Source organism: Amblyomma maculatum, chromosome 1 (genome assembly GCF_055883805.1).
Source record: "Amblyomma maculatum isolate TAMU_Amacu chromosome 1, ASM5588380v1, whole genome shotgun sequence".
Lineage (NCBI taxonomy): Eukaryota > Metazoa > Arthropoda > Arachnida > Ixodida > Ixodidae > Amblyomma > Amblyomma maculatum.
Window position 1 is genome coordinate 64,405,278 of NC_139344.1, and position 72,089 is coordinate 64,477,366.

At 45.1% G+C, this 72,089-nt stretch overlaps 1 protein-coding gene and 2 pseudogenes across 1 annotated transcript; all 3 read right to left on the reverse strand.

Moving 5' to 3' along the window:
* Window positions 1-10,013: 10,013 nt before the first annotated feature.
* On the reverse strand, window positions 10,014-18,550 carry LOC146202683 (endochitinase-like; annotated as a pseudogene).
* A 2,820-nt stretch (window positions 18,551-21,370) lies between these two features.
* On the reverse strand, window positions 21,371-24,156 carry LOC146202684 (uncharacterized; annotated as a pseudogene).
* Window positions 24,157-26,808: 2,652 nt separating this feature from the next.
* LOC146202685 (BEN domain-containing protein 5-like) lies at window positions 26,809-29,729 on the reverse strand. Its single transcript, XM_084601783.1, has 4 exons — window positions 29,684-29,729; window positions 27,964-28,044; window positions 27,791-27,865; window positions 26,809-26,945 (listed from the first exon to the last, which is right to left on the reverse strand). Exons 1-4 carry the CDS (start codon window positions 29,727-29,729, stop codon window positions 26,809-26,811), a joined length of 339 nt encoding a protein of 112 aa, XP_084457909.1.
* Window positions 29,730-72,089: the final 42,360 nt, after the last annotated feature.

Consider the following 72,089-nt stretch of genomic DNA (forward strand, 5'->3'; position numbering starts at 1 on the left):
ATTAGCATATGAGTCATTAGCAGCATAAGTTAGCATCACTCAGCAGGCAAAAACTGCAACGCGTGAAAAAAGGTGGGGGCTTCTTCCTATACGCAGGTGAGCCATGCCTGCAAGGTAATGCCACTACCTGATCCTAATCTCTCGCACTTTGCTGCGCTGCCAAAACACTCACCTTTACGCGGAAAAACAAAAGCCAAAGCATAGCTGTAGGCAGCTGCCGACTCTGAAACTGCATAGTGCAGGATAATTCGATGGAGCGGTAACTTCATTACCTAGTTGGGCAGCACGATGAAGTTGTGTGTGCGTAATTGCGAAACGAGCCAGACGAAGGCATGATATGTTCTCGGTGATACTTAGTATAAGCGGGCTGTGCGTGCATTGTATGCAATTACGCTGCCTTCTGTGTGCGTGTATACATATACTTGTAAATGCTATCTTGTTAATCGCAAATATGTCAAAAGTCACGTGTGATATAATAGCAAAATATGCTATATTTGCTCTGAAGTTTACATTCCGTGAGTATTAAGCAATTTGCACATCCGCGGCTAGGATGCTTGGATTTCACATCTTGTTCCATTTTTTATTTAAATTAAGCCATACAAGACAAAAGATGAAAAAGGAGCATAACATAATTAAATAAAAAAAAACTGTTTGAAATGTTAATGCATTTCTAGAGGTTTATATAACGTATTTTCTTCGCGATGTTCCTGATTCACACGATTCACTTTTCAACTTCGCTGTCCAGGAAACTCTAACGGCCTGGGTGCGTGGGGAAAATAATATCGCCCCTCGCCTCGCTTAAAATAACCTCGTCAATTTAACGCAAAACCCAAGCACCCTGTATCGAAAACAGATACTCTTAACGAAGCATACTTCTTTATCATTGTTGCACGCCAATAGCCGTCTGGTTTCCAGGCTTCTAGTGGCGGAAAATGATAGAATCTGTCGGTTACCTTTTTATAAGAACATTTATTTTTCTGTATAAACTGCATTTTACAATATTGTTTTGTTACTACCGGTGCCATCTGCATGAAATGTTTTTTTTCCTAGAACCAATTTCCTGGGGAAGTACTGCTCTAAATTTGAAGGTTGAATCAATGTTGACTTGTGTGAAAATTTTCAACTATATATACTATACCTCTGCGGTTAGTTTATGTCACTTCAATATAAGTAAAAAGGCATTTCTAGCCAACTTGTCACACAGAAATAAATTTGATGAGGTACACCGATATTATATCATTTCATCAAATATTGCTCCGCTGCAGTAATTAACCGTTTATTTGTTCCTATTATCTAATTTTCCTTGTATTATTATTCTGCAATGTTGAGCGACGAACATTTTTTCTGGTGAGGTACCTGCGAAACACACTAACCCTACGGAGTACAGTTCACGGCAACTCTTCCCATCCCTATTTTTTCTGCCATTCACTACATTTTATTAGTCATGTTATAGCATTCAAAAATTAAACATGGACGAAGTTTGCGTGCCCATACCTATTAGAGGACCTTCGTCTTCTGAGTCATATTCAGAAAATTTCATATAGGAACAAAGATTTTTGCCTCTGCATGGCTGGCATAAAAATCTTATAAATCATGTGGCCAAAAACACAGCATCTTAATCGCTTTAGAGAATCAAACAGTGCCGAGCCCTCATGAAACGCACATTGGGCATGAAAATGATTGTGAAGCATAGCACTAAACGGCAATCCTAGCGGGTATTTTCATGTAAAGCCTGCTTTGTCTGTTAAGCATTAAAGCATAAAGGAAAAGCAAATAAAGGCTGACTAAAGGGAAGGCCGGTAAAGGGGGTTCGAATGATATATATATATATATATATATATATATATATACAGGGTGTTTCATCTAAGATTTTACCTATTTTTTAAAAATAGGAAAGTTAAGTTTTATTGTCGATTCTTCTTTTAGCTGTTGTATTAAGAGTAGAGAAAAATAAGGAGCCTGAAAGGGTACTAATTAGCTTAATAATTAACTAAGATTACCTAATTAACTTTTTAGTCATACCAGCTAGGAGCTGCTTTCAAATTGCAACAGTGAGCTACCGGTATGAGAATGCCAAATAGTATTTTAAACGACAAGAAACGCGAATTTCTTAAGGACTGCAGCGCTGGCAATTCTGGCCGCTTTCGACGCACGAAAACGAAACCTAGCAGTCGAGGCGCGCGCTTATGCACGCCCATGAGTGACGCAGCCGTGACGTCACCGAGAAAAACCAGCCGTCTGGAGGCGGCCGCTGCCGCCCGCGAAGTACGCGCCTGGAGCTGCGTCATGGTCTAGTAGGATCTTGAGATATCACCAACGCATTGCGGACGAAGCTTGTCATGGTGCGGGCGTAGCGCTGACGGTATGGGCAAATCAGCCCTCCCTCTTGACTACAAGCTTTGGCTCCCAGAGGGTGAAATAAAAAGAAAAGCAGTGCATGCACAGAGATCGCACCACTGGAAGTGATAACGCAGCGCCAGACGAGTAGTTCACGAGCGGCAGCAGCCGCATTCAGACAGCTTGATTCGCCCGTGCTTCGTCTGCTAGGTTTCGTTTTCGTGCGTCGAAAGTGGCCAGAATTGCCAGTGCTGCAGTCCTTAAGAAATGCACGTTTCTTGTCGTTTAAAATACCATTTGGCATTCTCACACCGGTAGCTCGCTGTTGCAATTTGAAAGTAGCTTCTAGCTTGTATAAAGAAAAGCTTAATTAGTTGATCTTAGTTAATTATTAAGCTAATCAGTACGCTTTAGTACTCCTGATTTTTCGCTACTCTAAATACAACAGCTAAAAGAAGAATCGACAATAAAACCTAATTTTCCTATTTTTAAAAAATAGGTAAAATCTTAGATGAAACACCGTGTATATATACGTATATATATATATATATATATATATATATATAGGGCTTTGGCGAGTGTCACTCGCTTGTCGATGCAACTGTGAGATAAACATTCATTTGCATGCGAGAAATATTTTATCCTGCTCTGACTAGCGGACGCCGAACGCTGATCCCGTACTGCAGGCGCATTGCAGGCACCACAGCTTGACGCCCCTCTGACCTCAGATAGCCCCGACCAGCCATCGTCGCAGCGAGTGAGTCCGCAATCACTCGTTGCTGGCGCGGGCTTGTACGACTAAACACAGTGCCATACATTAAAGTACCGTCATAGCATACAAGATTTTGTAATTCATGAACTGTACAAAACGAAAAGTAGCTTTTACGCACCTGCAATGCATCACATAATATATGTGTATTATACCTACTTGTGCATTCTAAAGTGAACAAAATGCGATGTAAGCAATAAAAATACTTACATCATCCTCAGTTCATGCTTCTTTGACTAATAGTCGTTGTGTGAATTGCAGTGTGTGAATAAATTTTGACCGTTAAGCTTTGTATGCAAAACACTTATTTTTTTCTCGAAAAAGTCGACTTCCCTTTAACTTCAGCCGCACCGACTCATATAATATATTATACTTCACAAATACTTTTCGCCATCTGTTACTCTAATTGTATCGAACTCAACTCATAACGAGAGAGGGACACACAAAATTAGCATTTTATTGTGGTATTTCAATTGAGAGGATACCGGACGCCGGGCGTTCATCATGGAAGTGTCAAGGACCAAAAAAAGCTCTTTAATTTAGGCACATATAGAAACTATTCCAGCTTATATTTGTGTTAAGAAAATCGTCAACCCTTCGTAATGTTTTTGCGGAATGCACTCTATTCTTACTGGCACGTTTCATGAAAACAAAAAATGGTGGCGGCAGCATAGAAGTCGTACGATCACATTGCTCTTGCCTCACCCTTTCACGTATCAGGTAAATGAAAACGTTTACCTCAAGCATCAAGTGCATGAGGCGTATGTGCGGCAACAGTGACGACCCTCTCCTCGTCGCCGCTCACAGACACATGGTAATTAAGGAGGTCACTGAAACGAACCTCAAGTCTGCCACTTTCTCAGTCGCGTTCCTGCAGAATATTCCTTGTTCAGAGTTAGGTACTCCGCACTGATCGCGTACATATAACGGCGAGAACAAGGGAACGTGTTTACCAAAGTGACGATAGCTCTCCTTGTCATGGCTTAACCGGACAACAAGGCACTGGAGTCTGGGAACTAGGTTTTGCTTTTGTATTTACTCGTTTCATTCTGCCAAACATGCAAGTAGACTAGACGGACTACGTGTATGCTTTTGTGCGCGTGCTAATGCGTTTTACAGCTCCGCAGAGGAAATTTTTTGGTAGCGCATTGTCAATCATTTCGCTCTAAAAGAATTCGAAAGAAATGACAAATATGAGTACTATTATTACTTTGCCATAGGCGATTAATTAATCCTTCAGTTATAAAAGCAAGGCGGCTGTGTGCCACGTGCCGCTGCGATGTATGATCTCCCTGAAAGCGGCGATCAAACGCAGTTAAGCATCGTTTATGAAGAAAGCATGATTGATATTCGCGACATATTTCAACTATGTATTTATTGTTCAGTTCGAAACGCATCAACAACGTAGCACGTTTTCTGTCAATACATTTGGGACGGCGCAATGCTGTCTTCAATGAACCTTCACTGCATCTCGTGTATGATCCCAATCTCATCGTAATATTTGCCCTTGAGAAAAAGACTCATTATTTAACTAAAAAAAAAAAGAGCGAACGGGGTGAAGGGTCGTCTAATGAAAGAATGAAAGGAGAAAAAGGTACAAGCAGAAAAAAGATAAAGAGCCTATAGAACAAAAGTTTCATGGATATTTTTCTACATCGATTGCATGCTCGCTTCTTGCTTGCGAAAACATCAAAGGACTTCGACAGCTGCAGCGAAGTATTAAGTATGCTTGCTATATATGCCGCACTGCTGTTTTGTTTATGCCATATTGCAGAACTAATCAATTGGCTTGGTTTTATTTTTTTTTTGCCTGCGGCCCCTTTGTACCAGAATCTTTTATCTGACATTATCGCAATGCATTGAAGCCTATACCCCCCAAAAAAGGCTTTTTGATTTTGTAATTTTTTTCGCGATCCCGGGGTAGCATGCTTTGCTGCTGGAGCATAAAACCCGCAAAAGTTTCAAAGGCTTTCTGAAGAGAATTCGCCTATCTGAGCGAAATATTCCGAGCTGCAGCCGAGTGTTTACCAGCCTTTGTTCCCAGCCTCAGCTGGTCGAGAGCGCAAACCGAGATAGGGCCAGTCGAAATTCTGGCGCTGCTATCAATATTGAGAATGAAAATATGTGAGCCCACATCACCGCGCTTCAGATAAAATAGGTATTTTTGTTTATGCATGATATAACGACACAGAATAGAGCATTTTTATTTGTTTAGCTTTAAGTGTCGATTTTAGTTCTTCATTGCCCATTCCACCGTGTTGCATGTAAAGACGAAGATGAGCCATTTTGTTTTTTTAATTTCATAATTTATAACAGCTGTAGTTATGAGACACGAGCAGTGCATTAGAAAGTAATTGTGAAGTGGTACGTTTAATCTTTCGGCATCACTCGTAGCCTGCCCCGCCGGGGTGGCGCAGTGGTTACGGCGCTCGACTACTGTTCCCAAGGACGCGGGATCGAATCCCGGCCTCGGCGGCAGCTTTTCGATGGAGGCGAAAAGCAAGGCGCCCGTGTGCTGTGCGATGTCAGTGCACGTTAAAGAACCCCAGGTGGTCGAAATTTCCGGAGTCCTCCACTACGGCGTCTCTCATAGCCTGGACGTTAAACCCCACAAACCAACCAATCACTCGTAGCCTGAGTTGATTGCGGTATTAAACCCTGTAAATCAAATCAAACCAAACCAAACTAAACCAAACCTAATCTTGCTACCATCTTTCTGCCTTCACAACGCAGTTGCCAGATAGCGGTCAAGCGCTTTCTTTTTACCCGGAATATCTTTGGCTAGAGCGGCATGCAGCGGCGAGCACCGAAGCGCAGGTGGGACAGAGAAAGGGTACGCACTTTTGCCATTGATCGGCGAGGGAGGCAGGGCTATACAGTGCGACGTTCTATAACGCGCGCGTCTTTGGACGTTAGATATTCCAAATTTGTTGAGCCACATCGGTGCGGGTAACTAAATTTTTGGCGTTCTAAAATCTCGTAGCCCTATTATTAATTGCCGGCTAGAAACTTTACACTGCATCCGACACCAGACTGTAACATATAAAAACGTAATTATCAGAAATTATTTAAGCAGCTTACCAGCGAACATTATTACCGTGTTTTGTGATGTCGCCAACATCGGTACAATTGTGCAGAAGTAGGCGTCTTCATAGCGTAAAAGCGTTTTTGTTAATTAGGCGCAATTAATGTGCAAGGTCATTGGGACAGCCAATAAAACTACAGCCTTCTCTCTCATGAGCTGAAAAAGCGTTGTTAATCCGGCTCCGTGTTTTGCTGGCTTTTCTTCGGCGGAGCTTTCAGAAATCCCAGCTGTGCACCGTTCGCGGCATCTGCAAGATGTCCTAGCTTATGTCATCAACTAGCTTTCTGGGACACCACTCCTAATTATGGGGTAACTGTTTGATATGGTAGGATACTACTAAAAACGTCTTGATGAGAATGGTCAGAGCTTCCGTTGTGTCACAAAACTTTGCTTCTGAAATTTGCCTGGCCTCGTAACGAGTAGTTAAGACTGCTACTAAAAACGAATAAGGTGCCTTTCTTTAAAATAACATAAAGCTATCAGCCTGCCTAGGAAGGATGCGCGAATGAATGATTATTGTGACCAGTTTTATGATATATGAAAAGATAAACACTCTTTTAACTCACTGAAACACTATTTTGGAGAGAGTGCCCAAAATGTCTGGGTATGGCTGTTGTAAGAAGGCTGACACCTTTCTCACTGAGATATCAGAGTGATCTTCTCCATGCAACAACAGCAGTATGAGGCTAGTCAAAGCCCAGCGGGCTACGTATGCGTTCTTGGAGCAGTCCCGAGACAACCCTTTTGGTTTAGCTGCTTGGTGGGCAGCTGTCTCTGATCGTAGAGTCGAGAAGAATCAAATACATCCGCAATACAGGCAGTTTGAGCTCAAGTTTATGTCAAACAGTGTGAATGCTATTCAGGGTTTCTTTTTCCTTTTTAACCGTTGGATATTGTATGAATATTGTATATATAATAGAAGATCGAAAATATAACTATTATATCAGACTTAGCCCCCATTCAGTTATTTCAATGTAGATATACACGCGGTTACAGTCTGCACTGGGTATTTCCGTCCACGAGAACAAACGCCAAATGGTTGCATTTCAACTTTCCTAACTGCTTAATAAACTATTTGATGCGAATATAAACATTGAGAGCATTAGCTACACTAACCTCCTCGACGTCTTTCTCCGCGAAACTTTCCTTTCTTAGTGCCTATTCATTATGCATGTGTAAACGTTCCTTCGTAGAATTAGTGTTTTACAAGCGTAGTTTTAGTAGGAATTATTGTTTTTGGTTTGAGGCGTGTTATCTTAGTCTAAGCAAACTGCTTTCTCGTGCTTAAGTATAAGTCAACTGTATATGTTTATTTATTTTTTTCTCACCACTTTGTTTGCTATTCTGATAGACGTGCCTTCGCATGCCACTGCTCATTTTCTGTAAAGGGGGTAGGTAACTTTGTCAAGCGTTCATCGCGTGTATACCCACCTCCTCCGTCACAAGATTATTATTATTATTATTGTTACTATTATTCCATACGGGAATGAATTGATTAAATATATGAATTCTTTTTTACCAAGTGGGAGAATGATGTTCAGCAGTAGTTGATAATAAGGTTTCATCAGAAGAAAAAAGGTTTAGAATGTAGGGCCCCCAAAAGTTATTGCAGTGCAGTAATGTAGAGCAACCTTCTAAAGCTTCTAAAAGCATGACCGTACATGAACTCTGCATCCGGCGGTAAGCAATGCCACATTTCTTTTTTTGTCTGGCATAACGCATCCCATACGCTTTTGATGTGGTTAGTATTTATGCGCCCGAAATCATCATCATCATCATCATCATCATCATTTATTAACCCTTAAAGGTCCCGTTCGGGACAATACATAAGGGGGGGGGGGGTAGTACAGGGTTGGTCAGCAGTCATACATGATCATAAATATAAAAGTAATATAGAAGTATAGAAAAAAAAAATATATATATATATATATATATATATATATATATATATATATATATATATATATATATATATAAAAGAAATGTAGGCTACTAAGCTTTGTCGCCGAATCTCGAACCAAGGTTGCTCACTTTTCTTTTGGAAACAAGCAAACGCGACTCAGTGGACATCGGGCAGTGTTTGATGATTTATGCAGTATGATGTGGTCGCTAAATTATGACTGCCAACAGAGCAGCAGCATGTTTTTTTTTCTGGGAAAAAAAAAAAAAACTTCACAATTCATTTCAAGTGCCAGCTATTAATTTTTGAAGACATTTATCGAAACAAAATAACAACAGCACACGCAAGCTTACGGAAGGAACCGGCTCACTATTATCGTCTCAAGGATACCTTAGGCGCATAATGACGAAAGGTCGTGACGGAAGGGGTCAGCGATGATCGCTGCCATTTTCCTCATCATTTTGTTTTTTTTTTAGTGAAGCCCGAACAATGCCGGGCTGGCGTGACTTCTTCCGTTAGCGGCAAAAAGCGGTCGCCAGCGTCTCCAATTGCCACATGGTGGTTCTCCTTTTCAGGAGAAGCTGCTGCTGAGTGTCATTCCCGCCTACATCGCAGCCGAAGTGAAGCGCAGCATCATGCCCAAAATGGCCGACGCCTAAGGAGCCGCCAGCGCTTCCACGAGCTGTACGTCCAACGCCACATCAGCGTCAAGTGGGTGTCGCTGCATGCATTTTCTCCCATGCAGGAGGAGAGCGCACGCTTCATTTTTCCTTCGAAGGCAGTCCTCGACACCCGCGCTCTAACGAATGCTAGCAGTTACATAAGGTTTCATTACAGATGTTCTGCCGCAGCTGATAGGTCCCCCAGACATTTCAGATATCAACAAAGAGCAGGTATAGTCTGCGGTGTTCCAACCGAAGCAGCCTTGCTTCCGCTGTCGCTTGCCAGTGTGTCCCAATGTGCACTATCCTAGCACGTGTGCGCCCATGTGCCTTAATATCGTTGTTCCGCATAATTTGGCGTAAACCATCAGTCTTCTTTTTTTTTTTGTCTCAAAATATTTACAAAGCACTTAAAAAAAGCAGCCCGGTGAAGATCATTATATGTTATTTGTGAAATAGTTCACTCCTGATATTAGCTGCAGTAAATCAATAGACTCTTTCATAAATTATTATGCAATTCTAGATAGCGTCAACTGTAATAGGCAATTATTTACTGCTCGCGTGAAAGCGGCTCTGGTTTAAGTACACAATTTGGGACGCAAACGACACCGGTATACTTACTGGCAGCGCAGAAATGTCACGTTTTCGCTCCGTTGATCCTTTTCCGGCTACTGTTTGAGAGACTAGGTCTATGCGGATTATTTGCGCACAAAAGAAAGGAAGCGTTTTATAGTATCACCACGGTCAGAGTTCGTGATTGTCGGTATAGTGCCTGATATAATGCGCCTTGCATTTGTGTTGGGCATGGTGTTTTCACATTGTTTTCTGTTTCGTTGCAGTGATATTTTTGCGCATTTTTATTTGTTGCTTAGAGGTCAGTTCCATTTTTGATATGTTAAAATTTGGCACCGACTGGATGGTGATGGTGTTTTGTTTGTCGTGTTCCGCCTTTGTAATCTGTACTCTGTATCGCTCCTATCTTGGTCCTGACCGGACTGATAGTATCTCTAATAAATAAATAAATAAATAAATAAATAAATAAATAAATAAATAAATAAATAAATAAATAAATAAATAAATAAATAAATAAATAAATAAATAAATAAATAAATAAATAAATAAATAAATAAATGAAAATATGTGCATGTCACTCTTCATTCCGATTCGAGCATCCACAAGATACTACTGAACCCTATATCCAACGGAGAAAGTCCTAAGACCCAGGGCATCAACTTCACCGCACGTCACTGCCTGTTGAAGCTAAAAGAACTTTCTGGATGACTTCACGGGGCTGAGGGTTTTGTGATGCGACGTGCCTTCATGCACCATTTCGTGAACGTTGCGTAGCAAAGGGCTGAGTTTGCCTACCAGGTCAGCGAATTCGTTCATGTCAGTGTCCCATTGCCAGCCCTGAGCGTGCCTCAGCCAGGCCTGTCTTGCCACCGAGGCTCTCTTCGTCTTCGTAGGAGACCCACCGCAACTCCTTCATGGCGAACGGGCAGCGGCCGTAGTGGTGGTACTGCGCTTCCCGCTTTCTTGCGCAGCAGTTCCTGAACCTCAATGTAGCTGAGCAGGCCAGACTTGGTGGTGTGTGGCCCAAGACACCGTGTCACGACCCTGCTGCGCCCACACGGGGTAGGCTCCATGGCAAAAAGTAAAGGAGACGCCCGCAAAGGACACGCTCAGCCGAGCCTCGCGGAAGTTGTCCGTATCCAGGGCGATGTCGTCGATGGCGCGCTGCAGGCCGAACTGGCCTTGGTGCAGACATGCAGCAGGGTGCGCATTGCGGTGGCGCATGTGGTAAGCGGGAAGTGGCGTAGGTCGGCCGACCGGTGGTCGTCCACCAGCACCCCGTCCAGGCTCTCGTTGATGTACTTCATGTAATAGGAGTCGCGCCGCAGCTGCGTGTTCAGCAGGAGCACCACTGATACGAGCAGATTATCTCGCGCGTCGGCGTTGCGCAAGTCGGCCAGCAGCACGCTGTAGTTGACTCTATGCTCGGGCCCCGGGTGCTTCCAGTAGAGCAGCAGCCCCTGAAAGGCGTTGCGTCGAAGCCAGTCGGCCGAGTTCCGCGCGAATGCCATCCGTGTGCGCCGCTCTTTGACCAGCCTTGCGAACCGCGGCCCAACCTTGCTGCTGCCTCCGAGGCACGCCCACGGGCTTAGGACCGGCTTCGAGCGCTTCAGGCCCACGAATATGGGTCCGTATTCTCAGTTTTCGTCGTTATCAAAAGTGTCGCTATTTCCCTGACCTCGAGTCATCTGAATGGTGGAAACGCCGGAACATGATGTTGCCACCTCTTCCGGTTCCATAGTGGCAACACCCGGTTCCGGCGTTTGGACCAATCAGATGACTTGATGTCACGTGAGGTAGCGACACTTCGATTACGACGCAAACTCGGAATACGGGCCCTGGCGACGAAAGGGGCAGGGGGATTTCGGCTATGAAGAGCGATTCTCAGCAGCTGCTATCGGTGTTCACATGATAGTTGCTGTTGAAGAGCAAATTACTTCGGGAGGCGATTTTTTGTTGCGAACATACAGACGTAGGCAGTACATAAAAAAGGCAGGAGAGCGGCTATACTTGAGGGTCGCAGTCGAGTGAGTGACTTGTCTACACGTCTCGTGTACGTGTCTGCATGTTTGGTAGGAAATTTTTGAAGGAGTTATCAACTGCACCAACTTCCATAAAATTGCATTCGGAAATGCAAATCTTGATTCCTTATGCGACGCCCGTTCACGAACCACTGAACTTTTACTTTTCCATTGTTTAAGCACAGTTCTTGGACGCGCGTTTCTGGAAGAAGCCTAGGCGTCGTCCCCGTCAGCGTAACCGGCCGAGCGAACGAGGAGCTCTAGCGCTTTTCTGTATACTTGCAGCGGAGGATAAATGCAGCGCGATATCGCAAAGGGTACAAGGCGGAAAGCGAAGAAAGGAGGTGAGGCCGGAGCATGAAAGATAAAGGCTAGTTTGGTTTAGGGGTTTATTATCCCAAACCAACTCAGGCTATGAGAGACGCCATAGTGGATGGCTGCCGAAATTTTGACTCCCTGGGATTCTTTAACATGCACTAATATTGCACAGTACACGGGCGCCATGGTTTTCGGCTCCATCGAAAAGTGGCAGTCGCGGCTGGGATACGATCCGGCATCCTTGGGCACAGCAGTCAAGCGCCATAATCGCTGCACTACCACGGCGGAGCAAATGATAAACGTTAGGAGGCTAACATGATATGAGTAAGCGAGAGTGACGCAATTGAGGAGGAGTACTGCTAGAACACTTGCATTTGCGCGCAACTTCCACGAAACGTACCGCCCGAGCAGGGGTTCAGAGACGGCAGATAACTTCGCGCACTGCCGAATCCAAAATCCACAGCCGCCTCTGTTGAGCACTGCGTGCTCATCCATGGTATGTAGGTTAAAAAAACTCAGCATCTACACTCAAACGCGTAGTGACGAGAAGCATAATCGTTGATAATTATTTTTATTCCTTTGGCATTAGAACCCCAGCGCCTTGTCAGCAAAAAATATCAGGTGTTATTTTCTGAAGCCACAGAGGAAATTACCATGTCATACTTATAACCCTGAGTGGGTTTCTATACCGCAGAAACAAACAGCAACCTTCGATTGCCGCTCTTTTGGACTACTTCGCCATCAGCGCAGCCTTTCTCCGGACCTTCCAGCCTTTGCTGCGTGCTCAATCGCAAGCGTCAGTTTGCGTAGCTGCGCACACAGGGTGCCACAAATTCTTGGCGCACGTGCTAGTTGGATTCACTGCGCAAAAAAAGACGCCACGAGTCATTTCGTTCAAAGAGTGAATTAGGCCTAAGGATATCGCACTCCCATACAATCAGTCGCATTGATCATCCGTGAAATATTTTGGAGGTTGATTTCGTGATCGGTTTCTCTAAGCAAGCACATCCAAAGGATTACGGCTTTAAAAGAGCTCTTTAAGCGCCAATATATAGCCGCTATTTTTAAAAATGCTGTAGACATTGACGAAACAGGGCTTTATGTTGGGAGCATAGATTCTCCTGAGTAATCACGCCCATAAAAAATAGCACACGTTTAAAAAAAAAAAAAAACACTTCCGGCACCACTGAGGCCTCCCCTGAAACAAACGCGCTGATGTTGATTATGTTACATCAAAATGAGAAGTATTTTACCCAAAGGCGTAAATTTTCGTACCCCTGTGCATTCTAATCAACGGGCTCTTTAATTAACATAGGCTGCACAAGCAATTCCTTTGATGATATGGCGATCTCTCTCAGTAGATGTTCTGGTAGCATTGAGGCTGCGCCAGATTGAAGCCCTGTCATCAGTGTAAGGCGTCTATAAATTGCCAGTATGCTGGCCGCGCATGCCTCGAGGTTCATGCCTCGAGGTTCTCTCCACTGGTTTGTAGTAAATGTTCGACAGATGACGCACGAAGGAAGCTCAGCCGATGGTATCTTCTTGATCAACAAGCATGTCTGAGGCAGCACACGACATTACATGTTATTTCTGATTTGCTCCACTTCTTAAAAAAAACCTGAGCAATTTATGGTAACTACGCACAGTTATTATTCTAGTTGTAGACGTTTCTCGCTTCGAATCTAGGCGACGAGTTGGGGATCGCGTGGCAGTCTAATGGCTACCGCAAATTTGAACGGCTGGTAGTGTAAGCGTGGTTGTTTTTAATATGATGGCGCGCCTTTCTGCGTAGAATTACGTTTACAAATAGAGGAAAGCAGTCCAGATTTCCATCCAAAGTTTAGCAAGGGTCTGTGATGATTGGCATGCCCGGTTCTTTGTTACTTTCCCATCTTTCCAAGCGCAGCAGGCATAATCAGAAGTCTGTTTTGCTCCAGAGAGGGTGGGGGAGGAAGTAGAAAGATAACTATTGAGGTACAATTAAACACTCTTAAAAAATTTACATTTTTAGCAAGGAGTTAGGTTACCGTCGTTGATTAACTCAGTGCTTTGGGACTGACACATACGACAGAACTTTCCCGAAGGTTAAGGTAGAAAAAATTGAATGTTTGTTGGTGGTGGTCACGCTTCTGAGCGGAAAATTGGTGGTAAACCCGTATCTGGGGTTTAGGTTTGTACGATGCTGATCGGTGATTCTTCATAAGGGTAGCTGGCTGTGCCACTGCGCCTTTCAATGAAATTTCGCCGTCGTTTCGCGTTTTTTTTTTTTTTAGCTAGTGGATATCTTTTGGGGGATGGCGATTCTTGAGTTCTGAGTCTGGTGGGCGGGTGACAGATGGCGCCTTGGTGGTTGACAGCGGATGGGGGTGGTGTAAAGAGTCCGATCGAGGGGGGCGATGCGTGTGTTGACAGTCCTCAAGCTAGGGTTGCTAGGGTTGCGGTAGAAAGGTGGCTGGTGGATGGCACTTTTGCAGCATAGAAGCTTTACTGCCAAAAGCTACAGACAGGCAGACAGAAGGTCATTTCCTAAGACTTTCCACAATTAAAGAAAGGAAGGAGGGGGAAGGGGTTTTTGGGGCTTGATTTGAAAACAACTTTCTTCTGTATAGGATTATCAGTGGTTTCATTATCAGCATCTTACCCGTAGCTTGCTCGTCTGCTTGCCGCTATCATCCATGCGCTTCAGTGCTTCGATAAAAGGCAACGGCATAGGTGCGTCGCTGTGCCACGCGTCTAGTAGGCGGGGCTGACGCTGTCTGCAGCCAACTGGTTGCGCGTTAGCCCGTGTGGGGCCCCAAAATTTGCCGTGCTGATGTGCCGGCCCGAATGGTATTCTCAAAATTCTAAAAGCTGATATACGAATTGCTTACGATAGACTACAAGCCCTTCAAAAACGTTGAGCCTAAGATTGATAAGAAAATAGTCAACTGCTAATTATTAGTTAAATGCCTCCTAGTTTGCCCGTGCTCGCCATATTGTGATGCTTCGATGGAGGCGAAAAACAAGGCGCCCGTGTGCTGTGCGATGTCAATGCACGTTAAAGAACCCCAGGTGGTCGAAATCTCCGTAGACCTCCACTACGGCGTCTCTCATAGCCTGATTCGATTTGGGAAGTTGAACCCCATAAACCAAACCAAACCAAACCAAGCCATATAGTCATGCACTAAACCTCTGGAAATGCTATACTAATTGAAAAGGCCTTCTAACACCACAAAACAGATTTATTTATAAGGGCAGGAAGTTGGAGGTGTGACGCTTTAGGCTGTAAAATACAGCGACACTGCGCGGGGCCCATCTATGATCTTTAAACTAACTGAAAGTTGTATTCGAACCTTCTCAGTCGCAAAGAATGACGCGCGAAAACAATAATTACAGTTCGTAGGAGAAAGAAGCGAAAATGCCGCACCGGGATCGAAAAATGCATGGCCTGCATGGCCATGGCCTTAACCAACCTGCATTGTAATTATTGCGCTTGGCCCGCAAAGCCCTGTAAGCATGAGCTTTAACACCGAGGCTACCGTTCCACGTGCGGAAGTGCTTATGCAGTGTATGAAGGTTGTTAGCATCCATCGTGCGGTGGTTGGTTTTTCTGGAACACCAGTTATAAAAGAACATGACGAAAGTTCGAAACCTGCAGTGCTGTAATTCAAACCATCTCCTGCATTAAATACAAGCATAACTTCAGCGGAAGCAAGGTATAAGTTCATTACCTCAGACATATGGTCACGCTATCACCTACATATAGGTTAACTTCAGCGTGCGATCTCCCGCTTCGTGACCGTTTGTTTTACGCGTCGGAAATTATTGCCCAAATCAAATGAAGTATGGCTAGCTTAGGCAGCACGCAGTTGGTTCAAAGCTCAGTTCAGTTCAGTTCAGTCGTTCAGTCGTGTCCGACTCTTCGTGACCCTATTGACCATGTCACGCCACGCTTTCCGGTCTCTCACTATCTTCCTAACATCACATAACTTCATCTGCAGTTCCTCGAGGATGCCATCTAACCATCGCGTTCGCTGCCAACCCCTTCTCCGGCAACCCTCAACCTTTCCCAACAAAGCTAGAATCTGACAAAAAAAATATAGCTAAGCGAAGCACCGCTGCCGCTGAAACATTGTTGTCGCCTTTCTAGCATCAAAATGGGTAAATATAAATAAAGACAGAAAAGAGACACCACATGACTCGGCGTGCTTACCGCCTGTTTAACGTTTCAAAACTCGAAGAACGCTTCCTAACGAATGCATACGAGACACCACCCAAAAGTTCAGCATATATATTGCTTCCCGGCGGCAAAGCAATAACTTCTCCTTTCTCTACTTTCGCAACACACTTGGGTTCCCGAAAAGGGCTCTGCATGTTTATTCTGTTTAGTCTCATGTGCGGACTCATCGTAACGGCAAACCCGGGCGCTGTGTTCCGCAGCTTCGGATGCCAGCACGGATAAAGAGAGAACACAGATCAGGAAAGTCCAGCGTTATTTTGCTTTGTGCTCTAGGAATTAAATTCTTCGGCTGGGTAAGAAGCCTGCGGCTGATTCTCTTTAGCTATTGGTTTATATCGAGCTATGGCATCACTGAACAATTCAATCTGGGCTCGTCAGAGTAACATCTCAGCTGGCTCGACCGATGGTGCGATTCCCGAGGGTATTCAGTTAGCCATAGCTAATTTTTCCCCCTATTGCCGAGGCCAGTGATTAAATTTTGACATGGTTCGAAGAAGGCGAGGCGATTCGGTCTTTCTTTTGTGTCTTTTCTCTCTTATGTTTTGTTTACACCCGTTTGTGTCGGCAGTGTCCGTCCGTTGAGGGACGATGCTCTCTCAAGAGACAGTGATGCTGTAAACGAGCCCATTAGTGAGTGATTGAGAGATGATGTATAAACGGTACCTAGCCGTACTTATGCCAAGCACCGCTTTAACAGTTGTTAATAAAAACGACCATTACTTTAGAGTCCTGTTGCGACTTCGAGCTTGGGAAACTGAAGAAACGTGCGTTATAACTTCTTCGTGTATATGTGCCTCATACAGTATACTACTATATTTAGAAACAATGCCGTTAAATACGCTAAATATACGCGTTAGGCTGACGCCGGACATTTATCACCCTGCGTGTGCTCCAGCGTTTCCTGGTACCTGCGACGGTTGAACGAAGAACGCTGCGCATGCTGCACAGGATGCACGAAGTAGGCGAAGTGGTGAATATGTTTTGATTATTGTTTTTCGCAGGGTTCTATGCGGAATCACCTCCCAGCCGCAAGTGAGTTCTTGGGGGCGATATGCTTCTAAGCTCTTCATCATCGTCAAATGCATCTTGCGCTGCTAACGTATTCAACTGGGCCGATTGGTGCACAGATTACGAATGCTCGTTGTTTATTTTTTCTTTTTTTTTTTGCCTGACTCTTAACTAACAGCAATGAACGAGCCGAAAGACGCACGTAGCAATGTTAGGTTTTTTTTCTTAGAACTTGTCATTGATAAGCGGCAGAAAAAACAATAGATTCCCTTCATCGTGTAGACCAGTTTTCTATCACTCCAGAAAGTACAACGTGCCATGCAGGTTACAAAACATATAAAACAAAAAAGGAGCGCCTGATGCTCGAGCTCTGTGGCCTATCGGCAGACCCCTAACTAGCGGAAATGCTCTTTGCAGGCTCCTAAATCTCGTGTGCTTTGGTCCTCGTATGTCAGAAAGTGTTATACAAGGTTCATAAGAAACTATGTGTGCAACGACTTGTTTCGAGGACGTGCTCCTACCAGGCCCGTTATTTTAAATACAGGTGAAGTGTAACTTAATTAAAAAAGAGGACATTTATTATGCATACCATGCTGCTTTCTGTAAACAGCACTTGTCCGTGGCTCAGTATCACGGCGCCTTCGTGTGTCATTGTAATTTGATTAAGAAAAAAGAAGAAAAAACAATAGAACTCTTGCCCACTACAGTTGCAGAAAGAAAATCACGATGTCTCTAGTTCTTCTATGCACGACAATCGCAGTTCTGCTTTACTAGCACAGGCTCTCGGCGAAGCGTTCACTGCTCGCTTAAAGTTTCCCGACCTCCGGTGGGCGCACGAGACGAAAGCTTGGGAAAATAGGTCTTGGCTGGACTTGGCCGCGGCAGAAACGCGTCGGACTTGTAGAAAACTGAAAGCATATTTTCCCAACACATCCCCTATTGTCTGTGTATTACTTGCCCTCTCTCTGTCATCCATTTGTTTGTTAGTCGCTCATCTGCACAACTATTCATAATATAGCAGGCTTCTTCTTTTGTCAACATCCAAGATCTAAACGCGCCATTTGTTAAACATATGCTGTTGGCAGGCAGCATTTTCCTTCTGCGGGTAGCTGTTTTTTTTACGTCTTCATTCTGGATATCGCGCCGTTGTCCTCAGACCATTTCTTTAAACATCCCTGTTGCAAACCACATTGTGCACAGTGGGTGGACGCATCTTTTCAGGCCGTCCTGGAGGAAGTTGTACTTGGGCTGTTTGATAAGAATATTTGTGACCGTTCCATGAAGGCCCAAGAAGCCGTAGACAATGTCGTCTTAATACTGCACTTTGAGGTCCTCGATGGAGAAGCTTATCAGCGGGTGGTGCTCCGGTAGGTAGTTGTTGGAGACACAGAAGATGCTGCGCCCTTCAGACCGTGAGTCGCAATCGCGACGGCATGCGCCCTTGAAACAGGTCGGACAGCGCCACGAACTTATCGGCGCCCTTTTCACCGGTCAGTTCTTGTGCGGTTGTCCTGTGGTAGAGCCCGCGGAGGTTTACTTTATGGACGGCGTGCGGCAGAACGGCGCTCATCTAATGCTTATCAGTGGCGCTTACAGCTTTCGAATTCAGCATAGAAAGGCAGATATGAGCTTTGGAAGCTCACTCGATAAAGTGCCATTTCACGCGGAGGTACGCCATCCTCGTATCAGTGCAATTATCATGGAAAAAGAAGGTGGTGAGCAAAAATGCACATGAATACAGAAACATACGGCGCATGTTAATTTACTACGGCGACTGGGTGCATGCATGAATGACATAGCCTTTGACGCAAGCGAGACGTGCAAGACCAGGACTACAACAGCTGGCGTGATCCAAGTAAGGTTCAGCGTTCACAACAATGTTCCTGAAAACAACATGCTGGGCAGAGGTCTCACCAACAAAATCGGTGCTCGCATTATGCTGAGCACCACAGTGCAGGACCTCTGTGTTTTCCACACTATAACCAGAGCAAGTACCAAAAATATGATAGTAACGATGGGACCCCTGGCTATTGCCACTGTGCGGAAGCCTAGGACACATCACTGAAAAATTATATGGAACAGCTGACAGGGCTCACACGCAGGACTAAATTATAGCGCAGAAGCGGCAGACTATACTATAAATATTCTAACGCAGTAACAGCTATCGTTCCAATTACTTATACGTGATAATATTCTGTCTAATTATTTTGGAGTTCTATGCCTCCTGCATTCGAGAGAATCATATTACATGTTTTGGAGTCACGAGACCTACATGTTGGTGAGCACGCGTGGCCTAAATCGGACATGGCCATCCTGACTGCCGTCATCGTAAAGGTCAAGTCATGTGCAGGTTCCCTGATACTCAAGGAGTCTTGCTTACTGTGCATACCATTTCACTGGCAAAATTAAGCAACCGTCTGCTCCTGCAGCACGCGCCTTGAAAGGAGGGCACACTGGCGTCGTGGACGCTGCTCGGTGGACTATGGAAAAGATAAAAGCTACTGAGGTGCATGCGCAGACAGGTGGCAGTCCGTAGTAATCCCTGCAAGGCGTAGACAATTACCTAGGGCAGCTAGGCCCTTCTCCCTGCCGTTCGCTCAGGCCCGGCAGCCTTATTGTAGCCCCGTTCAGCTTCGTTTTCTCCAACAACTTTAGTTTTTTCCTCGGTTTCTATCTGCCTCTAGAGTTACTACAGCAACGTTAACTCTATCGACTGATGCGGGATCACGCGATGCTCAAAAGGAGGGCATGAAGACTCCGCCACACACACACACACACACAAAAAAAGAATAATACTGCGTAGCCCTTTAGCCCCCTCCCCCCACTGTACTGTTCTCCTCACTAATGAAGTTGATAAAAATGAACAGGAAATTAATGAACCAAGCGAAAATGAGAAGCAATGCGCGCGCTGTGCCGTACTCTGTAAAGAAGGAAAGTAATGCTTTTTTCCTTTTTACGAAGCGTACACTACTGAAACTTGTACTTGGAGTTGGGCTCAAAAAAGGGTCAAACTAATAGGGACCCTCTACGGGAGGTCTTGGATGTCCTATAGCTGTCTGCAGTAATAAATTTTATTCCTATTTCTTAGAGTTCATCGCAGATGCTTGAGTTTAGGTCCGAAATTTAGGAATATATGAGGAAAAAAATATACTCTTCGAGCTTCATTCCAACTTTTGCCTATGTGAACCCAGCAGCCTACCGACCAGAAGAAGGCGCAATGTCTGTTTTGCCACTTAAGCCTACTGACGTACCAACAAATTTGCGACGGAATGCGATTGCCATCGTGCCGCACCACAAGCAACAGAGCCGTCCATAGAGTCGAGTTGGAGCGTGTACCCATTATAGTCTGACTTGTAAACTACGACAGCCGTGACTGCGGCGAGACAGGCAGGCCTGCACACTGCCGCCGTGACGTCACGCGTCTTAACCGAGCTACGCGGAAGCGGGAGGCTGTAAAGCGCATATCATCGCTTCCCGTGAAAAGGAGTGGTCGCGGTTAAGTGCCACACGTCTAATAGTTTTGTTTTGCCTTTGCATTTTGATTGGCGCTGATGTTAAGAATACATAATGCTTCCGTGCTAATTTATCTGGAAGGCAATTTATTAATCCATTAAATATAGAGACTGTGCGCCGTGAAACGTGTGGCAAGTAACGAAATAAAAAAAAGTAAATTTATTGAGTCTTTATTAACGCACACGCTTACCACATACACACACATACACACTGTGTCCGAGAACGCATGGAAACATTTATTATTCCTTTTACAAACTTGTACAATTTCCTTTGTTAAGTCGGCGTTTTTATACTCTTCAGAACATCAGTCTTTATGGAGACGTAGTTCTTCAGAAGTGTGTTTTCTGCTGCCACAAGTATGTTTCTCAGCACAGTTTCAGGATGGCGGCGATTAATAAAGACACCAAAATCCTCTGCTTCACAAAAATGTCTTGTGAGAGCCACAAGGGTGTCCCTCTTTTTAGTGTTGCATGAAAACGTGCAGGATTCGCTTTGTTGTTAAGCTGTTCTAAGACAATCTGGACTTTTAAAACCGCATTATTGACAGTCGGTTGCGGAAACTTTAGAGCGCCACTCTCGCAGGTTTCGAAGGTTTCGATTAGGAGATTCCTTTCAAGTTGAACTTCCCGGTCCTCAGAAGTAATATTCATGGCACAATACTGACAGGGTAGCTTCTTTATCGCGGCATGGGCGCAAACGCCTGCTATGTATGTTATTACAAGCAGAATGGACTCCTTACTATATCATGATCCGACACCTTTATACCGTACTCCTCTGTCAACTGAGTTCTATCAAGTCTTTCAGCACATAGCTTCTGCAGTTTCTGCATATCTGGCAAAGCCAAACTGTCTTGTAGCCTTAGTGTTTTCTCTGACTCAAAGATTTGCTGTATTCAGATGTGATAATTTGTTCCAGACAGTCGACGGTACTGTCCGAACCTTTCCTCTAGACGGCCGGTCTGAAATTTGCCCAGCAACACATAGTCGAAATGCAACTCTTCAAGGCAGTACGGCATAGTCTGACAAGCGAGTATCAAGTCAGCCGCAGCGCTGCTTGGGTTTCAGTGGTTAGTGCACCTGTATCCATCCTGATGTATCGCCATGTGTCCAACCAATTCATGAATTTATTAACAAATTTTATTAGTTTGTCAAACTCCTTACTGGATCCTGGAAGAGATCTCTTAGGCGCCGGCCCTTGTAGGGACTTTTCATGTTGACGATATGCCACCCCTTCAGTATTAGGTCAATGAAATGCGCTGTCCCTTCGGCGTAGTTCAATTTAAGCTCATTTCCGCGCATATTTAGAGCCTCCACCACAAATGAACAAAACACTTTTAAAACCAGCTTCATAATCTGGCGCTCAATGTTGGATGGATGCAGTGCTTTGTAGCTCCATTCATAGGCAAACTTCGAGACGCTGTGTTGCTCCGAAGCGTGCAAGTCTCGAAGAGCTTTGAAAGAGGCTCCGTTAACGAAGATGTGCTAGGAAATTCAGGGTAGAAGATGCATGTTCCTGGATTTTTCTGGTTCAGCCAGTTGTTAGGTATGCACTTCGGAAGGTGGACTAGGTCTACTACATAAAAAAGGGGTCTTTAATCGTCCACTTGGTGAGGGTAGACGATGTCAACTGTTCGTCTTTTAGAAAACAAGGACATCACTTTTCTATTTATGGAATTGTTATCTGTTATTAGTGCTATGACGGTAAGCCCTGCATTCTCGAGCTCCAATATTGTCTTTCTTAGGACTGCATGCAATTGAACTGCTTCAATGTTCGATACTAGCAGAATGTGTGCGATATTTTTGTGTGATGATAGCAATGACGGCATCATAAAAATACGCTAGGTTTTGGCTGCTTCGGAAGAACTAGAAGCTGCTCCAATCACCGATCCATTTGTATGTCATCCATCATTATAGTGACGATCTTTTCATGCGGTTTCAGAAGGCTTGGTCGCTTCTTCACATAACGTAAAAATCCTTCATCGCCTGTCCATTTGCAGAGTTGACGTTATATTGCGAACAGATACGTATAAGTGTAGATCGATGTGGTAGCGCTAACTTGTCAGCACTTCGAATGAGTTGGCAGGCGTGTGGGGAAACAGTGTATAGAATACTGGAGAATATTAAAAGCGCAGCAGAGTACCGTGCTGAATGGTCCTTCTTGTGAAATAGGTCAAGTTGCTCTTTTAAGCCGAGTGCTTCTGTTTTCTCTTGCGGCAACAGATCGTCACATCTGAGGCTGTCCATCAAAGAGAAAAGCAAGCTGAAACTTGGTGACTTTTTCATCCTTGTGTTCAAGTGTCCGGAGCCTTGAAACTTCTCATACTGTCTAGTGCAGTCTGAAGGCAGCACAGATCGCAGAGCAAGTCCTTTACAGGCACTTTCACTTTCCTCCAGAAAGCCGTAACCTCCATGTTCTTACTAATAATCACAGATCTTTAGACATCTGGTGGACCTTCACCCTCGATGTGAATAAAGAGAAGAGCATGCTCTGCTTTTATTGACGTCCAGTAGGTGGAGAAATCGAGGCTTAATTGGTAGGCGCGGAACAAAGTCATGTGACTGCAGCTTATTTTGGCGCTCGTGTTCTTCGTGCGACAAGATGGACTGTCGAATAGCTTCCTATAGATGCGATGCCTCGCGGTGTTTTCTCTTTGCATCTGACTCCTGGCGCACTGGTGCGCATTCGCTCAAATAAGCAGGGGCATTCATAAATATTGTCAGCACTGCGTCCTGAGTAAGTCGAGTAGCGCCCATGGGAACTTCTATTGCCTTGCCGGTTCTCGGATCGGTGTACGTATAGTAGTCATCCTTAAGTACTCGACCTTGAAATGGATCTCACACACCTGCAAACCATTCACAAAAATGAACGGTATATTACAGGATTTGTGCTCTACATCCACCTCATTTATTAAGCTATATAAAAAGACTATTTGAGGTGTCTACATGGATACAAATGTGGCTGAAGTAGAGCCGTACATATTTCAAGGAAATAATGAAGGGGAACGTGTAACATGAAAAGACACTGTATTTTATGCGCTTTTTATCCTTCGACAGCCGGTTATTTTTTTTTCTTAGCCCACACTGGGGGGGGGGGGGGGGGGGGGGGGGGTGCTTTATCGACGAAGCGCGCTGACCAGAAAATGGATTCCAGAACAATCTACAGATTACTTCGAACGCGCGCGTGAACTGATAATACGCCCTGGTGCTCCCGGAAAAATCGACATCACTCACGACTTGAGCGATCTTATAGCGATAGCGCGTCTCATCACAACAAAGCACCGCAGTCAAAGCGAACGTTACAGAAGAGAAATAAACACCTGTGACAATGTGAAGTCTTACTGACTGGCATGTAAAAAGCGCACAAGAGATCATTATTTTCGCTTAAGGAAGAGCATCCTTCAAGGCATGCGCGCGGCGGTATGAAGATAGCATGTCTCATTACAATAACGTGCCGCAGTCGAAGCGAACATTTCGGAACAGAAATCAATAGACGTTACAATATGAAGGCTGGCGCGTCAAAAGAAGCTCACAAGAGATTATTACTCTAGAGCAAGAACCGGACATGTTGGAGGTGGTGCTTTTAGAACGACTCAAAAGTAGCATAGACGTACACATATCTTCGGATCACGGTGCGATCTGATATCGACGGCGTCTCGACGAACAGTACGCTCCCACTTTGCTCTTCGGTCGTAATTTGCGAACGAGATCACTCGAACCTTCGGCTCACTGTTGGGCACGCAGCATCACCCCATTACGACAGTTTTCAGGCGTACACTACGCGGACATTCAGCGAACGAAACGCTTCACATTACAACCCACCAGTTCCCACCACAAGCTTAAAAGAGAAACACCAGCATGCCACGACTCAGTAAAAAGAAATCAATGGGTCCAATTGGGAAATTTTTCATTGAAAGCAATTGGTCAAATCCCAATTGTGTTTTCGCCACCAATTGAGGTCGATCAGTTCAAATCAATGGGTGTATCCATTGGATACAAATGGTTACCCAATTGATTTGAACTTGCTACCAAGCAGACCAAATGGCCGCCCAGTTCAACTCAAATGGTGCACCCATTAGATTTAGAAGGTCACCCATTTGAACTGGTCACCTAATCAGACCAATTCAACTGAACTGGTACACCCATTTGAACTAAAAGGTTATCCATTTGGTTTGAACTGCTGACCTAGCCAGGCCAATTGAATTAAAATGGTACACCCATTGGATCTGAAAGGTTGCCCATTTGGTTTGAAATGGTGACCTAACCAGACTAATTGAATTCAAATGATACACCCATTGGATTTAAAAGGTCACCCATTGGGTTTGAACTGCTCACCTAACCAGACCAATTTAACTCAAATGATACACCGATTTGAAATAAAAGGTTGTCCATTTGGTTTGAACTGGTGACCTAACCAGGCCAATTGAAATCAAATGGTACAGCCATTGGATCTGAAAGGTTGCCCATTTGGTTTTAACTGGTGACCTAACCTGACCTATTGAATTCAAATGGTACACTCATTGCATTTAAAAGGTCGCTCATTTGGTTTGAACTGGTTACCTAACGAGACCAATTAAACTCAAATGGTACACCCATTAAATCTAAAAACCATTTGGTTTGAACTGGTCATCTGAGCACACCAACGGAATTCGAATGGTACACCCACTGAATGTAAATGGTTACCATATTAGTTTCAGCTGAGAAACCATCTAGACTGAAATGACTGGATTTGCATAAACATGCAAATTAATCCATAAGCAATGACTAAAACATTATACACCTTGCCCAAACTTTCTGGCTGAATGACTTGAACTGGCAAGAAATTTTCACACAGATGCTCAACACTCATTCTTTATTTGAAGAATACTTGAAAAATAGTGGACAATACACTTGCTCTCTGGCTTCACTTTTCAGGACCAGGGAGATATTTGTGATTCCTTTGCAGCTCTGGAAATTTATTTCAGCAATATTAACACCGAGTATATTCAAGGTAGAATGAGAGGAGCTAGATGGTTTACACTGCATGAAGGCGCACTTAACAAGGATAAATGGGGTACGCCTCAGTTCGCAGGTCGAGCCAACGTTTCGACAAGTGGACTTGTCTTCCTCTGGGCAAAGCGATCATTACTGGCAGGCGTTTAAATACGCTTTTGCTTCCGAAGAAGAAAAGCTGGGGAGGGAAGGATGGGTGAGAAGTAGGTCATGAAGTGGAAAAAAAGTTTCTTCAGTATGTATTTCTCATTCTGGAACCAGGGATCCTGTGGCCTGCAAAACAAGTAAAAACAGCAGTACCAGGAAAACTGCAATACCAGGCAGATGATTAGTCACCCCTTAAGCAGGTTTGGTGTAGATACACCTTACAAAGGGACAGGCTTTGCAAAGGGCCCTGATAAGGAATATATCTAAGGGGGCCAATGCGTGAAGCTTTCAGCAAAGGTGAGGGGGGGGGGGAGAAGTACACAGAATAATAACAGCACCATGAACCAGAACTGACGAAAAAAAGTTCAAGTACAAACTCAAGTAAAAAGTGATAAAGAGAAAATGTGTTTGGAGAAACATGTGCAGCTTATGCTATTGCGGAGCGGAATAAAGTGTGTATGTGTTGTGAATAAACTGTACAATTAATGCTATGTGCTATTGTAGCATTAATTGTACAGTTTAGTCACAACACTATTCCGCTCTGCAAGAGCATAATCTGCACATGCTTCTCCAAATGCATTTCCTCCTTATCACTTGTTGCTTGAGGTTGTCCCCGAACGTTTTTCTTTTTTCATGTCAGTTGTAGTTCACTGTGAGGTTATTATTCTGTGTATTTGCATTTCTCCCCCCCCCCCCCCCCCCCCCCTCTGCAAAAAGCTTCAAGAATTGTCCCCCTTACCTATTTTTCCTTATCAGGGCCCTTTGCAAAGCCTGTCCCTTTGTAAGGCGTATCTGCACCAAACCTGCTTAAATGGTGACTAATTATCTGCCTGGTATTGCAGTTTTTCCTGGTACTGCTGCTTTTACTTCTTTTGCAGGCCACCGGATCCCTGGTTCCAGGCTGAGAAACACATACTGAAGATTTTTTTTGTTCACTTCATGACCTACTTTCATCTCACCCATCCTCCCCTGGTCACTCCTTCACCTACTTTCTTCTCACCCACTTTCCCCTCCCCAGCTTTTCTTCTTCGGAAGCGGAAGCGTATTTAAACCCCTGCCAGTGATGACTGCTTTGCCCAGACGAAGACGAGTATGTTCAAGACTTACATACGATTGAGAAAATATCGAGTATATAGGTCATGATTCTTGCACTAGCACTTTGCATGGAACCTAGCAGTGACACTTAAAAAATCAATCTTTATGCACCTCTCTTAATTCATGTTTGGTGCAAAATACAAATTGTTTAAATATGTGGCAAACATAATGCACTATAACAGCAGCTTACCGCTTTGCGCCATCTGGATGTCGGCAAGCTTCTCCACTATGAAGTGGTTCAAGTTCTTGGTTGCCATGGTCAAAAGCCCTGGTGACACATTCTGGCTTGCGAGCCGAGCTCTGTAACATTCTGAAATGAGGAAGTTACATAGAAAATATAACGTGAGTAGCAGCCACCCAAAAGATGCTCCAGCTAGCAGTAGCAACAAGACAGAGCCTCTGCTACATTCTTAACTTTCTTATCTGTTGTTCCCCTTCTTTCAATTTAAAACTGCCATCAAGATACTGCACTAAATGTCCAGGTCAAGAGCATGAGTAAGGTAATATAACTGACAACAGAACATTTTGCAAACATTAAAATTATCTGACTTTCAATATGTGTCAGGATGTTTTAGCAAAATGCTAGCGATTGCTTGTAATAGTCCTTAAATAAAGCAAGGAAATAATGTGCACAGGATGCACGTTTCCATCCTAAAAACTACCAATACTGTTGAGGTGCTGGGAGCCCAAGTCTAATGCCCCCCCCCTTCGCCCTAAAAAAAGGAGTGTAGATGTACACTTGGCACTTTTTTTTCAATCGATATTTATTGCCTCAGGGCATCACTAAGGTATGAGATGAAGGATTAAAAAATGATTACATGAATGGAAAAAGGTTGGCTGATTTTATGAAGTGCAGGAGTGAGGGATGATGAGGTCCCTGCGTCCAAGCCACATATGAGGCAGGATTGGTTGCTGAAAGGCCAGCTATCCTCAGGCGCCGGATTCGTGTTGGTTTGAGTGCTGGGCAGTCCCACAGCAAGTGGTGGATGTCGGCCTCAACATCTTTTTATTCATTGGACAAGCATCTCACAAACTTAATCATTCCTTCCAAAATGAGTTATCAACAGCCAACATAATTGATTTGCCAATATGCACCATTAATACTACAGTGGAATGCGCTATATTTAGTTACATGGTGAACCATCCAGCAGTTACCACGCACGACATCCACTTTCCAAGGCGTGAGTGGGGCTTTCGGTGTTTTTTCAGGAAAGCGCGGACATTTTTTGCCTGGAAACAGAATATGGTTGAGATATTGTCAACCTGCAACTGTTACAGCGATAAGGGTTCGAGTGAAATTGAGAAAGAATATAAACATATTCACCTACCCTGGAGTGATCTATTGGGGAGATCTTTGCTCCAGATGGTCATGACCAACTCTTTAGCAAAAATAGAACCTTTCTTTCTGGCTTCGGATGCGTTCCCAACCCTCGTGCTTTAGACACAGGCCTTGCCCAATGTCCACCAGTGGAAAAAAGTCTAGTAAGCAACTTAAGCAACATTTATATAGGGAACATTTCATAAGCATTTTCTGAGACAATGTATTTAATGTAAACATCTTGAAACTTATCATATCATCACAGTAGTGTGTGCTTCCCAGTCCTCCAGAAGTTCCCTCCTTAAATTGTTCAAATTTTGGCAGAGGCACATAATTAGCAGCTGCCTGGGTTGTAGTTACGACTGGTAAAGTGGTAGGCAAGATAAGCTGGCTACTTATATTCAGGTATTATCGTAAGCAAAAGCAGAAAATAAAGACATGTAAATCTACAAGAGTTAAAAGTGGGTACACAACAGAAAGCTGAGCATCTTTTTCCCAGACACAGCCAATATGCACAAGGGCTGAGCCTACACATGCTCACTAACTCATGATGCAGGAACTCACCCAATCGTGTGATTTCACAAGGGCTAACAACAGCCAAATCTGACCTATATTCTCACTCATTAATTGCAAATAAACGCTTACAGACCCCATTTTACCTTGTTTCAATATCTGATTCACGCTGCCAATTTCCACATTAAAGGACACTAAAGGTATTAAAGCATGTTTTTCAAAATGATGTATAAGACATTAATACACATCTATAACCAACTACGTGCCCTTTCAACACACCGTAGACTTGTCGGCCAGACGTTTCCATTTCAGATGTTGCAGAACAGTTTACCCAGCCTTTATAACAAGTTCAATCTGTTACCTCAAGTGACTTTTCATAGACATTGATTGCTGCGACAGCAGAGTTGTCAGTTATATTTGGTTTTATGGCACAAGAGCAACTATGGCTATGATGCGCCAAACACAAGGTTAGGCAATTTATTATATGAAGTACCTAACAGCAGAGTTCAGTGTTGGTCGCAAGAAATGAAAAAGCTATGAAATAACTGCTGCTTCATTGTCTTCACATCAACAATCAGCCTGCCTCAAGAAATGTGAGTAATGAACTAACAATTATGAACTCTGGCATTGCAATTCTGCTCGGAATTAGAACTTAATGAGCAAAAACATTTTGTGCATTAAGTAATTGTAAGTTAAACACTATGTGGTGACCCTATCACCTGCTTTACATGCCACTTAAAAGTAGACAACATGCAGTTAATGTCTGCTGTCTGTACATCTTTCACAAGAATGAGGAAAATGATAGAAATCGTCTTATTATTCTAGACCAAATAAGGCAAGTACCCCACCCTATCAGCATAAAACAAAAATTACCACTAAGTGAAACTGATGTGCAACATTCCAGCCCTAATGAATGATTAGACAAGAGCAGCTGTTGAGCTTGTTGGTGGTTTCGATGATCCATAACTACTGTGTAAAAGACGAGATAGGTGAAGGAGGAACACCACGTCTTTTTTTTTTTTTTTTGCTGCTGTGTGGTGTCCCTCCTTCATCTTTGTTCAGTCTTTTGCACTGCAGTTATGGATTATGAATGATTAGACCAAGAGAAATTTTTGCCCTCTTCTGAGTGGTGCAACAGTCATTATATAAATAACCTGAAGCAGCTAACATCATTACAGCTGCCAAGTTTGAGACTAACACTCAATACAATTACTCACTTCCACTAGTGCCGAACTTGTCCAGGATATTTTCCTGCAGCCCCATTTTCAATCTACGGAGCGGCAGGATCTCACTGTCCTGTTTTTTTATCTTCGATTTCAGATGGAGGATAGTGTCTTCCTTTTGTTTTACCTCCTCTTGTAGGGCAGCTATTTGTTGCCGGGCTTCAGGATCGATCTCAAGCCTCCTCTTTTTTGGCTTTGGGCCCTGCTGATGGCTGAGCATTTTTTTTTCTTCTCTAGAATGTTAATCATCTCTTCCCTAGGTCCTTCTTTTTTTTTTCTTTTGTGGCTGAAAAGCCGAAGACTATTTCAGCATAGTTTAATTCCTCCAGGAAATGTGCATATCACAGGCACTATACAGAGCCCGTGGAAACGATTGTGAACTCACCTCCGGTGAAGCATTCGCATCACTGTCACTGGTGTCCACTATCCTATTGACACGCACTCTTCTGCTGTCCACCTTTCTAAGCACGTCTTCCTCAGACTTCGAAAAATATTCCATCCAAGCACAAAAATTATAACATACAAAAATTGACACTACTGATGATGATGCAATGTTATATAGTCAAAAGCAAGGAAACTGATCACAACATCATTTCTTCCCCTATTTTTCACTGCACCCTCTCGACACTCTGCACGAGCCATGAAGGTAAGGGGGATAAAGTCAACTAAGACGCGTTTAAACCTATACACTTTTACTGTATGCATTTCCATGATCATTAAACCAAAAGAAGCATGCACATGGTTCTTTCACCAGCGGTGCAAAGAAATGATATCAGGTAGTGCAGTGTCCAAATCTCCCGACTCACGTGCGCTGGACGTGATGCAAAGATGTATATACAGCAGGCAACAAAACAAATTCCGTTCATGATTAATTTTTCAAGTGCATTAAAGGAAAGTCGTGTAACGTGCCATCTAGTTTACAGCCACCAGAGTAGTTGGAAAACGCTTTAAAATTCGTTTCTTTCACAGCAGCATAATAACAATGCGTGAGTAAAACAGACATTTGGGCTAGTTAGCGCTTTTCTTTCCTTCTTTTCATTGTTCCCTTTCGCGGCGCTGTCAAGTTTTCGAACCCGAAAACAATGCCTGAGCTCTGCTGATATAGGCTCAATTTGCCATTTTCCCTACTAACTAGATGAAAAAAAGAACTCCAGAAACCTAGGTAATAGCCGCAAAAATGAATAGGCATCAAATAACTTACCGCCCAACATTAGAATTCTCGCGCGATAGTAATCAGAGCTGCTGTCCGCCGCAGTCCACTTGACAGCGTAGTAAGCCCGAGATAGAAGGCCTTGCTATTCCGAGGGCTAAAATCTTCGATATCGCCGACTTTCACAACCGCAAACGTCTTATCATCCTCATATCGCACATAGGCGTGCGTTATCTTTGTGCTTGGGGTTGCCATTAAAACAATTTTTGTCGCACCTGGTGCTGAAAACACGAGGGCACTGCAGTGATGCACAAGAGCAGAAAAAGAAATGTCAAATGTGCGACTGCCATGTGCGATGCACCGCGGCAACATGGCGATGTATGCATGGCCGGCACGGCATTGTCCCTAGTTTCCCACTTCAATACAAACAATTGTAGCACTAAACTTTGATATAAAACCATAATAAACCAGGTAGTATTAACGCTTACATATTATTGGCATTTCATTACGGTTAGCTCTACCAAAATTATTTAATACGAAACCCGTGGACAATATACCGACTGGATCGACATTACTTCCAACATGGCGGCATGCACCTTTTAGGATTTAGATTTGCGAGATGGTTGTGGTTGAGACCGATGATGCCTTCACCACACAAACAAAAAAAGCGGGGACCTTATAAAACCTACCTCAGCCCAAGCACAGAAGTTCAACTTCCCAGGTCTCCCGCCCGTGCCCTCCACCAGCATGCCTTAAGTTCGTAAGTTCGCTGTGTATGAGCGCATGGATGCTCTTTTGAACCGAGCGCAGTGGTGAATTTAATACAACCACTTATTGCAGTAGGGAGCTTCACAAACAGGCTTTCCTAGTGACGAAGATATGTAAACTACAGGACGAAGTGACTAGGGATTGCAGTGCCTTGCTCCTGGAGCATGACTGGTTTCGGCCCATTCGTTACGCTCCCTCCTTAGAACAGGTTCACTACTCGAAACTGTGAGTACGCTGTAAAAAGCGTCTGCTTCTTTTCGTTTCAGCAAGGGCTAGAAGAGTTTTCTGTGGTAATGAGACCTTTTTGTTGGAATACGAGCCTTGCAGAGAAGCTGACTTGTATTCCAGCGAGTGATCGATTGCCTGCATTCGATGCAGCTGCATGCATAAGACGGGCTAGTTATGCGTATGAATGCATATTAAAGTACAAATTTAGTGTTATGGCAGCAGCAACCAAATATTCGATGTTTGAAATCTCTGTACTGTCTAAGAAACACTAGCGCTTGTGTTATGCAGGTAATCTTAACACATTTTTTTATATCACTGTGAAGCTACAAGGCTGTCCTTACAATGATGCTTGCTTGAACAGCCTTGTGACACGTTGCAAGCATTCCTGTGAATGTTTACCACCTCACTGTGGCCTAGTTGGTATGGATCTTTGATTGTATGCTAGAACATAAAAAAGGCGGACTTACGTGGATGTCATTGTTTGGTTATGCAGGAGACAGTGACTACCAACTGGCTGCTTACACCAATACCAAGTCATCCCAGATCCAATTTGCTGTCCCTTCTCTGCTATCACCTTGCAGCCTGGCCCAGTTAGCTGTGTGGTAAACATGCTTAAACCGAAAAGCGTAGCGTTACAGCCAGGTAATAAATGTCCATGATGCTTATTGGAATCAGAAAATGGCACCAGAGATTTTTTACTGCTACATATATTCAGTACAAACACTTATTTCTTGGCCGCTGCATTTCACTTGAGTATTTTTATTGAGAAAAAGACACCATACATACCGGCACACTTATCTTGATGTACAATGACCTTACAACATTGACATGTGTATAGCAGAATAATTATTGGGCTCAAAGAAGCCCTTCCCTTTCAACATATTGCAGCTACCTATACAAATAGGTACTGTATGCATGATGCAGTGCGCAAAATGCTTACATATCAGAGATAAAATGCCGGCTGGATGATATACTACTAGAGATCTTGCTCAGTGCTAAATGCTGTAACAGCTGCTAGGATAATGGTGTACAAATACTAGGCGGCAGTGCCCAGAATGATTGCTGAATGATTACAAAATTGTAGTGACAATAAAATTACTAAGCATCACACATGCATTGTTAAGGCAATGTGTGAACAGATGTTATGTATACTAATAAAACATGTAAAACTGCAAGAGGAATGCTAAACAGCCTGAAGAAAGTAGAGACAGCTAAAGCATGAGCATTCAAAAATTTTTTACACCATAAACATGGTAGAACGAGAGAAATAAGATGGCTACTCAGTACAAAAGAGCACTGAACAAGGGTTGAGGAGGAACCTTGGTTTGCAAGCCAAAATTGAAATGTTGGCTCGGCGTGCAAATTAAGGCTCCCCCTCAACCCTTGTTCAGCGCTCTTCCATACACCATAAACATGTGATAAGTACACCTTTACATAATTATCACCTACTTTTAACCTCTGAATTTATTTTCCAAGTCATTTTCAACAAATATCAGAAAAAGCATCTTCTGTACAAACTGGCCTTTCAATTGAAATGGTTTGTACATAATGCGCAACATGGAAAGGTAATAGAATGAGGAATGTGTGTAAAATGAACATCGTTTTGAAACACTACACACACTCCATGATAGCACTTCAAAACTAGCACACATTCTTCGCCTTCGAGGTAATCTGAACACCTCCCTAATGGGTTCCTTGTTTATAATCAAACTACGAAAATTATGCACATTCACCAGCTCGCCTCCGGCATCGCGCACCAAGCTTGCGTCATGCGTTTGCCTTCCCGTCGAAAGTGTGTGGGGGGGGGGGGGGGGATACCGTTCAACATGAACAGACACTGACAACGTTAGAGAGAGAGGCCTTCCAACAATGTGCCACTAACACACACTGCCTGGCTGCTGCGCGAAATACAACATACTACACATCCTTGCCCAGACCTGGTTGAACAAGCTCGTCCTCTCCTCGGTCACTATAACAAATTTCTAAATAAAATTTTTTTCTTTTCTGAACACGCCAAACGAAGCATTAACATCACAGTTTATGTACCTTATAGAGACTAAGCATTCAACATCAGCAACATTAAAACATCAACTGAAGATCAGGAACGGTGCGAAGCACAGGAGTGACTGTCACCGTGGCCTGCACGAGGAGTCCGTGGTGGAGGGTCGTGTGTCGGATCTCGTTTTCCGCACTGCAATTGCCAGCTCTTGCATAGTAGCTGCCAGCTGCCTTACTGCAAGTGCAAACTTTCCTCTGTCGGCAGGCACAGTAGTGTAGCCTTCATAGCGTTCTTGTGTTTTCTTTTAAGCAAACAGAACAGCAGACCACATACCTTCCACTCGTCGCTCTTGTCATTCATAGTAAGCACTGCTTACCAACGCTGACACTCTTCAGTAAGCTGATGACTTAGTCGATTTTCGTTCCAAATGCTTTCACCACGCTGATCACTGCAAGTTCGTAGCCTTCATTGTTTTCAATTGAATTTTTCCAGCACAATATCCGCACAGGACCTCAATTTTAGAGAACGCAGGAAAAATAGCAACTACCCGAGGAATCAGCTGTTTTCTACCAAGCCGCCAAGTACACTCTGACGCCATCAGCGTGCCCTCGCGAAGGCAAAAAGTTACTGAGGAGCGAACTTAATTGCAATTCCTAAAACACATCTCCTTATGCTTGATGTTACTTAATTTTAAATATACTGTTCCTTAGCAGAATAATTATTTATTGATGTTATTTTTACTGCGTATTAACTGCGCCGTTTAATAAAAAGTTAGGAGACGATCCCTTGTCGGCCTCGGCTACCGTTGCGACAAATGTGTAGCAATAGTCACGACCGCGGAACGGGGACTTCAGGGGCGGAGTCATGCTATAAGTCACTGGCAATCGGTCGATTTCGTAATCCGTCACGATTGACGTCTCAAGGTCACGTGAAAGGGACGTCAATTTGACGTCACACTCTACAACTTGAGAGCGAAATTGAGAGCGTTACAGAATCCTCTCCCCCCCCCCCCCCCCCCTGGCCTGATAATAATCTCGAAGGCGCTGGACAGGCACCGGCCACGGTGAGGATTCCAATGACGGCGAAAAGGGAGATGGGAATCCTGCGCTTGGTCAGCACCAGGGGAAGAAGCCTGGCCACATCTGCTGCCTGTAATCCATCGGCGCTGTCGCAACAGTCCCTGCTACCGTTGCTGTTCCTTTGTGCTGACGTTGCTTCTGCTTCGAATTTTTTGCTTCGAAACCGTGGGCGTGTTTCGTCCGAGGTACTACCTTTGGCTCACGCATCTGAAAAATATTTCCGAGCAAGCACTCACTGAATAGCGATTTTGTAGGAGACAAAAAAAGCGTTTGCCTCTTTTTTATTTTACCACCCTTACAATCAGCAGTACAGCAAGACAGCCGGCAGATATCTGAATGAAAAATAAAAAGATGAAAAATTCTTTCGCGCAACAATAATAGAAAAAGCACGCTCGAGCAAACAGGAGAAGGTACGTTTTGAGAGAAACTTTTGCTATGCGCACAAGAGTGCTTCGGTCTTATAAGGTTCTCCCTCTGCCTCTTCATATCCCGAAATTCTTTTCTTGCTTTTCACTCTTAAAACATGACGCAAACAGTGCGTGAGAAAACGCTTCGCCCCACCTTAGCAAGGTGAGTGGCACTAGTGGATAGTAGATTCATCGCAACTGTAAATACAAACGGATAAATTTTCCGAAAAAAAAAAAGCCGAGTTATAGCCTCATGCGTCTTAAAGACGGTGCCAAGATGTTGCACATAACGCGAGGAGGATCAAAACTGCATCGCCGCACCTCATTCCGAGGTTTTAGTGTTTGAGACTATTTTATTTATTTATTTGCCGTGTGCCCTTCAGCGGTGAATCATCGCAGCACAGGAGTGGACTAGCAACGCCGCCATCAAACGTAAAAGCTGGAGGAGTGATAACCATGAACAAAGCATTGAAACTTTCATAATGTGTCGTACACGCAATTTGCAACAGGACAGTGCAAGCAGAGCTCTACTATAAACAATATATTATTTGGCTAAATGGAGTTGTGCCCCACCGTGCCCGTGGTGTGTGAATGGTTAGGGCGCTCGACTGATGGGCCGCGGTGCCCGGTTGCTATCCCGGCTACTTCGATCGCATTTTGGTGGAGGCAAAATGCGTCTCCCGTGTACTATGTGACGGCATTTTTCAAAAGCGCTAAAGCATGGATATAAAAGAAACAGACGGAGAAGAACCAGACTATAAAAGATGCCGCTGGAGAATCATTTATGCCCTTTTCAATTACTTATAAATACCCGCTTTGTGTAGCAGTGACATTGTACCTTGCGCGACATGCCTACTTAATTTTCTGACCGGTTCTCAGCGTTTTGGAGCGTTTTAGTGCATTCTTGTTGCAATTGTTGAACCGCGAATACAAGGCTCCGTCTTCCAGCATAGGTATACCGTATTCCGACGACGCTCCGCCTCTATTAACTTTGTGGGAGCTGTACTGAGAGAGCCGATTTAATGTTCCTTAATTACCAGCATCAAAGTTTCTCAAAGCTTATTTTAGGCATGGGAAGGTAAAGATGCATTCATCCGCCAACCGCAAGTAGATGCCGCCTAATATGCGCAGCTCTTTGCCGCGATCAGGTGATCCTCAATGAGCGCAACTTGTGCCTCGGTCCAGATGCCCATTTCTTTGCCATCGGGTGGAACTCTGCCAACTGCTTTGAAAGCCTGCAGCGTTTTCAAAGGGCCTGTTCTTGTTTATTGTGTCAGTACTTATGCATTCATGAGTTTTGGAATTTTTTCATCCATGGCGTCTTTTTTTGTACTTTGCTTTCATCCTCGTGCTTCGCTGCGCGCAAGTTTGGCGCTAATTTTTGCCAACGGTCTGTTGTTAGTACCGCACTGAGTGCGAACTAACCATTAGACGAAGAATGTTTTGTCTATATTACCCGAATATGAGGTGACAACATGGATGGGGGATTACCTGCTGGTTGTCGTTCTTGCTGCGACGCACATATTTTGTGTTCGTTCTCTTCTTGGGGTATCTGTTGCTGCAGCTATCGCGAAGGTGGACGTGTTTTCTGCGATGCGATTAGTTTCATTATTTTTTCCGCATCAATGTTTTCAACACTCTTCTGCCTGCTGGCGCCAGTGATAGTCGCCCAGTTGAGATTGCCATTTCCTCCATATGTGTACGAATGAATGAAAGCTGAGACAGATGGACAGACAGACGGACAAAGGAAAGTGAAAATGTGGCCGTTAAATGCATTAATATAGGGTATCTCCAATATTGATTCTGTGATACTTCCCACCTGCCGCTTAGGCGGGGGGAGGTAGGGGATATCTGAATATCTTTAAATTGATTTATATGCTTATACCATTAGTAATAGTGTGATAGAATTTCACTCTGTTTTTCCTTATGTCTCTGGAAAAAGCGGTACGTGGATGTTCTCTCCACTGAGTCGTCTCGACAGTTTTTTCCTCACTAGTTTGGAGCAAGAGAGGGCGGTGCCCAAATTCACTTTTATGTTCGGTCAAACGCCTTACACATCCTGCGTCACTCTCCACATGGAGTTCTTCGCACATTTAAACAGCTTTTCTTCTTGTCAGCACTACGCTGCGCACTAAAAACTAGGGGGCTTCAACGCTGCTGAAGGGAATGTGGAGCGAAAGCTTTGGCTGCGGGCGATCGAGCGTTGCATCGAACACAACCAGCGTTCCGTTTAGCGCATCAAAGCTCACCGGCTTTCGAGGCAGAATCTACTTTCATGACCTGCGCATGTGATGACGGCAGACGCTTTCCTGCTCCACTCGGAAAGTTCTCCGCGCTGGCACGTGCATGCGCACTGCGGATACTACCCTTCTCCTCTCCGCTAGAGGATGCCGTTATCCTCTGCTTCCCCTCTTTAGGAAACGCACCTGCGAAACACCTGTGGAACGGTGCAACTGCTTGCCATGGTTACGGCACATGCGCCGTAGCGACTCCGGCTCCGCATGGTGACCTTGGCGTTACATGGCGTAGTGAAGCTTTTCCTTGAAATTTTCTTCGCTTTTTCGTATAAAGCAAGTAATGTTAGGCCCTCGGAGCTGAAGCTGTTGGACGCCCCCCCCCCCCCCCCCCCTCTAAGCTAAGATTCGATAGCAGAATGCTGGATCATAATGTGATTCAATGATGCCATTCAGTTGAGACTTTAGCAGCCGATTGCATTTGCTACTGCAGTAAAACACTGGGTGGATGGAGTCGAGGAAAAAAAAGGAGAATAATGCAAGAATGTTGCGTGCCATTAGCAAGCTGGAAACGAAAAGGAATTCAGCTAATTGATATTTATTGCTTAAGACTGGATCGTGGCTGCGGCCATCAATAGTTTAATACAGGTTTTCAAGAAGGGAATGTAAGGGACCCATTCAGAGGACCGGCCGGCACTGTATAGTTTGCGTGTCAAGAAAATCCGCATTTAACCGGACGGTCGTGGCGTCGGACTTAGAAGTGATTAGAATATCGTATAAATTCTGAAAGTTCACAACATGACTGAAATGTGTTTATGACATTTAGATGTTTAAATTAAATTTACTGCGCTGAAAACAAAATTGGGGTAATCAGAAGGGTGGCGAATCCATGACCCCTGTGTCGCGAGCCACACTACCTTTAGGCCATAGAAGCATGTTCGTTCGGCTTGGTTAAAAGAAGGCCTTGTATGTTGAAGGCTCCGCCTTCTAGAATACGGGTTCGCGAGCGATGGCCTCGCCCGACGAGTGAAAGCCAAGTCTTTCTTAAAAACACTGGTTTATTCCGGATCAACAGAAAAGTATAAAATAGAAAAGAAACAGCATTGGTCAAAACTGCGCTGGAAACATGCCGTCGAAGTTCGCGACAATGGACTATGCAGAATAAAACGGAACATGGGTCAGGGCTTCACCGCGACAACACAAAACACACTGCGGCGCGGATAGGGCGAGTAATAGGGCCAAAGCGTTGATCACGGTACAAAAACATTGCTACTCGCGTGGTAGCACTCACGCTAACACTCCTAAGGCTTCCTTGAAGGCGCCGCTTCCGTCTTCGCCTCGCAGCACTCCGCTCCGTCGTCCGTGTACTACATCCCACCGGCTTGGGACGCTGCCACGCCGCCCTGCTCTGGCCGGCCGCCCGACGAAAAAGAAAACAGAAAAAAGCGCGCGCGGTTCGAAACGCTAAAAGGGGCTGTGGGGCCCCACACTCCCCCCCTCTCAAGACGGGACACCTCCCGACGTGTAAAACAACAATAACGCGGGATAAGGACGGAACTGGTACTGCTGCTGGCGGGGCGCATGCTTGGAGGTATCCGCCGAGCGTGGGTAGCCGTAGTGCCTGGTAGGTCAAGTGGTTCTATGTGGCTAGTGGACGGCCGTGGTAAGCTCGGAGATCGGCCACGTTGACTGGTCCGGCTTCTCGACCACCCTGCACATTGCGAATAAAGTAAGAAAGCCGAGACGCGCGCTTTGTTATCGTGTAAGGGCCAGTCCATCGTGGAGCGAGAGAAGCAGCAAACCCTTTTGCTGCATCACTTAGTGGGTGCGTGCGGCGAAGGACTTTGTCGCCGACTGTGAATTCCAAAGGTCGCCTTCCCTTGTTGTACTGGTTACAGTGTTCCAGGTGGGCAAGGTCCAGGTTTTCCCTTGCCTCCTTCAAAGTCTCGGCCAAGCGCCTGGAAAGATCATGAGCAAATTTAGAATGGCTAAGACCCGGTAAATCAGAGCCATTCAGAGCATGCTCAATAGGGAACCTGAGCTCACGACCAAGGAGAATGGCCGCTGGCGTAAAACCTGTTGACCGGTTTACCGTGGTTCTTGTGGCGAAGGCCATCTCCTGGATACGAGCGTCCCAGTCCTTGTGCCGCTCCGTGAATGCCACCATCATAGTCTTGAGATTTCGATTCACTCGCTCTGTAATGTTTGCTTGAGGATGGTAGGGCGTAGTCTTTTTGTGCTGCACGCCAAGAACTTTGCAAGTGGCAGAGAATATCCTACCGGTGAAATACGTGGCATTATCAGTGATAAGCTGAGCTGGGAAACCAAAGCGAGTGAATGTTTCTAGTAGCTTATCCCAAATTATTTTCGAGTCTAGCCTACTCAGGGGATACAATCCTACCCATTTCGAGAAATGATCAGTAATTACTAAAAAAGTAGCGATTCCCTTTCATTGATCTGGGATAGGGACCCATTATGTCGCAAGCTACAATTTCCCATGGGTATCGGCTCTCTACAGGTTGCATGAGGCCCGGTGGTTTTCCTCACCTTGGCTTCGCGGTCTGGCAGGTATGACAAGTGCGGACGAATGTCAGGCCATCCCTTCTCATGCGGGGCCATGTTGCAACGCGACACAATTTGTCATATGTTTTCTTGCCATCGCTGTGACCTGCGAGGCGTGTATCGTGGAAGTACTCTAGAAAATGCTTACGTAGGCCCTTAGGAACGACCACACGAAATGCGGACTCACCACTGTCGGTGTCCGCAGCAGGTATATACCGCAGGATCAAACCATCTTCTGCTTCCACGTAGCAGTCATAGCTTCCGTTAAGCGCCCGGCTCCCTGCAGGGCTGGCGCTGTTCAGGCTTTGGCGTATCTGGTTGCACTGGTCGTCTGAAAGCTGAGCGTCAAGGAGCTGTTGACGGGACACCAGTGTGCCCCAGGTGTCGGCAGGAGCTGTCACAGCATGGACCGCGGGTGCTCGCTCTCCCTCGCCCGGAAGTGGAGCTCGTGACAGGGCATCGGCCACTTTGTTGAAAGTGCCTCTTCTGTATTCTACCCTGTAATTATACTTTTGGAGAGCGAGGGACCAGCGTGCCAGACGGCCAGCTGGATTTTGCAACCTCGAAAGCCACGATAGGGCCTGGTGGTCGGTCTGAATAGTGAATTCTGCGCCATCCAAATACATGTCAAATTTCTTGAGGGCAAACACAATCGCGAGACACTCTTTCTCTGTCACAGTATAGTTCCTTTCCGGTTTCGTCAGTGTATGACTAGCAAACGCCAATGGGCAAAGCTTTCCTTGATGTTCTTGAAGCAATACCGCCCCAATTCCGTACTCACTTGCATCCGTTTGTACCGTGAATGGCCGGTTAAAATCTGGAAGCCGCAGGCGTGCAGTATCCGCGATGGCTGCAGACAGTGAACGGAATGATCCCTGCTCGGCTTCTGTCCATGACCAGCGGGCACCCTTCCGGAGGAGCTGATGGAGGGGTCGCGCCAGGTCAGCGCAGTTCGGGATGAAGTGGCGGTAGAATCCCACCATGCCCAAGAAACGCTGGAGGCTCTTTATGTTGTTTGGTGGGGGGAGCTGCAGAATGGCTTCTCTTCATCCGGGCGAACTGTGCCCTGTTCCACAATGAACCCAAGAAGATTGATTGTGCTTGTCACCAACTGAACCTTGCCGGGGTTAATGGTGATGCCCGCCTTCTGCATTCGTTGAAGGACATTCGTTAGATGACGGAGGTGCTCTTCTAAGCTTTCTGAGAACACTACTACGTCATCCATGTAGGCCATAGCGTAGTTAAATTTAGCGTCTCCGAGCACAATATCCATTACCCGTTGAAAAGTAGCAGGTGAATTGTACAACCCGAAAGGCAAGCGCACAAATTCGAACAGTCCCCGGTGGCAAGTGAAAGCCGTTTTCTCAATGTCGCAGTGGTCAATCGGGATTTGCAGAAATCCCCTACTGCAGTCAAGAGTTGTAAAAAATTTTGCTGACCCAAGTGAGTACATGACAGAGTCAACAGACGGGAAAGGGTAAGAGTCTCGCACTGTCACAGCATTCAGACGTCGATAATCGACGCACAACCGTGCTGTTCCATTCTTCTTAGGCGCGAGAACAACAGGAAACGCCCAGGGGCTTTTTGATGGTCTCACCGCACCGGTAGCCACCATTTCGTCGAGGGCCCCATTCAGCAGCGCTCGCTTGTGGACACTCAAGGGCCTTGGATTGAATCTGATAGGACAAGCATCGCCGGTGTCAATCCTGTGGGTTAGTACGTTGGCCTTCCCCGGAGCCTCCGTGAACATTGCTGCAAAGGGCCTGAGCATTGTCTTGATTCTGCTTTTTTCCGCTGGTGACTCCGTGAAGGAATTCAAAACGGTTAGAATACCACAGCCTGTGATATTGGCCGAATGGCCTTTCGTGGCAAGCAACTGTGACTGTGGCTCAGCGGCCTTAGTCTTGAACTGAAATGCTTCTGTACCGTGGCCATACCGGTAGGTTCCCTTACTGAGATCTATCACGATTCCGGCCTTCACTATGAAGTTACGGCCTAGTATGACTGGCCAGGATAGTCCGGGGAGGTGTAAGAAACGCTGTCTAATCTTTCGACCATTTATAGCAACTGTTAGGCGGGCTGCTGAGGTTGCGGGTACTATGTGAGTCGACGCCATACGAAGGTTAGTGTTTACACTCCGCAACCGGACACATTTTGTCTCGCATGAATTTTTCACCTGATCGCCGAAGACTGACACTGTAGACCCTGCGTCTAAAAGGGCTGGAAGCTCCAGTCCGGCCACTTTGACCAAGACCAGCGGGGTCTTGTCTGGTTGGCTTTCCTCAAAAGAAGTTGACGGGACTGCACTCACCGAGTGTTTGTAGGGCTTCTCGGGGTCTGCCTCATGCATAGCAGGTGGTGACAATGGTACCTGTGTCGAAGACACCTGGGTCGGTGGCACCTGGTTCGATTCAGGCAGGAAAGGTAGCGACTGGATCAGCTCTCCTGGTGGTTGGCCACGTCTGTGCGGCCTGGCCGCTGGATGGTGCGATGACCAAAACACCCTCCCCTGTGTTGTCCCGGATCTGCGAATCGGAGGACAAGTTGTGCCCGGGGGCGACGCCCGCTTCTCACCTGATGGCGACACCCACGTTGCACCCGGTGCTGACACCCACGTTGCACCCGGTGCTGACACCCACGTTGCACCCGGTGCTGACACCCACGTTGCACCCGGTGCTGACACCCACGTTGCACCCGGTGCTGACACCCACGTTGCACCCGGTGCTGACACCCACGTTCCACCCGGCGGTGACACCCACGTTGCACCCGGCGGTGACACCCACGTTGCACCCGGCGGTGACACCCACGTTGCACCCGGTGGTGACACCCACGTTGCACCCGGCGGTGACACCCACGTTGCTCCCGGCGGTGACACCCACGTTGCTCCCGGCGGTGACGTCCGCGCTGCACTGGTAGGAGACGTCCTCGTTACATCCGGTGGTGACACCCACGCTGCACCCGTAGGTGAATGGTAGCCGGCAGCCGCTGTAGGAGATCTCCGGGATTTGCGCGCTCTGACGTGGGGTGTCCCAACTGCTGCCACACAAGGGGTACCAGCGCCTGCGTATGGCAAGAAGACACGGGGCCCCGTCTGACCTGTCGCCCCATGAAATCGGCTCGTCACCTGAGTAGACGCATCAGGGCTTGTGACTCCGTGCAAGTCGCCAGCCCCCGTACGGCAGCCTGGCGTCTCCAGGCTGCGTGCTGCCGATGATCCAGGCCACGCACAGGACGGCTCAAGGCAAGTCTCTGCAGGGGGAGGTGGTTTGTACTGGAGCTCCGCCAGGAAAGATGCCTCGATATGGGATGCTTCTCTAGCCATGTCATCGAAGTCCGCGAACTGGTGACGCCGGAGATATGGCTGGTACCTTGGATGGCACCGATGTATAGCATGAGCCACCTTCTCTGGTTCCGGAACTGCAGGATCTGCCCGCTCATGCAGCTCTTGAAAACTGCGCAAAAACTCTAGCAAACCCTCGCTTTCGCCTTGCGTCCTGGTGCAAAGCTCGTCTTTCATACGGATGTCATAGTCAGGCGGCAAAAACTCTTCTCGAAAACGGTCTATAAAATCCTGCTTTGTTGTGAACGGCCGCTGTCTACGCCTCCAGGTTGCTGCGGAACCTACCAAAGCTACGGGAAGCACACGCGCGACCAGAGCGCTGCCCGAAATTGCCATTGCCATCTGATAATCGTCGATTTCATACAGAAAATCGCACACAGATTTCTTATCGGCGTATCCTTCAAACCTTGGCACGGCCAAATTCAGCCGCAGCTGATTATCGCGATAGGGAGTGGGCGTTAACGAAACTGCCTCGCTTCCTGCCATTTCTCTGAAATGTGCCTTTGATTCCAGTAGCTCGTTCAGGAGGCCAAGAATTCCGCTACAAATGTCCGACGGTTTGCTTTTCCTGTCTTCTGAGTGCTCATGCTCGGAACCCGCCCGTGTGGGAGGCCGAACTGTCTCCGTTAACTGGGCGCTTGCACCCGGTAAGTCCGACATCGCAACGCTGAAGGAACCCATTAACGCTATTTTGCGTCGCATGTGTTTGAAGAGCTAACGAATGAAGACAAACTGTGCGCCTTTGCAAGCGATGGCGCAGACGATACCCGGCCGTTGCGGTGACTCACACCATGCAGACGACGGCGCAGACCAGAGCTTTTTGCATCACATCAGTTGGGAAACTCCACTTTGAAAAGTGAGTAGCTTTGGTATGCATTTTCAGGTAGTTATGAAGTGTGGCTCCATCTAGAAACAGGCAATAAAATCTAAGTGACGATATTCTGCAAATCGCTTCGTTTATTTTTTTTTCCCCTTCTTATTTATATCTCGACGACTCTTACACCGAAGAATTTCTACTAATGTATCTTCAGCTGTTTTTATTTGTCAGGTGGTTGTGCGTTTACCAACAGCGTGAAAGTTTATAACTTAGACACAGATGTATGGGCCCCGTGGTAAGTTTCGCAAGTGGCAACATTAACGAGCTCGGGGCACAGATGGCCCCTCGCCGCATCCGCCGTCTGCGCGCGAGCAACCTAAGCGGCTGGGGTATCGTCTGCGCCGTCATATCTCCGACGGTGTGCAGTTCGTTTCCGTTAGTTTGTCATGCCATCTGAGAGCTGCTTTTCGCGCAGAGAATTTAGGCTGTACAGTTACAACGACTCTACCATGAGGCGGTGGAGCACACGTAACAGCATATTAGACTCCTGGAGAAGCTTTTGCCGGTTCGAGAAACACCTACTCCAACTGTCAATGGTGGGTCTGACCTCACAGCACAAACTTGCTGTGCCATTTTAAAAACATAGCTTGTAAATATCGGTGCAATTTTTTTCAGTGTTCTTAAAAGCACACGCCAACTGTAAACGAAACTGTAAAAGCCGGCATGGATGAGTACATGGTAAAACGAGAAAAACTGATTTCTTTTTCTTGAGTAAAGCTCTCGTGTGATGGCGGTGGTCAGCGGCGACCCGCACGCGCATGTATTGAGATATTTTAAAATGCATCTACTTCAAAAAGAGGTTTCATATATATGCGATCTGTTTCGGGTACGTGTAGTGGGCTTTTCTTTTTGTTTCATTAAGGGTCGACATCGCATTTGCACTGCGGAATCATAAAAAGGCGTTTAAAACTACTGTTTACATGAATTCCTATGAGGCCCGTTTCCACTCTGAACGCCCAAGCTAGTGGTGCGCACCTCGCCCCGGAGTTAGGAGTGCACGGAGCTTATAGGCCAAGCAAGCAAGTTCATACCTTTTGGTTAAAGCGGTGATTTATATCTATATCGGGTGGCCTTTCGCATTATGCGGTATTTTGGGACTTTGTGCTAACGAGCATGTGTGGGCCAATAAAGACAAAAATAAATTATTAATAATCTAGCGAGAAGCAAAGTACATGTTCGCGAACGAGGATCCGCAAGGGCAGCCGCCAAACGGAAGACACTAGCGCTGTAACGTCACACCGTTAAAGTGGGAGCCTATTCGTCAGTGTTCTTTTTTTTTTTTTCATTTGACACAGCGCAGTTAAAGTGGGCGTTCTGCTCCGCTTCTTTATGCGCCAACACAGAAGCGGCCAATATTTTGGGCAGCTATTTTTCCTCGAAGCATTCGCAACCTATTTGTAAACCAGTTAAAACTAACGAGTAGTTAATTATTCAGCAACCTACTAGGGAGTGGGTATATTTTCTTTATGCTATATAAAATATGTACGGCCGGTCGTCCTATACGCTTCATAGGATATACATAACCAGTTGTTGAGTGAATTAGTAGAAACGAATTTTTCATGCGTGCTAAGCCCATTCAAGTTAATAGAAACGTAAAACAGCGGAGCGGGAGCCAAGCGACCACTCTCTCATATTGATACGGATCACAAGCGGATTATAACAGATTGGCTAAAAAGTCATTCTATATAGTATGTGGCGAATATCGTACTTACTACATGTGATACTCCTCTTAATCAGACAATATTAACAGCGATGTATAGCCTCCGACTTTTCAGTAAGAACCTTCTTATTGTATTATGCACGAAATATTGTACAAGGCAACAGGCGAATTGGCTTACGCACCAGCTATAGCATATTTCCTGGCACAGTTTCAAAGCTTCGTATTTCATTAGCCAGGCTTCGTTGTCAAGGGCTGACTAAATTTTGCCGTCAAGAAGAATCAACTCTTTACAACCAACTCAAAGGGAATTACACCTTAAATGTAGGAGTAAAAGGCGCAATATGTCAACTTGAAAGCAGGCCGGGCGATTGCTGTTACCGGTATGTTATATAATGTTGTTTTATTTTATGTCATGCCTTAATATGTTCCTGAAGCGACTCAGGCTATGACGGCCGTGGTAGCGGCATTGTCCAGATTGATTTTCACCACCTTGGGATCTTTAACATGCACCGACATGCACGTATTTGAACAGCGTAATTACGTATCAGCACGTAATACGAGCAAATGATCAGCTCCCAGCGAGTACGAATTATCGAGCCTCGACTCTATTTTATGTTTTCTAGGCATTAAGAAACTGCAAATCTCTTCTGTATTGTTGGCAGACAAACCCAATGAGACAGCTTTTCCGTGCGCTCTATGGCTGAGCACAAATAAAAACGCAGCTCGCGAAATGAGCGAAAATTTCATCTTGCATCACATCGGTGACTGCATCGAACATTCTACACGCATTGTACGCCTTGAGCTCCAGACATACAGCATTATACCTTTGGCATATTATGTATGGGGTTGGTGAAGATATTAGTGAATATGTAGGAGGAATAAGCCTTGGAGTGGTCACTGGACACTTGCTCTGGCTAAGTCACCTCATTTAAAAAATCGTGCAACAAAGAGATCGTCCAACGGTACATTCCTTGTCTTTAGCTTGCAGAGTAGTGTTTGACGACCATCACAGAATTGTAGGCGCAATAAAGGAAAACGATATGCTTGCACCAATCGTGGCAGTACAGTTAGCACAAAAAAGTGAGGTGCCACAATGAATGTTGTGCATCGTGGTGTGGTTGGAGTTTGTTCGCAGTAGGGCCATTTTTTTAGCATAAACCACCTACACTAGTGTAGCAAATTTCCTATACCTCCAATGGTTTTTTGCTACACTAGTGTAGCTGTGTAGGTTAAAAAAATGACCCTAGTATAGGCACCCTGCGGATATAACTACGAAGCGACATGCGCGCCACTCGCGGCGGCGAGCGAGTCCCTATATAGCGTGAAAGCTAGAGCAGATGACGGCGCCCGCAGTGCGGTGCCGAGCTGTGTGCGTCGTCACAAACGAGCTCTGCGTCTCTTTCTCAATTACAAATGTTGTGTAAAAACAGCCCGACACACTGCTGCGTTGTAGGCTGCAGCAATACTGACATGAATTCGCCTGATGGAACCAAACTTTACGGTTTCCCATCGCGGCATTGGGAGATGGAACGACATCAGCGTTGGATTCGCCTTGTTCGCCGAGAAAAGTAAGTTTAAGCTGCGTTTTTTTTTTTTTTTTTTTACGGGCATCATGCTGTAGAAGTAGGCACTTGTTGAAGTCTTAAAATGCGCAAAAGGGACATTTCTAGGCATCTGCTGTGCATGCTGCACGTACATGACGTTGGATAAAGGCGCCGTAGATCGTTCATTGCATACGGGTAGGATGTGATTCTATGAGCCGGTGCTCCCAACTTGTATCTATACGTTTAGCGGTGTTTTATAAATACTCCGCATCTCTAATGAGGTTTCATAGTTTCACAATGTGTTTTACGATGTGCACAGCTGCCCTGCACCGAATTACGACATCATAGGCGCATCGTGAAATAACAAAGTTGTTTTGAAATATTTTGGTTCTATGCATTCCTATGGGCGCTAAGCCTTCTTTCACCGCCAATCGGCGTAGCCTAGCGACAACAGCGCCACCACATCTTGCTCACGACACAGAACGGTGTTGGTCTATAACATCGGTCTTTGACGTAAGCACGATGCGGTGGCGCCTCTGCCACCAGTCTTGGCCGACTGGGGGTGAAAAGTAGGGTTAGCGCCCGTAGGAATACATGGAACTGAAATATTTCAAAGCAGTTTTCTGATTTCACGGGGCACCCATGCCGTATGTTTCGGCACAGAATAACCATGAACATCCTAGAACAGATCGTGAAAGTACGAAATCTTATTACCGATGCGAAGTATTTTTTAAGCCACCGCCAAACGTATCGGGGCGGGGGGGTTGCAAGTTAGGAGGGCGACAGATAGAAACACGTATGTATACACAATTTACCGCAAACATTTTCTCGTTTCGCAGAGCACCTGAAGTGGTGTCCGCTTTCATGCGTGCATCCCAAGTGCAATAATGGGGCTCAACCAGGATTGCAGTCATCGAAATATTTACAGGGCCGACCTGCAAAATGAACATGAGAAGCTGAAATGGGGAGCTTCTGCATCAGTTCGAGCCTATAAACAAAGCATCCGCAGAGCCACTCCCGACTTAAACCGCAAAACGCACGGCTCCGAAAAAGTAAACCAATTACCATTGCGACGTACTGGCTGCCGTATATCGATAATCGTTTACGTACCTGAAACGAAAGAACGTGCATACACTTGGTATTTGTCCGGACTGCCGTGAATGCCACGTTCGTTGATGCGCGCAAGCCACTCTCATTTGCGACGTTCTTATCGCTCCATGGTCTTGTTGCATTCGTGCAAGCGTACCTTTGGTATTCTGAACAAAAACCGCAGCCATCTTATACGGACTTAAGCTATTGCGCTTTAGTCTGTGTGCGGCTGTTAGAGCCCTCGACCGCGCAGCAAACCATCGCTTTGGTACTATTTGCGCGGCCCACTTTGCGGTCGACTGCTTCACTGTACAGGAAAATGGCGGACTATCCAATAATGCTTAGCGTTTTTAGCGTTCCTGGAAGCTTCCTGTTGTTCATTTCGGGCATGGCCTATCCCTAGCGCGGTACCAAATCTTTCGTAGCTGTATGTGTCGCCATCGCGACAAGGGTCGGGTAGCGGGCATCTGCTAACGGCGCAGCGGCAGAGATTACAGCTGGAGGCACGAGAGCCAGAATGCTCACCCGTTGCTGCGAGTAACGGGCCACACTGAGAGCTATCTTCGAATGAATATCCTATCGCCCCATCTTAAATGATAAAAATACCGTCAATGCAAAACAATTCCTATCATCGCGAACTTTTTGACGAAACGATACTTATATTCAGATCGGTCGTGAGGGCCAGTAAACCGCGGACAAAAAGAAGTGTGCTTCCAAGGACAAAAGGGTCATTCAGAAAGTGCGTCGATGCAGCTGTAAAAGGCATCGCTTCTTGACTGACCGCGGAAGGAAAAAATATGCTAAAATGGCATCCGGGAAACTGAACTGAGGTCGACCTTGCGGTCTAGTGAAGGTGCAATGACGGGTGCGCCGCGCGTCACAAATACGCTTCAAAATGACCCTTCAACCCTTTTCTTCAGGAAGTGGCAGTTGTGGCTCATTTGATCTGTTATTATTGTTTCTTTGTCCTTCTTCTCTCCTGGAGGAAAGCTTCGAGAACTGTTCCCCTGCAGCTGTATTTTTTTATCAGGACCGTTTCGAATGCCTATCCCCCTTCAAGAAAGGCGTATCCGCATCGAAACTGCTTTAGTTGCTGACTCATCATCCACTCCGCATTGTAGTTTTTCCTGCTACTGCTGTTTTTTTAGCGAGAGCTATACTGGGCCAACTGGGCTACCAGTCGAGCATTTTTCGGTGGCCGGGAGAGGCCAGATGTGTGCATCCGCCGTTACTATGCCAACCGGAGAGGAGCAGCCAGGGCGACGTGCGCTTCGCCGTAGCCGCGGCTGCGGGCCTGCTCCACCTAGAGTAACTACATAGCTACACCGTATAGTCCTCTAGAATACCACCATCAAAGCCGCGCGTGACGTCACGCGTATGAGCAGTTATGTGCATGCGCCAACACTGTGGTAACCAGGGAAACCCCACATTGTGCGCCGCACACTTCCTTCGTCGACGTCACGCCGTACGCCGCTCTATCACCCGAACCAACCGCGCGTCGCATGCGCAGCATTGCGTATAAAAGGCCGAGATGAAATAGGCGGCTGAGTCACTATGTTTGACATGGATGTAGAGGAGAGCAAAACCAATTGCTGGGCAATTAGTGCATTTCACAGAAAAGGATAGATTCCACAGAGCTAACAAACAAATAGAGACGCACAGAGCAGGAGCTGACAACTTCTTTTCCGAAACAACAAAATGAAGCTTCGTCTTCAAATGACAAGCAAATGCTCCCACACCGTCGACAAGGTTCGTATGTCGCGTTAGGCCTTCTCTCTTTAAACAAAATTCAAAGGCGACTTTTGCCACTAAAAAGTGATACTGAGGTGTCACTGGTGCATTCCAATCCGATCTTTTTATATAAGAGGCTTCGAGCAGTAACTCACGGTTGAGTGTGTCCCTGCTCCTGCTTGAAATCCTAATTTCTGTGAGCGTTGGTTCCCACTTTGGCTTGATATCGCACGATTGGCAGTGAGCGGGTAGATGTAAAGTTGGACTGTTTGTCAGAGAACGCATGTGCTCTGTAACCCGATCATTCACACATCGGTCAGTTTGCCCGATGTATATCTGCCCACAGGTTAAGGGGATTTGGTAAACAGCCCTGGTGGAGCAGCCTTGTTTTATATTGTCATCGCCTGTGACTCGAGCGCACATGTTATCCAATTTTTTGGGGGCGGAGTATACCATCCTAGCACCGTGTTTCACAATGCCCCCCAAAAAACCGCGCTGCAGAGCTCAAGCGCTCTCTGACAAACAGTTCAAATTTACATCTTCCCACCCACTGCCAATCCTGCGATTGGCGGCGTCGTCGGTAGCGGCGGCAGCTTTGGCGGCGGGAATGAGGCTTCACACTCAACCTAGCGAGTAAGTGCATGCATGGCCTGCAACAATTCCCGTACCTGAAGTATTCTTTAGCGCGCTTCTGAATTCCAGACCGGGTCATCGGCGCATTTACAGCGCCCAGTTTCCTATCACTTTGCACCAAAAGCACTCCTAATGCTGTCACATTAAGCGAATGCAGCCAATATCAGCTCTTTTTACCCAATTCGACTTGCTTGTACTCTGCACCGCAGCAGAGGAAAAAGCTAACAGTGGTAACTTCGTTTCGCATCTGCCGAGCCTGGCTTTCAACAAGCGCTTCATTCCGTTACGCTTGCCATTGCAACCTATTCCCCCAAACTTCTATGCTGTTCCGAAACCTCGCTAGCGTGAGCCTTCTTTTTGGCCTTGGTACTCAGTAGAGCGGAGCAGGCGTTACTTATTCGAATTGGAGGCCTTTTTTTTTTTTCGTGGTTTTGACACGTCAACAGTGCTTTTCATCTGCCACAAATTTTTCAAGTACACACTAAGAGATGGCTATTGTAAGGAGAATATTTTGGACAAAGAACTATTGACTCTGAACGAAACAGTCTAAACATGCCATCAGTTTGAACATCGTTGGTCAAACTGGCTGTAAGTGGCATGCGGCCTTAGCAGGTTCACACTGCTGTAACAAGTTCTGTCTGGTGAAAAACGTGCGCAAGGTACAAACTGTACGAACGTATTAGGTGTAAATGCGACAGAAACATTAAGAATATTTTCGCGAACAATGTATGTACGTAGCGTTAGGAACGGAAAAAGATGGCTTGGTTTGGTGTGTAGGGTTTAACGTCCCAAAGCGACTTAGGCAATGAGTGACGTAGTGGAGGACTCCGAAAATTTTGACCACCTGGGGTTGTTTAACGTGCACTGACATCGCACAGCACATGGACGCCTTGCTTTTCGACTCCACCGAAAAGCGGCCGCCGAGGTCGGGATTCGATCCAGCATCCTTGGGAACAGTAGTCGAGTGCCATAACCACTGCGCCACCCCGCCAAACCAAACCAAAAAGAAACTGTCAGTAGCAGCGTGGCGCGCTGCCGATGGCTTTGTACATTGGTAGAGCAAAAGTGGTAGTTCTCAATTACGCCCTGCTTTATTTATGAAGGAATGCATTTAATGGCTACACTTTTTCTTTGTTTGTTCATCCCTCCGTCCGCGACGCGAGAGAATGATTATTTCATCTGGGCCACTTAGGTTCAGGGACAGGTGAAAAATATTCTGATTGACGCCACATTTCTCAGGGAGGCTGATGCCACCAAGAAGTAATTCAGCCAATGGAATCGTGTTAGTTCGGGTGGAAATTTACCTAGGACCTTCTAATAGCGAGACGAGTATGTTTCCCAGAGGCATAAAGCCTCGTTGCTTCATGCTGAACAAAGGTGGACGTAGTGAATGCCCGATGCGAACCGTAGAGACCGCATAAAGCAGTCGCTTTGAACCCTTAAGGCTAAAGTTTCAAGAGGCGCTATACGAGTGAAACATTTCACTTTTTGAAGAATGCGTAATGTCATCTCAAGATGACCAAGAAGAAAAGCCTGGTAAACGTTCCCTTTTGTCATTTGGGAACGCACAGGGCGTCCTTGTGGTTCGTTTTGGGTTACTTTCGGCACGTTTTCTTAGCCTCTCTCGCACGTGTTATTGTCCGCGCCCAACGTACTTGCTGCAAAGACGTTTTGTAGCGAGAGCCACACTACGTGACCCAGCTGAGCATTTCGCTGTGTGTAAGACAGGCCACTAGTGCCCATGCGCGGAAACCGGAGAGGAGCAACAAGTGCACTGCGCATGGCATCAGAGCTCACGGCCGCCGCGGCTGCGAACTTTGGACAAGAACATCTTAACAAGCGGAGACCATAAAATGCAGAGCAGCCTTGACGCCCGAACAAGAGAAAAACGCCTTGCCAAGCGGAGAAGCCAGGATGCAGAGCCCAATAATAATAATAATAATAATAATAATAATAATAATAATAATAATAATAATAATAATAATAATAATAATAATAATAATAATAATAATAATAATAATAATAATAATAATAATAATAATAATAATAATAATAATCAATCAATCTTTATTTAATGTGCGCAGGAACAACCATGTGGTCTTTGTGCTGCAGCACAAAAAAAAAAATGAAAAAGCACAAACATGTTTACACACACAGAGAGAACACAAAAAAAAGAAATAAATAATACATGAAATGAAACTGAGACGAAAAGTATCACGGAAATTAAGCAAACAATGAGTATCATCACTTATATACACAGTGAGAGAATTTTTTAGCACACCAGGAAATAAAGAAAAAAAAAAAAAGAACGGTAGGTAGAAGAGAAAAAAAAAAAAAAACAGATGACTGACATTGATTATAGTAATATAGAAATATACATAAAATAACCAACCATTCCAGGCGCAACAAGTGCATGGTACTTAAAACACAGGCTAGAAATACAGAATAATACAATAAAGAAGTAAAATTGAACAAGGGACAGTAAGATTCGAATATAAAGTTTAAAGTTGAAATATAAGCAAGAAACGGATAAAAAGTAGTTCAAGATACAGACAGCATTGAACAGGAGAAAAAGCAAAAAGTGAAGTAAATACAATTTAAGGCTAGAAAGTGGGAGTTATATGTGATAAAGTACTATTTAGAATACAACGCTACGAACATCCAATGTAAATGAACAGAGCGAGTTTTGGAAGATGTCAAGGTGAGGACAAAAAGAGTTAAATAACCACTGCATCCTGTCCAGAGGGGAGTGGGAATGAAGAGGAGAAACCTGAAATGGTCTGAATTCCCTCATGCTCTTTCGCGGAACGCGCAGTAGGATGTACTCTAAGATCTGAGGGCACATAATGTGGCCATGAAGGAGTTTGTACAGAAATATGATATCAAGTCTGATACGACGGCAGTGAAGGGAAGGAAGATTCAGTTGGGCGCTCCTGGTGGAGCGAGAGGGGGAAGTTGCGAAAGGAAAGCGATAATGAAATATCCGTAAAATTTTTTTTTGTACTCTGTCAACCTTGTCCAAGTTCGATTTGCAAGTGCCATTCCAAACAACCGACGCATACTCCAAGACCGGGAGACATATGGACAGGTACAGTTTTAGGAACGGAAGTGGAGTATGGAACTCTCTCGAAAGTCTGCAAACGAATCCGAGTGTGCGCATAGCCCGCTGAGCAATGCGTTTAGTGTGAGAGGAGAAGCTGAGGGTGCGGTCAAAAAGTACACCAAGGTCATTAATTTCATCAACCCTATCCAACAGCACAGAATTGACAGAATAATGGTAGAGAAAGCTATGTGTTTTACGAGTAAAGGACACAACCCTAGTTTTGGAAGAATTGAGGGTAAGTCGATTCATCGCACACCAATCAGAAAAAGCAGATATGTCCGATTGCAACAACACGCAATCTTGAAAAGAATGTATTACCTTGAATATTTTTATATCATCAGCATAAAGAAGAAACGAGGAGTTCTTTATCGCCGAGGAAACATCATTAATAAAAACGGAGAAGAGAAGCGGGCCTAGTACTGAACCTTGAGGAACTCCACTCGTTGCAGGGTAAACGAAAGAAGTCTGTCCATTGACACTGACAAAGCAGAAGCGATCAAGGAGATAGTTGCGTAGGAGGGCTACGAGAGAGACTTCAACGCCAGAGAGTAGAAGTTTTTCAAGAAGTAGTGAGTGAGTAACAACGTCGAAAGCTTTGCTCATATCACAGTACACAGTGTCAACCTGACCCCTCTGAAGGACTGCTGCAGAGGCATACGTCATAAACGTGACTAGGTTGGTGGAAGTAGAGCGACCCGACATGAAGCCATGTTGATTCGGTACTATGATATGTTTGAGATGGAAGGAAAGTACGCTGTGCAAAGCTAATTCGAAAAGCTTAGAGGTTGCACATAGAAGAGAAATCGGACGATAATTGGAAACATCAGTTTTGTTTCCAGACTTGAAGACAGGAAACACGCGTGCCATTTTCCACACGCGAGGAAAGGCAGCATTTTTTAAACAGTTATTAAATATGGCAGTCAGTACTGGTACGAAGATATAACTGAAGGCTTTTATTATGGCAGCTGGAATGCCATCAGGTCCAGGAGACAAAGATGGTCTCAGACGCTTAAGACTCTCAGTTATGATACAATATGGTTCAGGCCCCTTCAAAGCCAACAAGAGGCTTGAGGGACTGGGCCCGGCAGTTACGGCCAAGACTACAAAAAAAGGCAATAGATATAGCAACGCTTCTCGTTACACCCAAGCGAGAGTAAAAACAAAAAAAGGTGGAAAAAGCAGGTTATCAGCATGCGTATTGAGAAATTCAACTCTAAACACAGAGTAGACGTCAGTATAAAAAATGAATTAGCCAACATATTTTTAAGCATAATTTCATTCTGACAAAAGAATACAAAGATCAACAAAGGGCTTTCAGATGCCTCTTTAGGTTACGCATAGAAGTTACCGCAAAAATGTCATCCGGTAACTAATTAAAGATTTCAGGTACATAAGCACAACGCCTTGCTTTCCCGTATCTAGTTACACTCCGTGGTATATAATAACGTAATGTTTTCCTTAACTTCCATTCAGGAGTATTAATAATTAAAAAGTCAGAATTCCAAAAATACCGGTGAACAACTGTCTGCACAAAAAGAGAATGAATTGACGGAAGGCCTAAGAACTGAAAGACGTCCGTGCCGGATGGTATGTGACAATTGTACGCAATGCTCTTCAACATGTTTTTTAATATACTATCAATACGGCAATGCCAGCGTGAAGGACATAGCACAAATGTAGTTATGCCGTATCTGAGAACACTGTACGCGAGTGCATGAATTATAGTTTTTTTTACTGACATCGGCGCCAAAGACTTCGTATTGAAGAGTAACCATGTAACATTCCGTAGCTTAGCACACAGATATGCCAAGTGGTCATGCCAAGATAAGCTGCTGTCAGAAACAACACCAAGATATTTGACCGAGTTAACATACTCTATTGGCTTGCAACAACAGAGGAGGGAATCATGATCATGCAAGAATACTTGTCTATCTATAAGTCGTGCCTGTAAAGAATTACTGAAACATATCATTTTCGTTTTGTTTATGTTCACCGAGATTCCATTATCGGAAAACCATTTCATGATATAATTAATGTTTTCCTGCAACACATTCACTATCGTCTCGTAGTTTATATGCTTCGTGAGCAGAACTGTGTCGTCAGCGTACTGAAAAATCAAGCACTTGGATGTTACTGAGCTCAGATCATTTGTAAATATATTAAAGAGCAATGGAGATAGAATGGATCCCTGTGGTACACCCAGGAATAATAATAATAATGATAATAATAATAATAATAATAATAATAATAATAATAATAATAATAATAATAATAATAATAATAATAATAATAATAATAATAATAATAATAATTATTATTATTATTATTATTATTATTATTATTATTATTATTATTATTATTATTATTATTATTATTATTATTATTATTATTATTATTATTATTATTAATAAATTGGTTCACAGGAAAGGAAAGGCGCAATATCTGTCACATTTGCTCTGTGGACACCTGACTGCGCTGTTATAGAAGAAAGGAAGGTGGGAGAGAAAGTGGAAAGAGAGAAAGAGGAGTCAGTGGTGGAGGGCTCTCTTAGGGCCCTCTTAGAATTAAGAGTGCAAAGGGAGCACCATCCTCTTCACCGACGGCTCGGTCCTGCCTTCCACTGGTCAGGCCGCAGCGGCTATGACGGCCCCACAGGCGGGGGTGACCAACTCCTGCAGTCTTTCCTTTCCATGCAGCTCTACTGTAGCCGAGCTGGCGGGACTCCACTTGGCGGCGGACTACCTTGAGACCGGCCAGACCCCAGGCTCCTATGCTATCCTGTGCGACTCGAGACCGGCACTGCAGCTCCTGATCAAGCCGTCCTGCTCCCAGCTATCGGCTTGTCACCTACGAGCGCGCCTCCAGGCCCTGAAGGATGCCGGCTTCGTTGTGTCGCTGCACTGGACCCCGGCCATCCTGGCATCCAGGGCAACGATGAGGCCGACGCACTCGCCAAAGCGGCCCACTCCAATCAGGAAAGTATATCTCCAGTCCCAACTTGGAAGGGAACCTATAGAGGCGCTTGAAATTAAAAATTCTGGTACTTCACGTGTTAGCACGCCCTCCCTATCGCTGGCAAAAAAAGAAATCGAATATCTAACTGATCAGCAGCACTGTAATGGGTAGGTTCATTCCCGGGCAGATGAGGTAGCCAGATATATGATAGGCTTTCTTGTGACATTGCTTTTTCTTTTTATTGTTGAAAAACTGCTGCACTTAAACGGGTGATTCCTGCAATAAAATCCCAGTTGTTAGTAGCGTTGTGTCCTGTCTTGTTTTCAGTGTTCCTGTTGTCCTGTCTTCTTGCGCTTAGCATCCAGCAAAATCCACGCACCAACTAGCCTGCAAGAATGTTCTGGCAAGAATTTTGTGCTGGATTTGAACCTACGAACCATGGGTTGCGATTCAGGTATGCTGCCGACTAGGGTACGCATTGCGCTTTATTTGTTTTTCCGTCTCCTTCGCTGTAATTTGTGACGACTGTGAACGAGAGGTTTCCTAACCATTTAATTTACCTTTTGTTTGTCTCGCAGTATCTTGTACGCGGACATCGGCAACTTCACAAGGCTCTCCGAGGAGCTATCAGCATCTGACCTCGTACTGACACTCAGTGAGCTGTCCGGCCACTTCGACCAAATTGCGCAGGTAAGAAACAAAGCATGCCCGCATTGCAACTTCTCCCGACAAAGTTCATTTCAAGGTGCTTGCAAAGAGTATCGAACCGCAGCAAGCCATCGTTTCTACCTATATTTGCCAATATTGGCCAATCATTCCTTGCCTTCCTCGACGGGTATTTGTGGCGTCTGGGCACGAATACCGCTTGAAAGTGCAAACGAACAAGAGGGAAAGGAGGCCGCTGGTTGGCTGCGCAATTCTCGTGGCTGGCTGTTACCCGCAGGCGCTAGCGGCTCTAGAGTCACTGGAAAATGTTCAGAGTACCGCATTCTTTTTCCCCTCGCCGCCGACTCGCCTACTGGCTGATGCGCGTCACGTGACTTCGTGTCGCCATATCCCTTCGAAGCGCAAGTGCGGGAATCCGTGTCTTGAGCTGGAGTTCCTCTTTTTCCGATTGTTTCTCGCAGTGTACACGTGAGAAATTCTGCTGTGCCTCTGGTGCGGCGCTAGGCCTGAGTCGGGAAATGAGGTTTCTCTGTGCCTGAACGAAAAGAGTGATCTGCAACAGTGGTAGGTGTGGCTTCACAGAACCGACAAGGAAAAATTTGTGCTATCAAGAAACACTTTCTTGTGCGATATGCGCTGGTTCATTGGTTTCAAAACTTGTTCCTTTAGCCGCGAAAGAAGCGCCCAAAATATTCAATGTGAACATGGTTCGCCTGTTCGTAACATGTGTTTACCTTCCAACGTCGTGCGCCGCGCGTGCGCAGCAATGTGCAGCGTCTATTTTAATTGCGGAATTTTGGAAGAGCTACCCTCACATTAAATTAAATATCCAGCCAGTCGGCATAAGATACATCTATATTCAGTTGTGCAAAATCCCACACACACTGCTCGTGCATGCATGCGTACGTGCGCGTGTTCGTGTGCGGATCGATGACCGCCCGCAACTCTTCCTTTTTTTTATTTTTGTTGGTAACGTAAATGTGCATAAACCTCTATGCACAGATTTATTAGTTATTTATTTCTAGTTGTATGTTAAATCAACCCAAGTGTTGGAAATGTCCGGAACTCTCCACTACGGTGTCTCATTGTATGAGCCGCTTCGGGATGTAAAACCCCATAAGCTAAACCAACCAAACATATTTGTATTGTGTTAGCTGGCTGGAAACTTTTGGCAAACGTGTGTCAACCAGAGATGCCATCAATGTATGATGTCATTTTAATTTTTGACAGCAATTAATGAGCGACGTTCTAGCAAATTAGCGGCACGAGGCGTATGGCGATGAAACAACATAAAGATATACCATTAGTCCATTACATAATGAAAAGTACAATATTTATAACCGCGCGGTGATAGCGATGATATAGTTGGCCATGTTTTTTTGTTTTTTTTCAAGGCGAAAATGGGCGCGACCAGCGCGTCAGTTTTCTTTCACTTAATGATGGCGCGCAAGAGAATTAAGTTCACACAAAACAATATGCTTCAACAAAGCCTGCTTAGCGTTCTTGGCGCAGCAACGGCGATACTGAATTGTATGTTAGTTTTTTCACGCTGTCTCGGTGAACCTGCTGCCTCACTTTGTGTTGCTTATACAAAGCGATTGATCGTGTGAGAGCGTAATAAACTCTGCACCTAGCCCTCCGTGTCTTTACCGCATCTGGCACAGCGGCGCCAGCGAACGGCATTCTCAAACGAATTAACAATATACGCATACGTTCCTGCGATTTTTGCAGGCATGCTATATTGCACTTGGTCACTTTTTAATGTTGTAACACCACTGCACTGAGCGTAGAGCACGAGTTGATCCAAATGGCCGGCGCTTTACAGGAGCAGGCGCCCTGAAGTGTTCGCCGGTTCACCTCCACACTTCATATTTTCCCATCGATTGCGTACTAAAGTTATAAAGTTAGTGACCACAAAATCACTGGTGGGGATGTTCTAATTAAGCATACCAAAATCTTTTAGTTTTGCTAGCTTCAAAACATGTTAGAAGTCTACGAATGCGGTCACTCGCCGTTCGGACGGCGGCTGGGTCCGGCGGTATGGAGGAAGATGGCGTCCACGGGCACCTTTGCGGTACTCTCAAAATTTTCCATTGACTCTAGGCGGCTCCAGCGAGCAACGTCACCTAGTGACAAATGAGAGAAGTCAATGAAAAAAAAAAAGCGCATTTAAAAGCGCGCACTCTAGGTGTTGCTGTGGCTCAATGAGCATGCAACACTCAATAGAAAACTAAATAGATCAGCTCCAACCTACGTCGGGTCGTACTGCTTCTGCTCCTTGCCTTGTTCTTACAAATAAACAATTCATATATTCCTTAGGTATACCATTCTTGGATGTATTTCAGTGAAAACTGACCACAAAAAAGCTGCATCAGATGGTGACATAACATTAGCTGCGCGGTATGATGATACCGAATGTTTGAGTATACTGACAGCTGACAGTGTGCAATGAGCAGCTCGTAAATCCTTAACCGCCTTCTCTGGGTGTGTGTTACCTTACACTCTTCAGCCGGAATAGAAGTTTAAAACACTCACACACAAGGGACGAGAAAGACGAAGGTGCGGTAATGACCAGTTTCTCCAGCCTGCGCATTTTGCGGTGAACAGGAATCATTAGATCACTTTTTATTGTTTTGCCGCAGCTTCACTACGTTGAGAAGACAGTTGATGGAAAGGCTATTGCACCAGCTTGGCCTAAGTTTAAGTAGCCCGATATTGTTATAATTGGTGCCACCATCCTTGTACACAGTCACGTACAGGTCGGTTTTTACCGCCAAGAAATACTTTTTACTGGAATCAAATCGTTTCCTTTGCTAAATATTTCAACACTTGTTCTACGATTCCAGTGTCAATCTCCTGTATGTTACCACTTTTCATTTTATATTTCATTTATTTCACCTCTTGTTTCCTTTCCTCTACTACTCCAATCACATTCTTTTTTTTTATTATATGAAAGTATACTTCAAAAACTTTCTTTGCTACCCCATTCTTGGCCGATCCCCCTCTGTGGGTATGTGCCCTATGTTATTTAGACAACAACAATAACAAGAGTACGCACCCACCGCCCGCCTTGAGTATAGTACATTAGAATATTCTAGAACACCATACCTTGAGCCGTAGCAGCCGAGAGTCGCCAGAGGCATTTTCTACTCTCCTTTGTATACGTAGCACATAACGACAGTGGGTGATTGGCCAGGGTTTAGTGCAGAATACATGATCCGGACTGGGCTATATAATGAGTTATTTATTTCTCTGCTGCGGTGACAGAGAGATTAGGGCGCTCGACAACTGTGCCCAAGGATCCGTGATCGAATCCCGGCCTCGGCGTCCGCTAATCCCTGCTCGTGTTCTGTACAATATCTGTGCACGTAAAAAATTCCACGTGGTAAAAATATTCAAAGCCCTCCGATACAGTGTTTTTCTTAGCCTGAGTCGCTTTCGGACTTAAAAGCTAGAAAACCGGAACCAGGAAACCGAACCGATTTATTTATTATATATAGTGGGTAATGCAACGGATTGGAATACACAAAAAAAAACAAAAAAAAAAAAAACAAATACACTGAACATTGGACGCTGACATTTCCAGAAATGAGAAAAACAAAAGACTGCCTTTTCGAAAAGTTCCACAAAATTGTCAAGCGATGACTGTGCAGTAATAGGCGCATGCATTTAATTTTATTCTCAAGGGTGGCGGATCGGGCTAGTTGGTGATGCAGGTTGGACATTTTTCTAAAGAGCTGAAACAACATGGACGGAGAAGAAACAGACAGGGAGAAATGTTTTTCTCTGTCTGTTTCTTCTCCATCCATGATGTTTTAGCGCTTTCCCAAAGTTTCATTCTCCTACAGACTGTGGAAAGCATAAGTACAACTACACTATTCGGGAGTGTCTGTCGAGTCTGGTGAGTAAATTTAGGTTCAATAAAATCTGAGTAAGTTAGCTTAAATGAGTTATAGAGTAGTTCTACCAATAGGATTAAACGCTGCAGTTTTACTCGACTAGACGAAGCATGAAGGCCTGCATATTTTGAAAGTTCAGTAGATGAGTCGGTATGCTTCTAACGGTAAAAAAAAAAAAAATCCTTTCCTCTGCACCATTTAGCGTATGTAATGCTGCATTTTGTATAGGGAAACCATATTATATTTGCGTTTTTCAGAATCGGTCGTATAAGTGGGACGTAATCCTGGTGTTGAGTTTCAAAGGTTGAGTGTTCCAAGGTTCTCCTGAGAAAACATAGCTTCTGCACTGCTTTTCTGGTTACTTATTGTGCACGAACTGTCCAGCATAAGTCGGAAGAAATGATGACTTCAAGAAAACGATGCTAGGTCACACTTGGGATGGACGCCTTGTTTAAGGATTGAGAAAAGCCTTTTTGTCTTCTTTTCTCTGAGACAGACATTGCATTTTTTTTTCTCTAATTTGATTGATATCTGCCAGTCGTTACGCCACTACCAAACCTTCTTCAATGCATTAAGTTTGATTTGATCATCACTATTCTTGACATCATGATAAAGTACCAAGTTCTCTGGACTATAGACCGTTTACAGCGAGTAGTTCCACGCTTTCCTAACAGGTGGCGCCACTAGGATGGCCGCCATTGCTGGCCTTTGGAACGCGTCGGCGCTCAGTGCTAACTGCTGCTGCGTATCTTGTGTAAGAATACCAGCTGACTTTTAAACAGCGCTGCTTTGATGCAGGTGTCATCTGTATTGTCGAAGTATTCTGCGAGGAAGTAGAGCTAATGACCCTGTTGTTTATTGGCGGAAGAACAAAAGACGCTTTCTACATAAGGTGCACATCATGGCATAGGCAACCGTTTTTCTGGGAGATGTATCACGAGTTCATGTTCCTTTCTGGGTCAAGAAAGCGCCTGTGAATTGAAGAGAATGGATATACCTCACGCCCCAGCTCGTTTTAGCACCGGCAGTAGCCATGGCAATGCGCGAACGACCCTGACGTTTTCTCAGGAATTGGATATTGAGTCTTTGCACTGCTGCCGAGTTTTTTTCGCAGGGCGTTAAGAGGTACCTTGACGTTGCTAATAATGTCGATGCAGTTATACGAATTGATTGCGCAGAGAAGGAAAGTTAGTGTGGGCATGTAAGTGAATCTGTTTACTTTAATTAGGTACTATTCCCTAGGATATATGCGGGATCGAATCTCGGCCTCGGCTGCTGCTTTTCGCTGGAGCCAAAAACCCAGGCGCCCGAGTTTTGTGCGATATCAGTGCACATTAAAAACCCCAAGGGGATGGGAGTTTCCGCAGTCCTCCACTCATAGCCTGAGTCGCTTTGGAACGTAACACCGCACAAACAAAACCAAACTTTAATTAGACAAGTACTGCTGAAATTTAACTGCTGATTTTATGAAACTAATGTACGGGCCAATGATGAAATTTACCATGATAAGATTTTTTTATATCCCCGCTTGCTTGGGCTGCGTACTGTGCGTTCTGAATTCAGGTGCAGTTTCCAGTCACCTTCGCCGAGCGCAGGTGAACGCCGCTGAGCGCCATGATGCGGCCTTCAAGCAGCGTATTAGTCTTTTGAAGCCAGGACGTTTACAGGAGATAAAATTATATCTTATCAATTGTCGGGGATTACACGAGCGTCCATATTAAGCAGTAAGTATTGCACACATGTGTTAAATGAACATTCATAATGCGTCTCAGCCAGCATAGTCTGAGCATGCGTTCGCCCTTTGCGCAAGAAAATTTAAAAAAAAATAAGTTTGAGGGAATAATCAGTTTGTAATCTATTCAATTTTACAGAAAGTCACGCTTTCCACAAAGAGCACTAGAGAAGGAATTGATATAAAAGGAAAACAAAAAACCGAGTTGACGGCTGATGGGTTTGTCGAAACGTTCTAGCCAATACAGACATTTAGGAGGACGCAATAAATGAACCACGTGGTTAAATTAAACATTTTTTAGCACCTACACATACTATAGGCATTCACATGAAGTTTGTTGCCTGTCTACAAGCTCGTTGTCCCCAGCGAAAGCTGGTACGCCGCACCGTGCAGCCGAGTACCAGCGTGCCGGAAGCCGTCAAACAAGAAAGCCAGAAGGCCGGCGATGGCGGAAGGGTCACATGATCAAATATGGCAGCGCCCATGCGCTCGCGCTGTAAAGGGTCTATATATAAGTAAGACAAGGAGTTGAGCAAGAATTCTGCCCTGAGGCACACCGGAAACAACTGGAACAGAATCGGAAGAAAGGTCACCAAGTTGAACAAATTACTTCCCATTGGACAAGTAATTCCTTAACCAGTGTATCACCGCGCCATCTCCGAGTATATTATAAAGCGTGAAAATTAGTTTAGTATACGATACCCGATCAAAGGCTTTTGATAAATCTAGAAAGAGCATGTCAGTTTGAGACTAATTATTAAGAGTTTGTGCAAGGTCTTGAAGTATTTGTACTAGTGTTAGGAATCAGTATTGATGAAAGCCATTTATATATAATTTTTCGGTAGCGGGGATAGCAATCAAGAAACAAATATAAAAACAAAATAAGCACAAAATTTGTACGTAGAATCAAGGCAGAAAAGGGCTAGCAAACAAATCCTCCGGTCTTAATATTTTGCCCATGAAGTAGCTTACACACCGGCTTAAAGGTATGCCCTTTGACGGTTGAACCAAAGGGGAGGGGGACAGGAATTGTAGAAGACAAGCCTAAGCGAGCTAGCAAGAAGCATTTCCAAGTAATTTCTTCTGTGAGGAGCATGCCTCCGGCAGGAGAGGATGTAGTGTTCTATAGTTACCAGGTAATTACATGACGCACAAATATTCGGCGGCTTCAATCCAAAATGACATAAAGATTTCGGGAAGAACTGAAATGCAACAGCGTCATGGAGATCCAACACTGCGTCAAACGACAATAACGAATATTCGAAGGAGAATTAAAATACTTGAAGTTCGGAGTAGCAAAGAGGGGCTTGTATATGGCTCAGGGAGTACAGCATTAGAGACCTTTCCAAACGGGACATAGAAGGTAATGTTAGATGAAACACTGGCAGCAGGCCCATTCAGAACTGAATTCGCTAATAGGCCACAGTTTCGGAAGCAATGCCGCAGTGACCCGAGATCCATAAAAACGCACTTCTTGTACGTGCAAAGAATGGAAAAATTAAAGGGATTGCTCCAAAAGACACGTGTTCGAGCTTTCCAGCGCTGCTAAAATTGATAAGCAGTCAGAGAGTAGGATTAGGTTAGTGGTATCGCAGAGAACGTTTGAAAGGCCAAACCATAAATATTGGTGTGTAATCGGAGGTCCAGAGATCTGGGAATAAGTACCTATTGCTACTTTTTCATAACTTTGGGAGGCATATTTAAAAATAGCTCCGCGTCGTGTGTGCCGTAACATCCTCCACGAGGCCATTTATCCCATCAGTAATCAAATGCTTTGCGTTAGACCGCAAGGACTGGTCAAAGAACAGTCATTACTGACACGTTGTAGTGACCTAAGAGATACTGCAATTTTAAACAAGGACTGAGTAAATATAAATTGTGGTTGCCTGTAATGTGGCCAATGGTTATCAAGAATCAGAGCTTAGTGTGTCATAAAAGTGTGTTAAGCCACTCCAGGAAGAAGTTCAAGTGCTCGTAAAAACGTTAGTACAGTCAGAAGCTCAAATCGAGAGCTAAAGTCTCGTATACCGGCCTCTAAATAGAAGACTGTATTCGCAACTGATTTTGGGAAAGCAAGACATAGCTGTAAAGCTCGCCTTTCCAGAAGCAACACAGTTTAGTACTTTATATTTATCGGTGGTAGGACTACAATTGCAAGCGAACTCCAGCATTGGCCTTACAGATGTTTTATAAGGTACAGAAGAGTGTCTCTGCACATACCGAATTTCTCATTGCTAATTCTAATTAAGCGACCAACGCCACACTCAACTTGCAGGTGACTGCTTTTGATATGGGATTGCCAGTCTAATTGGGAGTGGCGAATTACTCCCAGTTATTTTAGGGACTCAACCTGTGGTATCTGTGAATTGTATAGTACAGAAGGGGGATATAAACATAGTCATCCTGTGGCAAAATGAGTGCGAAGGAATAGTTCCCGTTAAAAATTAACTTTACCTTACTCAGCCGCACTTAAAGGGCATTGAGGTAGGCAGTGACTGGTATAACCAATGAAAATCTTTCGCAGATGCGAAAAGAGGTACACATACACATGCATTATTATATCATGATAAAAAGGAATATCTCGCATTAGTATGTTTAAAAGTATTGGAGAAAGGAGCGATGCCTGAGGCTCACCTCTAGTTTGCTCATAAGCGTCGGAATTGAAACTCTCGTACAGAAAAATGATCTTTTCTTTAAGAATTCCTGTAGGCATCCAAACATGTAAAAAAGTGGCCTAATAGTGTCCAGCTTGTTCAAGAGTATGAAGTGTTCTACACCGTCACATGCTTTGGCGATATCCGCAGTGACCAATGCTAGAACCTTTCTTCTCCATTTCAACCATAATTCTACTCTCCGGGTCTATATGAGCTGTCCAAATCGAGAACCCTCAACGAAACTCTATCTGCACATCACTGAATTCGTCTAAAGACATGGTGTGGTCTGTGAGGTCGTGTGAGCTATGGTGTTCAATCAATGAATTACTGAGAATTGCAGCACACATGTAGGTTTACCTGGTCTGTTGCAGCAACGCACGCCACTTGCAGACATCCAGTTCCAAAGACGCTATCCACATTCATCTGAACGGTAGCCCCAATGATCATAATTAAAATTACCGGCACTAATCACTGTGTTGTTGGACTGCAATAAATCACTTCAACTATCTATTTTATGGGCACCTGCTGAGAGGCAGATATTTGAAGTAGCAAAAGGAATTGAAATATCAACGGCTAGCAGTTCGTAGTCAGTTCGTAAACTTTTGTGCCACACCTTCGCTGGATGAAATGTTTTTGAAGAAATTAAGGTTCGCACTTCATTACCTCATCCGCTAGCGCAATCGGCTCTCAAAGTAGAAAAATGTGTTAGAGAAAATGACTCAATTTGGTAAAATAAATTTTCTTGAAGCTAAATCACGTTTGCGAATTAATTTCCAGATAAGCTTCTGTGAATCGTGAAGCAAAGGTTCAATTGAACGGAAATTGCGCTGTGGTACTTTAATATCAGAGAGAAGTCGGTCTTATGCTGAAGCCTTAATAATAATAATAATAATAATAATAATCATAATAATAATAATAATAATAATAATAATAATAATAATAATAATAATAATAATAATAATAATAATAATAATAATAATAATAATAATAATAATTGGTTCACAGGAAGGGAAAGGCGAGCTATCTGTCACACTTGTGTCTGTGGACACCTGAACGGCGCCGTAAGGGAAGGAAGGAAGGTGGGAGTTGAAGTGGAAAGAGAGAAAGAGGAGCCGTAGTGTAGGGCTACGGAGTAATTTCGACCACCTGGGGATCTTTAACGTGCGCTGACATCGCACAGCACGCGGACGCCTCTTCGTTTCGCCTCCATCAAAACGCAGCCGCCGAGGTCGGGTCCGAACCCGGGTATTCCGGACAGTAGTTCGGCGTCTTACCACTGCACCACCACCAGTATTTGCTTTAAGTGTTAAAATGGGCGGACTTCGAAGTAGATGAAGCAGCACGGCGCTTCTGGGAAGAACATGTCATCTAGGAGCAAACAATGAACTGGCGGGTATCCCCAGGACCCTAAATCAGCATTTATGTGAATATATAAGGAGCAGACGACTGGGTAGAATCCCCAGTAAGAGTACCGACAAGGCATTCAATTGTAACGGTGTTGCCAACCACCAAGGCTGCAAATTGGGAAGACGCAAGTTGTGTAGAAAATAACCTGCGCAGAACTGGCTAAAAGTTGTCAACATGCTCCTCATGACGCCCTCGAACTACGTCCCAATAGCTGATACTGCCGACTTTGCTAAACCTGATTTTGCATCACCACCAGTTGTCCTTGCACAGCCTGCATATATGAATGCCGCTTTCTATCCAACTAGGCATCTGCCATAGAGCACATCTTGTGCTGGATGATGTACAGGAAACTTTGGTCATTTGAGTTTTTCGGGTGGTAGCATCGTCAGCCCGGTGAGCTCCACGACGTAGACTGCAAACAGCCGTACTAGCCAAGCAAAGGTGTCAGAAATAATTGTCTCCGCATAGTTAGGAACGCGTTGCTGATTTGCAATCCTTTCGACTATATTCAAAGAGCCAGAAATGTTTCCACTGTAAAGAACGAGATTAGAGTGAATCGACCTTGTCCTCTGATGGACAATTAGCCGCCGCAAATATAGCAATCATCAAGTCTGTCGGCGCTCGGCAGCCAACAACCTCTCAGTTGTCGCGCAACAGTGAATTAATGCCCACGCTGGCATCGCTGAATTCCTCAAGTATTTCCTGGGGAGAAGCCGACTGGTCCACGCCACGTACGATAGCTTTCGTAAGAGCAAGTTGCTTAGGGAGCACCGGTAGCACGCTTACTCCATTTCTGCCAAAAGAACCCCACCTTGGGAGGCTAGAGACATCGCTCGAGGCCAGTGGGAACATGAACCCTATATTTCACTACAAAAACAACTTCTCGTCAATCCCCAAACGCAGAACGCCCCGTCGAAGTGCTCAGGCAGGAAAGCAGGCATTCGAGGCTGGCACAAGCAGGCAGGAGAGGATGACAGAACACAATCTCAGCAGAGCGGCAACTATGCTCGATTCCAGTGACTTTCTCCCCCTCGTTGTCATGCTTTTTCCTTCGCGTCGCAATCGTGTTCAGGCGTCAGAATTGCGCTTCCAGTACATACGCCATTTGGTGGCCGTCGGTAGCGAACACTGCTAAACACTATGCGGGTATTTTAATATTGTAAGACTGAGAACACCAGACAGTCGCAAGAGATTCTCTACGAACAAGGCTCGAGCGTGCTAGCACCCTTGTCAGCTCTCCTCTTAAAATAAGGAGGCGGTGATGCCGGCTTACGCCATCGCGTATATTTGGCCGCTAATTCCGTATACTACCTGCACGAATACGCGACTTAAACCTCGCGCGACACTTTTCTAGTTTTAACTCAACGCGATTTTCGTAGCTTCTTGAACGAACGCCATCAATTTGCTTGTCCCCTCTTGTTCTGTCGTCGCAGGTTCGCGAAGAATCCTCGCTACTGTACTGTTTACTAGCATGTGTAACCTGTGACACAGACAGCCAATGGCAAAGAAGTTGCGAAAGGGTCGTTTCACGGGCTGCTTGCTACAAAAAGGCATGGAATATGTTTCATTGTATTGGTAACAGACAGTTATTGGCATGGAGATAAATTATAGCACGAGGGAGGGGGGGGGGGGGGGGGGGGAGCTTCAGTGCTGCCCGCCGCCTATGGCGACCGCTAGGCCAGTTGTCGCTGGTCCTCAAGACAGGCTGGTCAGCTCAGCTTCCTATTTCTTAGGGGAGGGGTACAGATATGCATGAGAAGGGGTTGTGCTGTCACGTCCCATGTGGTGTGGCTAAGGATGTTCCGCTCTTCATCATTAAGATCACGAATCTATCAGCATCTGTTGCACATTTTTGTCAGCCCCGCCACGGTGGCTCAGTGGTTAGGTCACTCGACTGCTGTATCCGAGGATGCGGGATAGAATCCCGGCCTTGGTGGCATTTTTTCGATGGAGGTGAAGACAAAGGCGCCCATGTGCTGTGCGGTGTCAGTGCACGTTAAAGAACACTTGGTCAAAATGTCTGCAGCCATCCACTACGGCGCGCGTCCCCTCAAAGCATGGGTCGCTTTGGGACGTTAAACCCTGTAAACTAAACCAAATATTTTTGTGCGTTTTATTTTCATGACGAGGATAAGGCTAATAGCTTGTCATCCATGCAGCTGGCCTTAAAGCGTATCCGGGGAACGCGAAGTACGAGAGGTATGACTCGGGAAAGGTAGCAGAAAGGGGGCATAGGGGCTCGAAAACGGCCTTGAAAGGGTGCGCGCCGGTGAGGAGAGCGGAATGCCCCTTGGCTGCACGGGATGCGCAAATTTTGTCCCTAGATCGGCCGGCATCACACTGGAGTGCTCTTTGTTCACATTTTGCTTTAAACAATTAGCCGTGGCTTAAGCTCAGCCAGGCCAGGACATACACAGTGAAAGCATGTGTGCCTGCACTGCGCTGTGTACTCCTATCCAGTCCAATCTAATCCCAACCATTTCATTGTAATGCAATCCAATTAACTCTAATCTAATCCAATCCAAACCAATTCAGTCTAATCAAATCCAGTCCAATCACGTACAGTTCATTCCAGTGAAATACAATCCAACCAATCCTGTCGAATTCAGTCCAAACCTGTACAATCTAAAAAGTGCAATCGACTCTAATCCAATCCAGTCCAATCTAATCTAGTCCAATCCAATCCGGTCCAATGCTGAGTACACGCTCGCCCGAAATGCTCCGTCGACTAGCCTATCATCATCACTACTATAGTCCTGAGCTAGAGAAAGAGAATTAAAATGCGCGTATGGTTGCTTCTTCATTGCCAGATGGTGCAGCGAGCGCGCGGCGTCCGCCAGAAGCGGTGGTTGCTAGGCAACGGCCCTGAGCCTCCCGCAACGCGAAACTTATCTTTCATGGCCAATGTAGCTTTCGCTACAAAACGTGGCCACCGCGGCCAGTGCTGCGGGCAGAGTGCGCGACGCGACTAGAAAGCGTTTTGAACGACGAGAGACGCACACCTGATTCGTAGCGTTGTTCTACGTCATAGTCATTAAGGGTAACGGAGTCAATTCCTCTGAAGAGAAGGCAAGCGCAGCAGGTAGTACAAGCAAGTCAGGGCTTCGGAAGAGATTAGAACGTTTGTGAGGATTCCGCGGTCAGAGCTGCTACAGGAGAGAGTTGCAGAGATAAGGCCTCTACCCTGCAGTGAGCGTAGCAAGACAGTTTACAAGAAAATGCAGGTCTGCTTGTCCGAGAGAGAGATGGGGGGGGGGGGGGGGGGGGCTTTCACAAGGACTTTACCGTTTATCTGAGGGCTAGGATCAAAGGTACATGACCCGTGGTACATTGTACGTGAGGGTTAACGAAGCAAAGCAGCTCGTCGGCTTTGGAGGGACGCCGCAAAGGTGGTTTCCAGATTAAATGCAACCCCCTTTAGTTCTCCAGCATGCACTGACATCTCACAGCACAAGGGCTCTCTTGGCCATACTTTTATGCAATGGATTACTTTTAATTTAATTTTGAGATCAATTGACTACCTTTTTTGCAAATAGTAACGTTCCAGGTAATTGGGTTGCATTTTTCCTTTACTGATTATCTGTAAGCAATTACTTGTTTGGTAAGTGCTACAGGGACGAAACATTAGTGACAATGTTATTGTGCCGAATTGTGCGGCTGCACGACGATTAGCATGGCTGCCTTACCATTCACACCGTGGACGGACGCCTTCAGAATCTCCACTAGCTTTGGGCCCAAGAATTGAACCTAACTTTCTATTTTACACATCAGAAACCGCGTCTGATGTTCAAAAAAAAAAAATCATCTACGGACGATTCTTTTCAGCTTTTCAACGGTCTTACCTGCAGTGCCTTTTCACAGCGCCAGCAAATATGCGCAGCGCTTTATAGAGGACGTAGAAACTGGCATCGAAGCATTTCGCAATTACGAGCGGGTGCGCAAGATGTTCGTAAGGTGTAACACCGCCCTATAGCGCTTACATTGAGTCAATGTTGAGTGTAACAGCTAAAAATTTCACGAGGAAACATTCCGAAGGTAGCGGAAACTTTGGAGATATGCTGTTGAAAATTAATACCGGGCAGAAAATTTCAAGCAACCGGCACTAGTTGATTGCAATTTGAACAGGTTTTTGTTATGGCATAAAAACAAATCCGAAGAAAAGTAATCAAACAGTAATCGATCTTTTTTTTTTAGCAATCTTCAGTTAAATTTCTCTGACTGTAATTGACCACGGTGATCACTTAACTTTCAGATGGAGTAACTGCAATTGCAATCAGTTACTTATTTTTCATAACCTACATGTACAGAGGCTGCTGCAGCTCCATAGAAATACAGCCGCCAGGGCGGTGATATCCCACATCTACTTTCGATTCGGAAACCATATTCATTGAGACCCCACGGCGGTTCCGAAAAGAACACTTCCGCTTACCAACCCTTTCCTGACGATGAATGGAAACGATCCTTTGAAGATCAAACCTTCTAGTTCTTCGCATACTCTCCAGAAATTGATGCAGGCGTAAGAGCTGATTAACATGATCTATCGCTGTCGATCAAAATCAGTCTCACGTAAAACGAGGGCGCTCAGAGCGCTGTCACGAGGAGCTAGGTATTGGCACAGCGATACATCCTGTATTTGCGTTGACAGTAATTTTACTGTTAATCTATTGCTACTGCCTACTTGAA

Coding starts and splice junctions, on each gene's coding strand:
- LOC146202685 (XM_084601783.1), bottom strand. CDS start 29,729: ATGGGGCTGCAGGAAAATATCCTGGACAAGTTCGGCACTAGTGGAA. Junction 28,045..29,683: donor CAAGTTCGGCACTAGTGGAA/GTGAGTAATTGT, acceptor ACGCATCCGAAG/CCAGAAAGAAAGGTTCTATT. Junction 26,946..27,790: donor GAAAGTGGATGTCGTGCGTG/GTAACTGCTGGA, acceptor TCCTCATTTCAG/AATGTTACAGAGCTCGGCTC.